Below are 72,089 nucleotides of genomic sequence, written 5' to 3' on the forward strand. Positions count from 1 at the left end.
ACACACACACACACACACACACACACACACACACACACACACACACACACACACACACACACACACACACACACACACACACACACACACACACACACACACCGTTGTGCGGCGAAGCATAAACCAGGCTCAAAGTTAACCGTCGAGAACAAGTCTAACTTCCGGTAATGGATTTCAAACTAAAAGTATTTTTTCTTCTTTTTTTGTGATCAAAACTAATACAAAAATAATTAAGATTAAACAAGTCACTAAGAGTAGGCCACTCTGAATAGGTCCCAATGTAAATATTAACAAATGTAAATGGGTCTAAACCAGGGGTCTTCAACAGGGGGTCCGGGACCCCTAGGGGGTCCTCAGAGTTACTATAAGGGGTCCGCCAAATCTTTGTGTGATTTTTACATTAACCACTTCAACCAAGCATCCCTATTCTGAGGAGAACTTTCGCCAAAAATAGCATCTACAAGCGCACAGTGCGCTTGTAGATCTGCTATTGTTGGCTAAAGTTTGTAGGTGCTTGTAGGATGCTTGTAGTAGATCTGCTATTTTTGGCTAAAGTTTGTAGGATGCTTGTAGATCTGCTATTTTTTTAGTAGTTTGGTGTAGGGGAAAAAAAGAGCAGACTAAGTACAGCGTGAAAGGTCAGGTTTACTAAGTATTGTTTTTAGAGCATGGTTAAATGTCTGGAAATACACATTAACATGAATCCAACATGATAGTGTTGTGAAACAAGTCTATGAAGTTGCCAATGAAATCTATGGAAAAAAAAAAAAATTATACAATATATAGAGGGGGTCCCTGCTTTATCTCGCTCTCAGCCAAGGGGTCCTTGGCCTGAAAACTTTGAAGACCCCTGGTCTAAACCGTTTCCCAAACGGTGGGTCGGGACGCATTCGTGAGTCGTGGACACATTTATGACATAGATTGGTGAAGCAATAGGAAGTGGCGTTGGAATCCAGCGCCTGTGTTTGGATCCGCCCTTCAAGACCATCGATTGGGCTCGTTCTTTCAGTCTAGGACTTCCTAGACACTCGCTGCTTTAGGTCGTGACCAGGCTCTTCTCTTCGCAGATGAGTGAGGCTAGGACCGAGGTTAGTTACTACTTGGTCATGGCGTTTGTTAGAAGCCCTGCCCTGATCAAAGTTCACAATACAAAAAAAAACACCACCAGAGCAATGCAGGAGCATTTGTTTTATATTATCCTCACAATTGAGCAGTGTCATTTTTTCTAAATGTAATTTCCCTCAACGTCCAAAACCCATGTAGGACATGATTCTATACACAGACTATGTCCCATTTCCATCAGCCTCATCCGTTACACATTCAACTAAAATAACATTAAATCACAATAAAACATAAATAGACCTGTCCATCTGATTATAACTCAAGGAAATGGTTAAAGTGAACTACATATCTATAAACATAATATAGTATGGAGACACGATAAATATTATTGCATGCATTAACTAATAGGAAAGTGTTTTCATGTTCTGAATGTGGCTCTGGGAGCTACAGTACATGGCAGTCGATGTTATGTACAAGAGTTGACATGATGAATTTAAGATACATGATAAAAGGACGTTGGATCCTCATGAGATGTCATCTGTGTGCTTTCTGTAGTCATCAGAAAAAAAGAACCTTATGTTACAGTATAATTGAAACCTTTGCCAGGTCCAAAACAACAAAGCAATGTGTGTTATACTGCGGCTGTTGTGCACTATAACACAGGACAGTTTTAGTATTGCAGTATCGTGTTTCCTATTGCAAAGTATAGAGGACAAACATAATTGTCTTGATTGCAGAAACTAATGTCCCCTTGTTGTTGGCAAGGGGCCATTTTGGTGGAAGACAAATATCATCCATCTTTTTTTCATTTCAATAGTTTGTCTCTCCTTCAACCCGCTATCCCACCACCTCCTGCCCCTCTTCCGTTTTGTCTTTGGCTGCATTTGGAGTCGCCGCCGCCTGCTCCCCGTCCCCCTCCCCCTCCTGCTGCTGTGTTTTGGCGGGGGTGTCCTCTGGGCTGTCCGTAAGGGGCAGAGGGAGGTGGTCTTTTGGGGAGGCGGAAGGTGCCGGGTCCCTGGGTTCACTGCTAGCAGCGGTGTCCATACCGTCCTTCTCTGGAGTTGGCTGCAGCTCTTCCTCCTCCTCCTCCTCCACGGGAGTCTGCTTCTCCTGTTTTATGTCATCTGCAGCAGACGGCGGCGGCGACGTTCCTCCTTCCTCCTCCTCAGCTCCCTGCGTCCCTCCTTCCTCCTCGGCTCCCTCAGTCCCTCCTTCCTCCTCAGCTGCCTCCATCCCTCCTTCCTCCGCCCCCCCTTCGTCCTCGGCTGCCTCCATCCCTCCTTCCTCCTCAGCTCCCTCCGTCCCCCCTTCCTCCTCGGCTTCCTCCGTCCCCCCTTCCTCCTCGGCTTCCTCCGTCCCCCCTTCCTCCTCGGCTTCCTCCGTCCCCCCTTCCTCCTCGGCTTCCTCCGTCCGTCCTCCCTCCTCGGCTCCCTCCATCCTTTCTTCTCTGTCAGTAGAGTAGAGTATTGACTTCTCCGCCTCCACGCTCCCCTTCCCTTCCTCCATTCTCTCCTCTTTCTCTTCCTCCTCCTCCTCGTGGGCTGGACCGACGTCGTCCAGTGGAGCTGGGTCCTCCCCCTCCTCCTCCTCCTCATCCTCCATGGGCGGGATGTCCTCTGCGGCAGGGCTGACGGTCAGGATGAGGGTCATGCCGTCCTCCGGCATCTCCTCGTCTTCGATCTCGTCCTCCAGAGGAGGGATCATCCTCTCCTCCCTGCCCCCGGGGAAGATCTTGTCCGGGTAGACGAGCTTCAGTTGCTCCTCGAAGTAGTCCTCCAGGTACAAGCCGGCGCTGCCCACTTCGGACGTCGCCTAGGGCACACACACACACACAACGCAATTCACACAACTGAGCTTTAAGGGCAACCTTCAAGCGTTGGCTTTGCTGTAAACTTTAACATGAAGGTGGACATTAACATAATGAGTGCCATAAACGGTCCGGACCGTTTTTCATAATTCAAACGAGGAGTGCCGTAAACGGTCCGGACTGTTTTTGACCCAATTTTATTTTTATACGTGGGGCGCTGAAACGAAACTTTGGGATCATCCAAGGAGTTTCTGAGAAGGATAGGCCGGATGTAGATCCATGTCAAAAATCTTTCCGGTCGGCCATTCCAATGTTATCTCCTTGACTAAAAGCTTAATATCTCCATTTCTTTTTAACGTGGTGGAAGCGAGCCGTTTTCGCTCGGCGATCACACTGCAATGGAGGATCACGTTGGAAATATTATTGTTCCAGGCGTTAGTCGGGACCCTCCGCCGTCTCGCACGCACGCTTGTTTACATGCACTTCCGCGTCGGGGCTTCTACAGCACGAAACTTATCAACGTAAGTGGATGGAAGAAATGCAGGCACTGAACGTATTTCAGTTTTAATAAACCTCTGGCACCCGATGTGTTAACACTAATGAGCACTATCCACTTTTTATATATTATATATCAGTGTTGATTTCGTCGACTAAAAATATAACAAAATGTCCGTCGACTACCTTTTTTCACTTACGAAAACTAAATAAAAACTAAGCTATGATGACTAAAACTATGACTAAATATACTGACAATTTGTGGGTTTTCTCAGTATGGGTGCGCGTGGGTGTCACAGACCGAAAATGGCAGATCTACAAGCTCACAAAGCGTCGCGCTGCGACGCGTTGTGAGCTTGTAGATCGGCTATTTTCGGCATACACAGCTAAGTGAAAATCTGCAGTTTCGACGCCATCACGGCCCCGCCAAAAATCTGTTTTAGTTGACTAAATCAACTGTAGATTTTGTCGACTAAAATCTTATATTTAGTCAAATAAAACTAGAATAAAAGTAAAAAAATTCAGGTGCCTAAAACTACACAGAATCTTATTCAAAATACTATGACTAAAACTAAATCAAAATGTGCTGTCAAAATCAACACTGTATATACAGTATCACTACACTAAATTAACATAGTGTGTATATGATATCTAATATAATATTATCCAATATCTCACACTAATGAATTCACACGGTGGGTTGTTGTATAGACATTCCATACTGACCTTGTAGTATTTAGCGCAATTGAAGAATATGAGCCTGACGTCTGCCACAAACTCCTCAGGGTTTACGTAGTGCGTCTCTGACTTTGACTTCACATCCAGTTTGCCTTTCACTATGGACAGATCCATGGGTGTCTTAATCAGCTCCTTGTACCTCTTCGTCTCCTACAGAAGGCCAAACACATGATGACTCATTTCAAATTCATAATGGACAGTTAAAGGGATTCTAGGCAACATTAAGCCTACATTTTTTAAATATTTATATATATATACGTATATATATTGCTCTATCAGGCACTATATAATGATGCTAGGGTGTTTTCCTGCATTGAAACACAGTCCTCTTTCTGAAATCCGTTTTTTTTACAACATTTTTTTTCTTTTTTTTTTATCTCTTGCCTACAATCCCTTTAAACAAAAACAATCAAACACAATGAATACTTATCTTTTATGACATTACTGAAATGTCATTTTTATTGTTTTATTGTTTTGTCTTCACGGCACGCTATTATATGCCAGCAGTAATATGCAATGAAAAGTGCTGCACATGCTTTTGGCCAGTGGTTGCTTACCGATGGTTGCTGGAAGTCAGTGCTGAAGTCGTTGCAGTACAGACGCAGCAGCAGCCTCTCGCACTTCTGAAGTTCAAAACAAAATGGCAAAAATGTAAAAACAATTACCGTTGTATCCCTGCAGAGAATTTACTCAGAGTTTACTCATGTTTACTGACTTTCTTTGCCTCTCATCTGCTGTATATATGTTTCTGATTTCTTATGAGAGCAATGCACAATGTCAAATTCCACGCATGTGGTGAACATACCTGACCATTAAATAGATTCTGATTAACCCTGCAAGGCCCAGATTATTTTCAAGTTGTGATGATTCCTGGCTCTGTGGGGGGTATTTATATGCAAATATCCTGGCCAATGGCATTGTAAGACTAAACAATAGGACCCAATGAGGATTTAGAGGTGAAAAAAAAAAAAATAACAGAAAGAAAAATTATTTAAACTCATTTCTTTATAAAACATACATGTGATCGTGCGATCACACTGGGCCTTGCAGGGTTAAACAGTAGGAATCTGTATTATCCATGTGCTCAAGTTCCACACCCCCCCCCCCCCAACAATAGGAAGAGGCTTAGCAGCTTTAGACAACACAGGCCAGAATGCAACAGATACAAATAAAATAAAATGACAGTGAGTGACTGTACCCTTCTATCAATGCGTGGGAATCCCACTTCTCCGTTGGTCTCCTCGTTCACGCCGGTGTTGTACACCATCTCAGGAGACATCAGGTCGCGGCAGAACGAGCAGAACCACTCGCCACTGGGAGAGAAACACCAAGACCAGATGCAAGATTTATTAGACCTGAGGTGTTCTTCCAGACCCACTTTCCAAGACAAAATGGCTCTACCGCCACAGGTATCATCTTTACTCCCTAATCTAATTTCTATGGGTCGTATGTAACATGCTAAATATGGTCAAATGATTACAGCCTGGGTCCTACCGGTGTTGAAATGCGTGAGTGTTCTGCTTTTCAAACAATCTAATAGCAGGTGGGTTTCAAAGCACTTTTTTTTTTATTGGAAATGCCAGAAAAGAAAAAAAAGGTTTTTTACACTTGGCTTGTCATTGGCATATCCAAAAAGAGAGGATGCAAAGGAGTTGAGTATCGCATCATCCCAAGGGGGAAAGTATTTTTTTGCATTCAACCAGCAGATTTGCACTCAGTGGGGAGCTGTTAGGTGTCTTACTCAGGCCCCTCGACCCACTCAGCTACAGCCGCCGTAAAGGGTGATGGGAAGAGATGCTTTAAATAAACTAATGACAATATCTATTTCAGCCCTCATTAAACAAGCCATCGCTTGTCCTCTAGAGCAGGGACGCTGTATGCAGGGGTTGAAACAGCCCAGATCACCACAACATGTATGATTTGCGAGAAAATCATCGTCACAGTGTAATAATTCTAAGCTGCACTGAATGGGCAGAGAGATGAAAGCTGATTTAACAGTTAGATTGACCAATTTGTTTCACTTCTTCAGTTCCAAACCTGCACGTTTGTACTGATTTAAAGGAAAGGCAACACTGAGTTATGGTCAGAGAGAGCCCAAGTTCTGTTTTTTTTTTTTTTTTTTACAGATTTTCACTTTTATTTTTTGGGGCAGTGTAGCCGCCCCCTATAAGTGAGTTTTGGACACTGACCAATCCTGCACCGTGATTGGCCAATAGTCTACAACACATTGTATACCCCTAACCCTTCCATTGTTAATGCAAATCGATACATTTGCAAAGTCAGCCAATCACATTACAGCTAGTGTCATCACCACTAAAACCATTTTGATGTGAGAGTAGTACATTTAACTGAGATGTTGTGTATTTCATGAGATCAGTGAAAAAGAATCGCAAAATCACTATGGTTAAAATTAAGAAAGTAAAAACCGAAACAAAGACAATGGCAAGTCTTCCTAGAACTGGCCCTGTGAGATCCAAGTGTATATCACAAGAGCTTAAACACAGAATTGTGACAAAGCACAGATCTGGTCAAGGTTCCACAGCAATTTCAGCTGAACTTAAGATTTCTAAAATGAGAATAGACCACACACGGAATAGACCACACACCGCCCACTTCACACTGGGTGTGATTTTTAGCGGCGCTGGCGCCGCTCTATACATAGTATAGTCAAGGTTCTGATTTGTCAGGCAAGGGGACTATTCATGACATCACTATGATGTCATGAATATAGAATTAGATGTCTATATAAACAATGACTAAATAAACAATGAGTAATATCTAGAAATATTTAGTAATTTCATTTTATTATTCATTTGGCTAAAGTCTCCTTCTAGGTAAGTTTTTTAAAGTTATAGAACTGAAAGAGACAGACCTATCTTCGTTCAGAGAGATATTTGTAAATATAGTATCTAGAAAATACATTTTCTTAAATAAGGTCGAACTACATTCGTACAATAATGAAACTAGACTGCAGACCATTGTAATAAAAATACTACCAGAAAGTTATTTGAAATTTGAATCAAATAGTAATAGTTAAGTAATTAATGTAATAGTTAAGTAATTAATGTAATCTTTTTGTTTAAATTAACCTTACATTGAAAATGGACTAATATCGTTTTCTCACAAAGAAGATCTTATCTTTTTTTAAACAATTTATGTATTTTTAGAATTGATCCTTGGAAATATATATGTCTTTATGTTCTTTTTTTAATATTTCAATAATGAAATAGTAATATAGTTAAGTAATTAATGTAATCCTTTTGTTTAAATTAACCTTACATTGACCTTTTAATGTAAACCTTTTATTTAACTAATTAAATTATTACAACACATATCTATGACAAAATGTATCAAAGGCGCCGCTACCTTCACACAGGTGTGATTTTTTTCTATCAACTAGTTGACTAACAATTCTTTGCTCACCTGGGGGACTCGCAGAGCGCAGGGATGTGACAGTTCAGGTGGAACACTTTCGGACACTTGTCGCAGCAGAGCAGTTCGCCTCCGTTCTGACACACGGCGCACCAGTCTTCGTTGGGGTCTTCCTCTGGCGCGGAGCTCTTCTCCGGCTGCGGTAGGGGTAGGATGAGCAGGGGTTGGGGTTCTGGCTCCGATTGGGCCTGGGCCTGGGCCTGAGGCTGCGGTTCCTGTAGCCTCAAGCCGTTGGGTTCTGCCCCCGGGGCCGGCTCTGGCGGAGTCTCCCTCTGTTGCTGGGAGTTGGACTGGACCCCAGTGCTGCTGTCCGGGAGGCTCGCCCCTACACTGGACTGCACCTGTGGATATATTCAAATCTATTGGTTAATTTGAAGATGGATTTTTGCACTATGGACGCACAAGAGATAAACACACCAGGGGCGTCACTGCCATTCACTGTGAGTACGACGCGACAGCCTCACTCTCACAGATCCGTGATTTCCGACCCCCCACTTTTTGAAAAAATAAAATATATAAATATATGTTTTGATAATAAATCGGTAAAATCAGGCAAAAATAAGAATTAAATAACCTAACCCTAACACCGAATTAAAGTAACCAAAACACGAAAGAAACGAACAAAATCCGCCCAAAAAACGCACACAATGAATACACAACGCTTTCAGACCCTTTCACTTCTTTCACATTTTGTTTGTCTCATCTTCAGATGGATTCAATTAATCCCCCCACCCCTCAAATCTATACCCAATACTCCTCCATGCTGAAACTATAAGTGTTTTGTTGAGTTATTACAAGTAAAAGACAGATATTGAGACCCTGGTTACCTGTGTGACCAAGGCCCTTACGTGCCCTATTGCTCAGTTTGGCTGGGTGACCAGATCTAGGAAGACTGGTGGTGGTTACTAAAGTTCTTCCATTTGAGAATGATGGAGTGTAAGAGTGCAGTGCTCTTGGCCACTTTCAAAGCTGCAGAAACCTTCTAGTATCCTTTCCCAGATCTTTGCCTCGACATAATCCTGTCGCAGGTCTATTCTCTTGCACCCCATTTCGGATGCTATCAACGCATTGAATGGGAGATTATCACGTTTTATCAGACCATTGAATGGCTTTTATTGTTTAGTTTTGCTCAAAAATAAAAGCCTGGAGGAGCACGTCGGTGTACCCGGTATGGGAAGTGTCTCATTTCCCCAACCAACCAGAGTGCAGTGGGCGTCGCTCATAATGTTGTGTTAACGGGGCAGGGGTTAACGGACAGATCGGTGAACCAATGGGATCAGGTGCAACCTCTCCGCGCCTCTGTACACCCGCCCCTCTATACACGAAAACAGGAGCGCTGGTGCAGCCTAGCGACATACTGACCTACCCGCGATTTATCAGACCATTCATCTGGGTGTTATCAGGACCTACCGACGGAGATGACGTAAAAAGTTCAGTTCAGGTTTCGGTTTAGGACAGCGCACAGTGGAGGCGCGCAGTCTCAAGCGAACTGGAGCCACGTGAGGGACCACCGAGCGAGCTAAAGCGAGCGAGTTGCCGTCCCGAACGTTGCGACATTCGCTTGAGCCTACTCAGCGCCGTTCGAGTTATGTACCGATAGGCACAGAATCATAAATCATGTTGTGGGAACTGCTCTGCCTCCGAGTAGGTCAGTAGCTCCTGATTACGCCCACTCAACGATCTGATAAAACGTGATCATCTCCCATTCAATGCATTGATAGCATTCGAAGCCGGTGTCTTCTGACCTCATCATAGGTTGGTTTTCACTCTGACATGCCCTGTATGTACACCATCAACTGTGAGACATTATCTGGTAGGCAACAGGCAGCAGTAATATCTAGTCAAGCAAATTCTTTGGTAAATAGTTGAACAATGTTGAACAGACAGCATCTGCAAGTTGAGCGGCCGGTTATCAAGCTAAAAATGTTTAAAAAAAGTCACGTGCCTTTAACCCATTGAGACCTGAAGCCGATTCTACATGTCTCCTAAATCCCAACAGTTTTCTGAAAAATCACACCCTGTGTGAAGGTAGCGGCGCCTTTGAATACATTATGTCATCGATATGTGTTTATAATGTGTTTATAGCCATGTGTCATGTGAAGCTTGACCAATCACTTTGTTGACGGGTCTGACCAATCAGAGCGTCGACGACAGATAAAGTTAAATTGAGGATCTAACTTTAAATAACTTACCTAGAAGGAGACTTTAGCCAAATAAAAATATATACAAAAAAAAACATGAGGAAATAAAAAATAAACCTTGACATCATAGTGATGTCATGAATAGTCCCCTTGCCTGACAAATCACAACCTTGACGGGCCTGACCAATCAGAACCTTGACGGGCCTGATCAATCAGAACCTTGACGGGCCTGACCAATCAGAACCTTAACGGACTCTTGGATTCTCGATCGTCTCTATCAAACCATTCTGTCATAACGGATGACTGGGTCCCGAACTCAGACTTTCTATACATTCACCCTTCATCTGTTCTTGTATCTTTCTCTTTCTATTCGTCATATTAACTTTAAATAACTTACCTAGACGGAGACTTTAGCCAAATGAATAATAAGATGAAGTCATTGTCATCGTTTATATAGACATCGAATTCTATATTCATGACATCATAGTGATGTCATGAATAGTGACCAATCACAACTTTGGCGCACCTGACCAATCAGAACGTTGACGCACCTGACCAATCAGAACGTTGACGCACCTGACCAATCAGAACGTTGGCGCACCTGACCAATCAGAACGTTGACGCAAAAGCCAGGCATAGAGGGCTAATATCCGCTCTATACCTAAAGGTATAGAGCGGCTAGCGCCGCTAAAAACGTATGTTTCTATATCAGTGGTGCTCAATCTTTTTCATGTCAAGGACCCCCAAAATGATATGCATTTGGCCGCGGACCCCCATCAAAATATTTTGTTCCAGGGACCCCCAGAAGCAAAGATTTGAGTTAAAAATGTTTGCTTTAAAAATATATATATTCAAAGATTTGCACACATTTTCACGAATTTTGAAAAATAGCAGATCTACAAGCTTGTATATCTGCTATTTTTGAATAGCCAAAGTGTAAAATAATGCTTTTTAGCTCAAATCTACAAATGACACAGTTCAAGGTCTCAATGGGTTAACAAAACACAGCTTCTCTCCTTATAAATATATACATTTAGTTAAGGTGAGTGATATTTTTTGTTAAAACAAAGGGTTTTGTAAAAAGGTTAAAGCATAGTAATCATTGCTACAGTGTTTGTCTCTCCAGCTCTTTATACATTTTTTTTTCAAGTGGGTTGCCAATTTTCAGCCAATCAGGAGAGAATACCCATTTGTCAGCTTAAATCTTATAGCAGGGGTCTTCAACAGGGGGTCCGGGACCCCTAGGGGGTCCTCAGAGTTACTACAGGGGGTCCGCCAAATGTTTGTGTGATATGATTTCTTTTTTCGCATTAACCACTTGAACCCTAGCATCCCTATTCTGAGGAGAACTTTAGCCAAAAATAGCAGATCTACAAGCTCACAACGCCTCGCAGTGCGAGGCGTTGTGAGCTTCCAATTTCACTTCAAATTTCACTTGTTTAAGCTGTATTCTGTATGAGTTCTCTCTCCTGATTGGATACACTTGGTATCCTAACCTGGAAATGCATTGTGTTTACTTAGGGTGCGTTCGGAAATTGCGCACCGGAGCGCACTCACCTATTAGTTTGTATTGGCCAGTGCTCTCATTGCTGTATTTCCGAACGCACCCTAAAGAGCTCGAGAGACAGGGTAACTCTTGTTACTGACCAAACGCTCTATAAAGCTATTTGACAATTCATTTGACAAAAATATCACTTACCCTACCTTTAAATGTCTTTTAAGCGCAACATTCTAGCATGTGTCCTGCACACACGTAGTTCTATCAGTATAGAGTTGAGTTCCGAGTTTATTATGATCCTCATTAGCTGATGAATGGCATCAGCTAATCTTCCTGGGGTCCACACATACACAAACATAATAGGGTGGTGTACTGTGTGTGTGTGTGTGTGTGTGTGTGTGTGTGTGTGTGTGTGTGTGTGTGTGTGTGTGTGTGTGTGTGTGTGTGTGTGTTTTTCTACAAACGTTCAATGAAAGAAGCCGCCTTGTCTTTGCATCATTAGTTTATTAAAACAATTGTTTCTTCAGAATACCAATTTCAACATTTTTTTGCTCCAAGGTAAAGTGCAGAGTTAGAGAAGATGCTATAAGGAAAAGAGGCAGCATCGAAATGATAATTGGAAACAAACAAACATAACATTCAAGAACAATGCTATCGGTAAGATCAGACTAGAACAGTGTAGGCTGCTGATTTAACCAAAGCAAATATATACATATATTATAGCTTATCATGTTCAAGTAGCCTTGGCCTATTGACAGTTATTACAGCCTCATAACTGAGGGAAAGGGGAAAAAATGCAATCCTTCGTAATCCACACAGTGTAGAGTGATTGTATCAAGCTTACAGCTTTCAGTTCATGTAGCCTAGAAACTCCTGACAGTTAAAAAGAGCCTTTTTATAAGCTTCAGTTCATGGAAGTGAGCAGCTGCTGACTTCCATGAACTGAAGCTTATAAAAAGGCTCTTTTTAACTGTTTCAGGTGGCTTCAGGTGGCTTCCGAGTGTGGGTGTGGTTTTGATGCTTTTTTTGCAGCGAGAATCCCTGCTCTGCTGGTACTGTACACTTGACACAGTAATGACACAGGCCACTTTTGTCACCATTGGATAAATGCTGGGAAGCTCTGGGAAACAACGTCACAGGCAGTTTGTAATAATCATCGGTAGTCTCAAAGAGCTCTCGTCGTTGGAATAACGTCGAAATTTTGCATTTGTGCTACTCATCAGAGCAGGGTCGCCGCTGAAATAATCTGCGATGCACAACATGGCTGGCGAAGCATATTCATGATGATCTGTGTGGAAATGGTGAGAGATAATTAGTATGACCTAGACTCAGGGGTTAAAGCAAAAAAGAATCCCAAGACTGAAAATTATTTTCAGACCATGTCCCAATATGTGATTTTTGATTTTTAAACATGGCACATGGAATCCTCAAGACTGAAATCAGTCCCCAGGACTGAGAACTTTAATCCCTGTAGACTATAATCAAGGCTATAACAGGCTACAGTAGATTTTTTCGGAGGGCTTGAGTAAGTCCTCCATTTTATTTGTCCAATTAGATATTTTAGTCTGTTCCAGCCTAAAAGAGTTTTGCAGTGTGCTTTTGAAATCTCATTACAAGTGTCTCATGTAACACATTTCATATCATACCATTTAGCATGTTTCAATTGCAATTTGTTGGTTGAATACAATGATTAAAACATTAAATAAAGGTTGCTTACAGGTGAAAGAAATAGCCTGCAGGAAAGCAATAGCCAAAATAAAAGGACTCACCAGCATTCTGTGGTTATCTTGTTGGGTTTGAATGACAATGAAGAAGATCTAGGTCCTCCTCTGGGAAGCAAGACTTTTTTTGCTTGTCTTCGGTTGTCTAGTCACTTCCCTGTGTCATCTCCACATCCCCGTAGACACAGTTGTTGCATTCATCTTGGAACCTTCGTTACTCTGGACCTGGGGCTTCACGTAGCTGTGAGAGTGCAGTGATACTGAAACGTTTCACAATGTCTTTCTGGAATACAAGACTGAGCTCGTTCATGACAGGGAGGACATCACAACCAAGAAGGTGGTGTGAGTACAGGCAATGAATAGTGTATAAAAGTTAGAAGCTTGTCATTTGCCCCTGGGTGCATCTTCGCTGACCTCCTTGATGAGTAAAGACCAGTTGGATTGGATGCTCTCTACTCAGTGATGTAAGGAAAGCCAGCAGATGGCACGCAGCTGTTGCAGGCTCCGTACAGGTATATCCTCACGCTGAGGGAGGCCAGGCCTACAGTTGGCGGAGGCGACTCATTCGCGTGGTAGAGTGATGGTAGAATCAGTAGACCCCATTAACAGTGAGCTTATAGTCAATTATTGTCGATGGCCTTTTGCTGTATTGGTTGCTGCCAATGCAGCACAATGTGCAACCCGTTGCACTTCTGGATAGAATAGGGACTGCCCCTGTGGCCTGCCTGGTAGAGTGCGTGCCATGAAGGGAATGGGTCTTTCCCACAGCTGGCCTGGGGTTTGGGTCCGACCGTGGGCCCTTTGCTGTGTGTGTTGTCCATTCTCTCTCTCCTGCCTTTCCTGTCTCTCTACTGTCGCTGTCGGATAAAGCAGAAAATGCCAAAACAAATAATCTTTAAAGAAAATTGATTGTCCTTTTTTTTGAGTAAAGCTCCCACTCCTGCGCGTTTCCCCGTCATAACTCTGGTCCCATCTGACCAGACCTCTCTCTCATGCATCACACCCACCACCTTGTCATACAGTATTATACATTGAGCATCCCCAGCTTCAGTATACTTCCCAAGAAAACAGGTCTCAGCTTTCTTCCCACTTTCCAGTTTCAGAAATGTGATCAGTTTTCGATCCACTTTTATATAGACTTTCTCCACAACAATTACGAAGTCACTCCTAATTGTTTTTGTTTCATCCATCTCTTTAAGAATTATACACTCCAATGATTTCTCCAAGTCATCAAACGAAGCCGTGGTGTTGGTATATGCCTGTTGACGTTAAGAAGTCGGGAACATTGACAACTTCCAGCAGCTCGGCCAGCGGCTGAAACTGAGGACTGGGAATGTCATATTTTGTCACGTAGAAAGATACTTTCAGCTGCAACTGGACTGTGTTGCTAGACGCTTCTATATCCTTAGCAGAGTGATCTTTCATTGCCGCCTGTTGCCACATCAAGCTCATAGACGCTATATGGTTGTTGCAAATTTACATTTTTCCAACCCGATCTCTCAAGAGTACGAGCAGGACCTCTTTTCATTCATGTGTCCACCGAGGCATTTTAGCTCGAGTGAAGCGTATGCTTTGAATTGTTTGTATTTATGCCACGCTCACATATGTTGTGAGTGTAGTATTTTCAACTCTGGGCGTTTGGACGAGAGCGCCTTGCTGATTTGTGAGTCGACTGATTTGTGGGTTTGATGCCGATGCTCATTTTGCAGAGTCCTCGACCACTGATTACAGATGATCTTGAAAACACAAAAGACTTCGATTTGACTACAGTTTCAATTTGATAACATTTAACTTATAAGCAAACAAGTAAATACAAATAATAAATAACCCTTTAACCCTAGGTTTTAAGTTACCTAGCCAGTCAGGGTCTTCTAAATCAACATTAAGTTGACATTTGTATATTTGTATTTTAGAGTCAGCTTTGTTTGCATTTGTTTATGAGTGACTTTGAGAGCCGTTATACTGTACAATGTAAGTCAATGAAGAGGCTATTTTTGGATTATCAGTTACTAATCAAAGACGCAAATATCTCACCAATTGGAATAGTTCCATCATGACATGGTACACAACCCAAACCTCTACCAAAGTGTCCTTGTGCTTTTAAGTGCAAATTGCAGGGCGAACGCGGCCTCTCTCTCTCTCACACACACACACACACACACACACACACACACACTCTGATAGCCTTACGTTCTCCTAATATGAAAACACACTGATAATCCCCCGTTGTTCAGTGTTGAGGACCAATGGTTCTCTAAGTGGGGCCCGGGGACCCCAGGGGTCCTTGAGGGGGTTCCAGGGGATCCCCAGCAAAAGTATTGATAGTTAGGAGCCAAGCCAAGGACCCTTACAGGTCTGTCACTCTTGACAGTGTACAAATGGAAACAAATGGACCCTTACAGGTGTCAGGTCCATTTGGTTCCATTTGTACCCTGTCAGTGTTAAGGAGGTCCGTGGCATAATGCATACTAAACTGAGGGGGAGGTCCTTAAAGTTAAAGTTTGAGAAGCAGTGATTTATAGAACCTGAGTCATTTGCTTACAAAATGAACTTCATCTTCGTCCTCCGGCTCGTCCTTGATGACGATGATGGGGCCGGGGGACGACCTTCGTCGTCTCTTGGCTGGGGTGGAGGCTGGCGGCTCAGTGGAGCGCTGCTTCCAAGATGTCGTCATCCTTCAAAAACACACACACACACACACACAGACAAAGAGGAACACGGGTTAGGGAATTTGAGAACGGGTGCAACAGTTAATTGAACTAAACGATAAAAGGTGCACATTATGGATAATCGATAAAACCCATTAAGACCTGAGGCGATTCTTAAAAATGTTTTCTAAATCCTAACAGTTTTTTGAAAAAAAAAGTAAAAAAAAAAAAAAAATGGCAAGATTTAAAAAAAATAGCAGATCTACAAGCTCGTATACGAGCTTGTGTATCTGCTATTTTTGAATAGCCAAAGAAATCTAAAGTGACACAGATGCGTTCCAGGTCTCAATGGGTTAACCCATTAAGACCTGAGAACGGTTTTATGAAAAACGTATGTTGCTATACGGTATATATAGCTAAAATCTAAAATGACGCAGATGCTTTGCCGGGTTTCCCTCAGAGCTATTTAACTTTTGGTCGAATAACATTGAGTTTCAAACAGGTTTTCATTAGCCAAAGAACTGTTGCCTTCTTAACTCATTCCATGCCAAAAACGTAAAAAACGTAATTATTTCCAATTACCAATTCTGCCAAGAAAGTAAAAAACGTAATTTAAAAAAATATATATTTTTAATTTGACCCAAAGACCAAGGAGATATGATTTTTCGAAGATCTAGACTCCCATCCACTTCCTTGTTAACTTAAAACTTAAACAAAAATACTTTTTTTTTTTTCAATGAAAAATCTCTGGCAGTGGGCAAACGCGGCCAGCAATAATTCAGGCAGTGAATGAGTTAAGAAAAATGCACTCAATGTACTTGGTGTGAAGAAGAATGATGGAGCAGAAAGGGCCAGACTTACCCTGTGCTTCTGTCTGAGGAGGAAGGCTTGGCCATCGGTGAATCCTGTCTTCCTTGCACTTCAATGACAGACGGACGGAACAAAATACATTATTTAAAAATGACTTAGCGACAACAAAAAATACCGATAAACTTCCAGCTGATAAGCTGATTTATTTTCATCAAATGCTGCGGTTGTGTGATTATGTATGAATGCACTCTAGTTTGGTCAAGTGTACCGGTCTTGTCTGTGGCCGCCGAGGCGACGTTCTGGGTGAAGCTTCTAGGGATGGAGATGGTGATGGACGGGATCGTAGAACCACTGGTCTCAGTCCTCTTCAGGAAGGAGGGATCCAATAGACCCCGCTGGTACAAACAAACAAACACAATCTAGCATTACATTTTGGGTTCTGCCGACTGCAGCGGCACACACAAGGACTTGTAGCCCCAAGGGGGGGGAGAAAGAAAAAAATAAAATTAAGATAAATATTTTTTAATGAAATGACCCTTTGTTTACACAGTGCTGCTTCTTAACACATTGAGTGCCAGTCGCGATCTACGCGAACCTATTTAAAGCCGCCACGTGCCAGTCGCGTAGATCTACGCCAACTGGTGCTTTTTCCTTTTTTTCAAAAAAAAGTTCACATTGCACTTTTTTCAATTTTCGATACGGCACATTTCATTGTAACACCACCGGAAACGGAATTATTCGGGATCCGGTTTTGCCGATCCCGTCGGCCTCCGTTCTAATGACGAAACTGAAACGCCATTTTCTCTTTGTAGTTTTTCTCCTCGCTGATCACTGATTAACATAAACTGTTCTAACTACAACATGGAGGCACCGTTTGACATGTGGTTTTCACTGGTAGAAGCAGGGAGATCTCCGCGAACAAAACAAACAGTGCAGAGCTCAATCTTAAGGATTTTAACAAGGTCTATGGCGACCTGAAAAAAACAACAATAAAACGTTGGCACTGGTGAGTACATTATGAGATTAACCTCTGGCATGGAATGTGTTAAAGCCAAGACCCATACCCAAGCAACAGTTCAACCTAGGGCCACCATTTAACCCATTAAGACTAGGGGTGTCACGATTCACTTACCTCACGATTCGATTCAAAATCGATTCCTAGGGTGCCGATTCGATTGAAATTGCGATTCTGCGATTAATTGATATTCGATTCTGCGATTTATTGCGATTTTCTACCCTAAATCACTTTGCTTTAATTATACTAGAACATTTTAAAACAATTCTGAACAATATAAACCATGAAAAGTTGAATCATACACTTCAAGTGCAACACCCGAGCGCAACCAAACATAAAACGACTTGTCTTTTAGTTCTACTGGACCTCTTCTCCACTCGTCCCTCCCTAATATTTTAGTCTAGTTTTATTTGTTGACTCAATTGTCACTATATTTAGTCTTGGTTGTAGTCATCGCAGCTTAGGTTTTATTCAGTTTTCGTCAGTGAAAAAAGGTAGTCGACGATCATTTTTTGTCACAGTTTTAGTCGACAAAATCAACACTGCCTAGTTGGTTCATATGATAGGCCCAAAAAGGTCTTTGGTCACATTTTCCACCATTCTATTCTTCTACCAACCTGCTGTAGTGAAGTTTGTGTGGCTGGTCCGGAGCCCAGGGGGTGGGCGTAGCGTGATGTGCCCTGCATGGCGTCCATGGTTTTGGGAGGGAAGTTGGAGCTGTGAATCAGCTCTCTCAGGGACTGGACAGAGGAAATCATCAGAATCAAGGTTACGCCATGTTACACTTTCTGAGACATTGCTTCACAACCTGGGGGTTATTTAACCAATCTCTTAGCCGAAGATAGCTTGATATAAAAGCTCGCCTATTTTCTGTGTATGTTCCCCAAAGAATTAAGAATAGGGATGCTAGGGTTGAAGCAGTTAAGTGCACTAGTGGGAAAAGAAACACTTAACTACATCTTAAAATGATTTTCAATTCCACTGACTTGGCAAATCTGTACCGAATGTGCAGAGACCTTAGTTAAGAACTGTGGCTTGTTTCTTTGTACACAAATGTTTCAGTTATACATATACATACAAGGTTGTTGCTACATGTTTTATAACATTCAAATAAACCAAACCAACAGACTTGACCTGGTCCTCAATTAGCTAACATGTAAACGTGCAAACAAACAATCAAACATTCCAGTCATGGAAAGGTTTTTCATGTTATTACCGTGATATTGAGGGTGTATGAGATTGTGTGCGTTTATATTTAAACGCAATATAAACCAATAATGGAACACAGCGTTACCACACATACAAGACCATTGATCGTTAATGAACTACTGAAAACTACTCACAGCTGAGCCGTTTCACAAGATAAGTACATATATCTGTATGATTAGAGAGATGCATTGCAACCCCAGAGGAATCTGCTTCATCCCTCAACCTAGCCTCATTGTTAAATGAGATCTCCTCTCAGACTAAAAACAAGTCTTTGGAAGAAGAAGAAGTGAGTGAGGTACTGAGACCATCTGAAATGGCTTTTCTGCGACCATATCGAGACGTATTTCCTAGTGAAACAGGGGCTGGGTGCTTCCTCAGCCAATCGCAGGGCAGGTCTGTCCTGTTCCCTCGAGCTATGGGATTAAAACTCCTGCACGCTGCGTCACACACTACAATAAGTTAGTGCTGAATCATGTGTATGTTACTAAACTTTAACTAAATCACGCATTACGTTACTGTTTGACAGGTAGTACTAGTAATTAACCCATTTAGACATGAGGCCGATTCTCAAAACGCCTTCTAAATCCTGACCTAAGTTTTCTGAAAAAGTTCAAATTTGTATTAAATAGATATTGTTGATATATACACTGTATATAGCAACAACTACACACAGAGGTGTTCCCGACTTGAAAGGTAAAACAGCGTATGTGTTGCAGGTCTAACAGGGTTAACATGGGACTTTTGAGATCAAAATACAGACAATAGAAAATGTAAACATTTCTTGCCATATAATTGTTAACTACAGTATATAGTAACTCCATCATGACCACGGATATGGTCTAAAAGTATGAAAAACATGTACATTAACATTCAGAATACTGAGCACAGTCTATGCCAATGGTTCTCAACCTTTTCAGACCCCCCAAAATAATCATATTTGAACTGGGACCCCACCATTTTGTTTGAGTCCATTCCACAGATAAATATTGTGAAAATAGCAGATCTACAAGCTCTCAACTCAGCTCTCAGCTATTTTCACAATTTTGGTCTCTTTCTTATATTGTTTGACAATTTGGCCGATGTTTGAAAGTATAGTTTGTTGATTACTTTTGTTGCAGTAATGGACTTTTTTCTTCCTTAAATTGTCACTTCACTATCATCTGGGGACCCCCCAAAATCATGTGGGGACCCCCCCCCCCCCGGGGATCCCGACCCACGGGTTGAGAACCACTGGTCTATGCCATCTCTGTTGCCCCCTCCACTTACTTGAGCCGGGGGGAATCCCGTGTTGTGGAGCATGGACGAGGTGGGGCTGCGGGTTGGGTTGGGGTGAGAATTTCCGTACCGACGCCCCTGCTGCTGCTGCTGTTGCTGCTGCACTAGGGCAGGGGGACCCTGGGAGGGGGAGCCCGCCCCCTGGATGGGCCTCGCAGGCGGCGGGGGCCCTGGCGGGCCGGAGGGCCCGGGTGGCCTGACGTTTTGGTACCAGGACCAGTGGTTGGGCGGAGGCTGCCGGCTGGGGTGCTGCGCCAGCTTCTCCACCTGCAAGGAGAGGGGTGAGGGGGGGGTGAGGGGAACCGACCAGGGCTGGGTTGAAAACATTTTCAACGCAATCAATTTAGGAAGCTTTTTTAGTTTTGCTTAAAAAGAAGAAAGAACAGAAAAAGACATATTTTGCTCAATGATGAAATGTGTTAAAAATACATTTTACAGTATTTATTTACAGATACAGTTTACAGATTTACACACTACAGGGTTCCCACACATTTCTAACAATACATTTTCAATACTTAAAAAGTATTTTACCCCATTTCCTATAGCAATCATTTGATGCAATAATGAGGCTCTTACTCAAGTGCGCTATCAATGCCCCAAGACGTCACGTGGCAAAAAGAACAGATCTACAAGCTATGTTGTTAGCTTGTCAATCTTTTCTTTTTGTCGCATGACGTTCTGCATACATGAGGTCGCACTCACGTAGCTCGTGCAGCGCAGCGCTACATTTGACCATGTTACAATAACAGTATTTCACAGAACGCTACACATGTTTTGGGACATGTTTTTTATGAACAAAATCAATATCCAAAAACAATGTATATCCAAAATTTTCCAAAACATTTGATTAATTCCAAACCTTTTCCAGGCCTGGAAAAGTTTTTCTAATTTCAGGAAAGTATTTCCAGGAATTTCATGACCGTGGGAACCCTGACACTATTAACCCAAAGTAGCATTTGAGTAACCCATTACAAACAAAAAACAGATGAAGCCAATGACTTCTACTATGTTCTTGTCTTGTTTCTCACACTGATGTGACTCAAACACATGGTGATCTCTCTTAACACATTCACTGCCATTGACAAGAAGAGATCTCCGTCATTTGAAAAATATATATATATAAATTATTATTATTTACATTTTTTTTACACCAGGAGATAACGTGATCCAAAGATTTACTGCTCCATTCACTTCCTGGTTAAAGTGTTTGGGAAATATTCTGTATCTCGGCTCCTGTGTTTTACTATATATTTTTGGCGAAACATGCTATATACAACTGGGTATAACAAGCGAACGGGAGGTCGAGATGACATTCTTCTTTTTTTTTCACAGAAGCACAGTGAAACCCTCCGTGATTAGCAACCATCAGGGGATCGATCATACTGGAGATAAATATTCTGTGGTTCTTGAAAAAATTGTCAGAATGCTTAAAAATGCTGGCAGAAGCTACCTGCCAGCATTAGAAAGCCCCTGCCAGTTAATGTGTTAAAATGGCTGAACCCTTACCTGCATCTGGAGCTGGGCCAGGGTGCTCTGGCGCTGCTGTGCAGTGGTGGCGGACAGACCACCAGGAGAGGCTTCCGCTCTGGGGCCAGCCTGCTGGCCAGCCTGCTGGCCAGGCTGATGGCCAGGCTGATGGCCAGGCAGATGGCCAGGCTGATGGTTGGCGAGGGGCGGCCGACCTGGGGCCCTCTCTACCAACAGAGAACCTGGGAAACACATGGTGAACCACTTTAAACCTGGCTGTCCCTATTTTTTTTAGGCAAAATATTCCAAACTCACAATTTAAGATGGCAAAGATGCAGATCTACAAGATATGTTACATCGCAGCACATTCTGAGCTTGTAGATCGGCTATTTTCACCACATGACACAATCGTACGAAGAAGTATAAAACAGGCCTTACACTTTTTCATACTAACTAGACCATACCCGGTCGACGCATCCGTGGGGCGATATGCGCACATGATCTGGCAACCCGGGAGGCAGTTCGTCCCATAGCTGGGCAGCCCCGTAACCATGGCGACAGTGTTTGACACAAAAACGCTAATAAGAAGCTGAGATTTGATTAAATTGAAAAACGGGCTTCACAGTTAAGTTGAGATGGTAATGGTCAATGGCTGTGTGCAAAATCAGAGCAATTGCTCCAGCCACTGAGGAGAACCGGGTAGCTTCACCTACTCACTCACTCACTCACCACTACAGACGGACAGAGGTTACTAGAATTATAATAGGACTAGACCATACCCGGTCGACGCATCCGTGGGGGGATATGCGCACATGATCTGGCAACCCGGGAGGCAGTTCGTCCCATAGCCCGGCAGCCCCGTAACCATGGCGACAGTGTTTGACACAAAAACGTTAATAAGAAGCTGAGATTTGGTGAAATTGAAAAACGGGCTTCACAGTTAAGTTCAGATGGTAATGGTCAATGGCTGTGTGCAAAATCAGAGCAATTGCTCCAGCCACTGAGGAGAACCGGGTAGCTTCACCTACTCACTCACTCACTCACCACTACAGACGGACAGAGGTTACTAGAATTATAATAGGACTAGACCATACCCGGTCGACGCATCCGTGGGGGGATATGCGCACATGATCTGGCAACCCGGGAGGCAGTTCGTCCCATAGCCCGGCAGCCCCGTAACCATGGCGACAGTGTTTGACACAAAAACGTTAATAAGAAGCTGAGATTTGGTGAAATTGAAAAACGGGCTTCACAGTTAAGTTCAGATGGTAATGGTCAATGGCTGTGTGCAAAATCAGAGCAATTGCTCCAGCCACTGAGGAGAACCGGGTAGCTTCACATACTCACGTACTCACCTACTCACCACTACAGACAGAGGTTACTAGAATTATAGTAGGATAGTAGGATAGTAGGATGTGGCTGTGGTGTGATGTTTGGCCACAGGGTGGCACTCTGGTGCAGCAGTTAACACCTATAATCAATGAAGTGCTTCTGGGATGACCTCTTTTTGAAGGTCAACCTGGACGTTACCTACACCATTGTTTTCCACTGCAGATGTACAATGGAACGTTTGCATTGGGTTTGGAATCAATTAAGAAAATAACCAACGGCTTTGGAATTGGTCGTTTTATCCTCTCCACAAAACACAATTTTTAAAAAGCACAATATGACTTAAGAACCATCAAAAACTGTTGCGCTTATGTTAACCACATACCTTATTTTCTGACAAGGGAACCCATAGCTAACTCATGGAATTCATGACAACAGATTGTACATTCTGTTTAACTGATAAACAGCCCTATCTGGCGAAATGTAATGGACTGTGTCAGAACTTAACCAGCTTACACAAATCTCACTCCCAAATCGTGTTGACGCTTGGTCAAAGTACCTTTCTCGTGTGACACGGACGTGAAAGGTACCCATTTCATTATATACAGTAGGTGTGTGAATGTTCACTGGCCGCACAATTTGATTACGATTCACCTGTTAAGGATTCAATAGTAGCTCTGCTATTTTCTACAGGCGTGTCGGAATCTGCATGACACCACAAAGAGTATTTCAATGCCAGGAAACATGAATACCGTACCAATGTCACCACCCACAGTTCATGTACTTAAAATGATGTAAGTCTAGGAGCTTTCAGTGTTTTCATTATTAGGAGAATAAAATATAACAACCAGAGGATATATTATTAAAATAAATTGCAATAATGTTCAGTTTAGTCATTTGCTTTTTCTAAATGTGACGACATCTTTGTTACCTATTCTAGTAATGCCATGCAGAGTTAACCTCAACACCTGCTTATTTTTATAGCGTCTAGCGGTATTATTGTCAACCTCTGTTTTCTGGTCAAGTAAACCTGGCCAGAACACATGACTCCAACTAGACACACTGTCGCAGTATGTCAAACATAGAAGGTGGTAGCATATTAGTATTACTTTAATTATTCTCATAAGTAGTTGTTATCTTACAAGTGGTAGTCTTGTTAACTTATGTTGCTCCTCTATTGTACACTTTACGGTACTACCCACACAGGGATATACGCATGTGCAGTGAGTGCTGCAGTTCACATGTGAAATATGGAGGGAACCGGGTGTTGTTTGTCCCACAGATAAATTCAGGCATCCCATAAAACAGGTGGGTTACAGAAAAGTGCATTTCAAAAACAATTCAACAAAATAACAGTCTTACCCAGGTCTACGTTAGTGGCCCAGAATCCAGAACGACACTGGAAGCGAACAGAGCTCTGTGGGACAATGGAGGGGTTGCAGTTGGCCCTCATCAGGTAGTGGATCTGGAAAAGAATCTGGGGAGGGGGAGGGGGGTGTCACTACATCAAGTATCTGTTGAACTCATTTCAGAGGGCCATGTACTTAACAACTCGAATCCCATATACTAACTTTGTTGACTGGGGTCCCCCATGGGTTTATCTTTAAACTATTTTTTCCCCTCTAAACCAGCGTTGCAGGCTTGTAGATTGGCTATTTTCACTGAATGTTCACCTATATTTGACAAATGTTCGCCTATTATGACATGCCCAGAATAGGGACACAAGGGTTCATGTGGTTAACTCTAGATGCAGGTTGTGTCAGGTGAACTACTTGCTTGGTTCAGTTTAGTTTACCTGCACAAAGCTCAGGGGTTATAAACAGTCATATAGGAACCGGAAGGTTTTCCAGTTGAATTTGGCCAATATAAAGAAGAAATAAAGAAGAAAAACAGAAAGATGGCAAACATACAGTAACAAATGTGTGAATTAGAAATCACATAATTAACACCAACAGACTTACAAAAAAATCTCCCCTCAAGTCAAAAATATCTATTTGATGAATTCCTCAATTTGTATGAATTCTTGTTCTAACATGGGGGATCTATCACGCAATCCCTCTCTCTGATTAATATGTCTCTAGTAAACGTTCTGCGTTTCCCCTAGGATGAAGATGAAATGTGATGGCGTTGCATCCCGGTTAGATCAAAGAGTGTTGAAACTCTCTTTCAATGGGTCTGAATGGAGCCCTCTACTCTCGCTGCTGAATGCGTACGGGGGAAACAGATATTTTAGTGTTTGTACCAGTCTCTTGCAGTAGAGGAGAGCTGTGCCACTGTGGCTGGCTGTGGCCCACTTTGTGAAGCTGATGACATGGTCTAGATGTCTGGTCAGAGAGCTCACGTCTTCCTGCTGCTTTTTCAGCCCGGCCTCGTGGTCCTTGGTCAGAGCCTGAGAATCACACATATTGCTTTATGATACTATATTTGGCAGTATTATCCTAAATGAACAACTTTCATTTAACCCATTAAGCCCGGGAACGCATCTGTGTCGTTTTAGATTTCTTAGGCTATTCAAACATAGGAGATATACAAGCTCATAGCACGGCACGAGTTCCGCACTATGAGTTTGTATATCTGCTATTTTTGAAAAATCTTTAACATTTGTGCAAATCTTTAAATACATTTTGGAACAACATATTGTGAGATGGGGGTCCCCCGCCAAGTACATATAATGTTAAGGGTCCTTGATATGAAAAGGTTTGAGCACCACTGATATGGCGACGAGAGGGATCTGGACCAAAGTACACATCGAGGAATTGGCAATTACTAAATTGAGGAGAAAATGTGGATATGCAAAATGAATAATTACAGATTGTGGATGAGCAAGACATGCATACCTCAAGCTGGTTAACCAGGATCTTTCCCTTCCTGTTGATCTCCATGATCAAGTTACAAATGGACTTCTTGATTTCATTGGTGACCGTCTTGCGATTTTCATCAACTTGCTGGAGCCTATAATAAGATTTTAAAAAAAGGATATACATCTTAATGCTGCCAAGCATAAATCCAATTCTTTTTTTCTTTTTTTAAGACTGAATGTAAAAAAAATGTGGGTAAAAGCAAATTAAATGAATCTCTCTCTACCATAACAAACGTAAACATTAATCCCCAGTTTCCGAATAGGAACTCTGGTATGGGTGGCGGTTCAAGAATATTTGTTTTACTACAAGGAGGCAGGACAGTTCTGACCATTTGGCTGTCTTGAACGCACAATAATTTTTCTGTTGAAATTAGTCAACCGAAACGATCGTTTAACAAAGTAATTTATTAATTTAGTTGCCGTTTTTGTCAGAGACAATTGTCTTTAGTATAAAACAAACTTTCATACCCGGTACTGATACAGTTGGAGACGTCCTCAATGGCCTTCCTCTTCTCCTGTAGCTGCTGTGTCATTCTCTCCAAATACTGCCTGTGGTTCCTGTATGCATCCTCAAGGAACTGGTAGCTATGCAGAGAACGATCGTATAAGCGTACAGAAAAAAACCCGTTTATGATGAATTGAATACATAGGACCATAATGGAAACAAGGCCCCAGGGCTTTTTGTGTTATCCTTTTAGTATTATTGCATAGCTGTACCACTGTACTTTTTGCAAACTGTTAATAAAGTATTTAATCAATCAATCAAATGAATTCAGTAATTTACTCCCCAATTCAGTTCAAAATGTATAAGAATCTTTTGAAAATAGCCGATCTGCAAGCTCACAAGGCGTCGCGACGCATTGTGTGCTTGTAGATCGGCTATTTTCAAATGGCCGAAATATATAGGGCTGAAGTGGGTAATGTAGGTTTTGTGATAATAATCTAAATCTGCAAAGTAACTAAAGCTGTCAAATAATTGCAGTGGAGTAAAAGTACAATATTTGCCTCTGAGATGTAGTGGAGTAGAAGTAAAAGTATTGAAAATGAGAAATACTCCAGTAAAATAAAAATTGCTCAAAAGTGTACTAAGTACTTGAGTAAATGTACTTACAGTGGGGCAAAAAAGTATTTAGTCAGCCACCATTGTGCAAGTTCTCCCACTTAAAAAGATGAGAGGCCTGTAATTTTCATCATAGTTATACCTCAACTATGAGAGACAAAATGAGGAAATAAAATCCAGAAAATCACATTGTCTGATTTTTTATTTTTTTTTAATCATTTTTATCCCAAGATTTTTGTAACCCATTTTTTTCACCCGGTGCCAATTTCCTAAGTGATCCTGGGCACTACACCAGCCCTACACCAGCGTTAGACCAGTCCCCCACAGCCTGGGGAGGCCAGGGCCGAGCTCATGCTTCCTTCAGTGCATGAGAGCCAACTGACCTTCTTGTCACCTGACAGGGAGTTTCCCTGGTAGGACGTAGCGCGTGGAAGGAACACGTTATTCCAACCAGTTCCTTTCCCCTCCATCAGGCGCCCCGGCTGTCATGGGGGAGGCGGTATAGTGACCAGGATTACTACATGTTTTTTGTGAGGGTATTAACTACCCTGGGAGACACGGGGAGAACATGCAAACTCCACACAGAGTAGGCCCCACATTGTCTGATTTTTAAAGAATGTATTTGCAAATTATAAGGAAAATAAGTATTTGGTCAATAAAAAAAGTTCATCTCAATACTTTGTTATATACCCTTTGTTGGCAATGACAGAGGTCAAACGTTTTCTGTAAGTCTTCACAAGGTTACCACACACTGTTGCTGGTATGTTGGCCCATTCCTCCACGCAAGATCTCACCCGTGGGGTCAATTTTTTTTATTTATTTTTAAGAACGGTGACAACAACATGGGGGGAACCTAGTGAATGACCTGCAGAGAGCTGGGACCAAAGTAACAAAGGCTACCATCAATAACACACTACGCCGCCAGGGACTCAAATCCTGTAGTGCCAGACGTGTCCCCCTGCTTAAGCCAGTACATGTCCAGGCCCGTCTGAGGTTTGCTAGAGAGCATTTGGATGATCCAGAAGAGGATTGGGAGAATGTCATATGGTCAGATGAAACCAAAATAGAACTTTTTGGTAGAAACTCAACTTCTCGTGTTCGGAGGAGAAAGAATGCTGAGTTGCAACCAAAGAACACCATACCTACTGTGAAGCATGGGGGTGGGAACATAAAGCTTTGGGGCTGTTTTCCTGCAAAGGGACCAGGACGACTGATCCGTGTAAAGGGAATAATGAATGGGGCCATGTATCGTGAGATTTTGAGTGAAAACCTCCGTCCATCAGCAAGGGCATTGAAGATGAAACGTGGCTGGGTCTTTCAGCATGTCAATGATCCCAAACACACCGCCCGGGCAACGAAGGAGTGGCTTCGTAAGAAGCATTTCAAGGTCCTGGAGTGGCCTAGCCAGTCTCAACCGCATAGAAAATCTTTGGAGGGAGTTGAAAGTCTGTGTTGCCCAGCGGCAGCCCCGAAACATCACTGCTCTAGAGGAGATCTGCATGGAGGAATGGGCCAACATACCAGCAACAGTGTGTGGTAACCTTGTGAAGACTTACAGAAAACGTTTGACCTCTGTCATTGCCAACAAAGGGTATATAACAAAGTATTGAGATGAACTTTTGTTATTGACCAAATACTTATTTTCCTTATAATTTGCAAATAATTTCTTTAAAAACCAGACAACGTGATTTTCTGGATTTATTTTCCTCATTTTGTCTCTCATAGTTGAGGTATAACTATGATGAAAATTACAGGCCTCTCTCATCTTTTTAAGTCGGAGAACTTGCACAATGGTGGCTGACTAAATACTTTTTTGCCCCACTGTAGTTACTTTACACACCGGGTCAGCAGTGACAGGAACCTTACTTAAGTGGGGGTTGTGTCTTAATAACTAAATTGGAAGACAATTGGGATAAATAAAGAAGGTTGTGTACTTGTGGTCCTTGTGCCTGAGTAGCTGACAGTCTCGACAGGTGAGCCGGTCACACGTCTCACAGAACAGCTTCAATGGCTCCTGCTTGTGGATGTCACAGAACACAGGCTTCTGTGAGGACATGCCTAGTGCCTCTGGAAAATACAAAAGCAAAGAGGGATGTGTTATTGTGCAATCTTGTTTTTTTTTTATTACATATTCATGTTTTTTATTGTGTATTAAGGAATTCTCCTGATCTGAGCAAATCCGGTCAATAAGCAACAATGGCATCAAGATGGTCATGTTGGAGTAATATTGGGCAGTCACTGTTTTTGCATTAGTCTACTACTCTGAGAGATACTTTGGTCCTCTGGTATACTAAAAATCTCAGTGAATGTTTAAGAGTCTTAAGCACTTAAACCCTATATATTTTTCTGCCCGGGGTCCCCCAGGGGTCTATACTTGGCCCCCTCCTTTTGTCCCTGTCTCAACAGTCTTTGTCGAAAATAACAATCTACCAGCTCACATTGTGTATGCGCGTGCATGTCAGTGATGAGACAACAGAGTGACGTTGAGAGAAGAGAGATGTTTTTCAACTTGACTCTGTAAGCTTGTTATTAATAGTTAATAACTATATCATTGTTTCCCCTGTCATGATGACAATGATACAGCAAGTTGCCATCATCTGCATCTGTGGAACATGATTAGGTTAAATACTCATTTGTGAAGTTAACTTAAAACACATGAATCCTAGCGTCTCATCATGGCAGGAGCTGTGTGCGGCATAATGGATTCTTTGGGCTGTAGCATTTTTGTCATCATAATGTCTGCCATGGCAACTAGCATTTGCTTTTATGGTTCATGGCTGAAACTAGGTCGTAGCGTGTGAATTAAGTGCGTGGAAGTCTTATTATGAAATGTATTTGATTGTGTGCAGTTTTCATCCATGTGGAACGTTGTGCACACACACCGTGACCGGTTAGACATGTTTACACACTGCTATGTGGACCGTCCTTAAATTACCTGTAAAATTAAGGGTGCCAAACTAAGCATTTGATTCCAATAGGCCTTTGGCTGTGTGTGGCTGTGATAGCTGTTGCGTTATCTCTGAAGTTTGGCGGCATTAAGTTAGAAGACAAGACAATAGCTTTTTTTGCCAGTCTAGGTGAAAATTGCCATGGAAGAAAATCAGGGGAAATGAATGCCTGCGGAATTTGAAACAATATCTGTTAAAAACTAATACCCATGGTCCTTGTAACAGCGAACACCATAATACCAGACAGCAGGTGACATTGCACTAACAGCCTGCTACTCTCCTACAACTTCAAAATATTGAACAAAGAGCTACAGACAGACGACAAAAAAATCTATAAGACCTGGGGTCCGTTTATGACATTCTACCACAACACACAAGCTACATAGTGTGGCGTATTCCTGCTTCGACTGCCACACCAAACTACAACAAACCTAAGAAGTACTTTTTTAATGATTTTTTTTATTTTATTTTATCTGCTCTGATTATTTTTAATGCTTTTTTCTTTTCCTTTTCTTTTTATCTCATGATTGTGCCTTACAACTGTCCTGGGGATTGAGGGTGGGGGGAGGGTGGGATAGGGGAATGTGGTATGTACAGATTTTGTCTCTGTCCTTTTTGTATATCTTTGTGATATCCTATATGAAGATGCTATGTACAGTATACTCACCCCTGGGCTTTGTCTAAAAAAAAAACGAATACAAATATTTTTAAAAGAAAAGAAAATTCAACTGCATGTCAATTGGCTTGAGCTTGAACCGACCCAGAGTATGTGATGGTGAAACACAGTACCTGGAGACATCTCCTCCTTCTGCCGTATGGTGTGATCCCTGGTGAACTTGACCCTCTGGTGGGCCTCGATGCACGTCACGCACAGGAACTCCACACACTCCACACAGTAACCTGTGGCCTCTGTGTTGTCGTCACAGCTCATGCACACCTGAAGTGGAAAAGGACAAAGTGATATGTGGGTATGAGGGGGCCAGTCACAGATCCCAGAGAAAGTGGAAGAACACCAGTCACACAGAGGTCAGGAGAATCAAGGCTATGTAAAGATGATAAGGACACAATGCACAGGGAGGGTCAAAGAGAGCCGGAGGTTCAATGGAATGCTTTTAACACATTAAAACCGGGAACGCATCTGTGTCATTTTTTTCATTTCTTTGGGCTAGCTAACCAGCTAACTCCAAAATGTAAAGTTTTCAGGAAATGAAAAAAAGTGGAGTTAGGAGGTTTTGTTCATCATTGATAAGAACAGCTGAATGGACCTCCAAGCTCACAATGAGGTTGGAGGTCAAAAGGGGGTGGAGCCTGGAGTCAGCAAAACCAGCTAACTCCGGTGGACTTCGCTGGTTTAGCAGAACATTTGAGGATCCAATGGAGTTAGCTGGTTTTGTCAGAAGCACTTTGCTTCTGCTTTCAATGCTTTTCATTGGTTCAATAAACACACAGACGTAAAGGGTGTTCAATGGCCCTGATTTATGGAAAAAATGAAAAAATATATATACAAAGATTTGCAAAGATATCTTCTATTTTTCAATAGCCAAAGAAATCTGAAAATAACAGATGTGTTCCCGGTCTTAAAGGGACATTTGAAAACAACATGTGCCAACATGTGTCTTCTTTTATTTTCCAGAACCCAGTATTTTACAATAGTCTCAATCGTTCAAAGAGGGTGTTTATCCATAAGCTTGTTCATCCGGCAAAACATTGACATTCCATCACACTTCCTACCAGAGTTTGCCTCCCCGACAGTGAGACACAACTGCCTGCTGGAACTGCCGCACCAAGAAAGTGACGTTCATGTCCGTTTACCTTCTTTTTCACATAGCCTTGAGGAAAATCAAGATACCAACCTGGCTGCTTTTCTCCACCGTGCTGCTTGGCACCTCCGCCGAGTCTTTGACAAAGAAGTTGTCCAATACGTCCATCTCCCAACATTCTTGTCTACACACCGGGCAGCGAATGGCACCTACTGCTAGGACAATTATTTGAAGAAATAAGAAAACATGCAATTATTTAGCAAGGAAGCACTAGCTTCTTGTGGGTTGAATTTCTATTCTTCATATTTCCTAACAGAGCATTTTGGCTGTTTGATTAAGTCTTGCTAATTGCATGTCATAACAGGAGAATATGCAACAGTGTTGTAAGTTGGCTGCTTGACATCGACATGTCTAAGCCAGTTTATGTACAGTACCAGCCTTGGATCAAGACTATGAGATTTATTTTATCGAGTCTGACTTTTACTTTCGTACAGAAATGTCGAAATCGATAAAAAGAAACATCTATGATATAGTCTTGATCCAAGGCTCGTACAGCACACAGAAATATCACTCTTCAAATCACTCTTGAGACAAGTGATAAACAAAGAATCATTTGTCCAAAATACACATTTTGGTAACTCTGAGACATTTGGTAACTCTGAGATACGTTTGGTAACTCTGAGACACATTTGGTAACTCAGAGCGAACATGATGAGGGCCATGATTTGGTTCCAGGGGTTGACACTAAGGACTCAGAGGCACTTCGCCGTTGGGCAAGTACATGTCACGTTCTACTTGCCCGCAGGTCTTGCCCACTTGAAAATCGTCCATTATAAAATGATAGGTACATTTTTAATTGGCGTTCAATTTAACACTTTTACTTTCTACTTTCTACCAAATATTTAAATAGGAGAGAGCGAGAGAGAGAAGCGGGGACTGAGAGTCTGAGTGAGCCACGTTCTAGGCGTTTAGACAAATATCTCGTATTGCGTTTACAGTGAACTAAAGATGGTTGTGTCTCCACTCAAACTAGCAGTTGCCCAGTCGGGCAAACCGAAAGCAAACTCCACCTGCCCGCTAGTTTAATTTACCTGCCCCAGGCAGTCGGGCAGCCGTTAGTGTCAACCCCTGGGTTCCATGTGTAGATTGTATATGTGTACCCTCTAAGACAGTGGTTTTCAACCTTTTTCATATCCAGGTCCATTATTTATTCGGCATTTGAGCCACGGAACCACCATTTGATTAGTTTTAGCATCTCAGACCCAAAACTTTAATATTGTGTTGTCGTTGGATAAGATTTTGGCCACAATTCCATGCTGTATTGATGTTGGTACCATAGGAGAGATAGCAGGCAAACGTTGATCAAAACAACAATAGAGCACCGAAGTCTGACTGATTTACGCATCGCCCCCCCCCCCTATATTCTGAATTCCCATAGACGTGTTTAATATCGCATCAAATAAGATCTGTGTTACAAAAATAAACAAATGACCCCGTCGGTTTGACTCTTATGGATATGAAGCATCAACTGACGGTGAGAAAACGCTGATGTTACTTCCGCCGAATTAGTTACATTTTCGCCAGAAACATACTGTATCAAATATGAGTGACTGACTATCATAAACGATACAGAGCCACCTCCCCGACAATATCACAGAGACAGTTTGTTTATTTTTGGACCACAATTCTTATATGAGACGATTCTAAGATGACCCAATGTTATTCTCCATAGAGAAATTAAGTCCGCGTCCCAGCGGATGAACGAGCGGACGTCACGACTTCTGTGCGCTATTCTTTAATTAAGTAATGCAGATGTTTCACAATAATTTAACTCTTGAGAGCGTAAAATGAAACCGAATGGACCCGTAAGGGTCCATTCGGTTTCATTTTACGCTCTCAAGAGTTAAAGATCTATAAATGTCCATTTGGTTACCAACTCCCCATCATTTAGCTGGGAACCACCTGGAACCCCCTCAAGGACCACTGGTTAAGAACCCACTGCTCTAAGAGTTGAAAGAAACAGAGATTTTAACAGTGTGTACAGTGGTTTGTTCTCACGTGGTTTGTTGCTGTCGGGAGGCGGCTGCGGGTCTCCGCGCCGGGGGTCCGCGCTCCTGAAGGGGGGCGGCAGACACTTCTTGCAGAAGGAGTGGAGGCACGGCAGCAGCTTGGGCTCCCGGTTGTGGAAGCTCAGCTTGCAGCTGGGACAGGTGTCCATGAGCCCGAAGGACGCGCCGCCTCCCGCCGCAAGCTGCTTCAGCCTCTCGTCCTCCGCCGGCAGGCTCTCAGCCTCGTTCTCCACGATGATCACGATGTCGTCGTCCACGTTCTGAGCGTTATTGTCATCCATCTTGATGGCAGCCTCCTCCGTCCCTTTCTTTACAATCGATTAAAAGGTAGGGTAAGTGATATTTTTGGGGATTATGACGAAGGTTTTTTGTTCAAAGGTTAAAGCACTATATTGTAATCATTGCTATAGAGTGTGTTTGTTCAGCAACAGGGGTCTCTGCGTCTCTCCAGCTCTTTAATAAACAGAAAATACCTTTTCAGGTAGGTGACAAAATGTCAGCCAATCAGGAGAGGCTACACATTTATCAGCTTAATGTTTTTATAGCGATCTAGTTGCAATACTGTGTGCTATTTATTTGTGTCATCACATTCAATTTCACTTGTTTAATCTGTAACCTGACTGAGTTCTCTATCCTGATTGGATAAAAATTGGTGTCCCGACCTGAAATTGCATTTTCTGTTTAATAAAGAGCTGGAAAGACATAGAGACTCCTGTTACTGAACAAACACTCTATAGCAATGATTAATATCACAATATAGAGCTATTTAACACTAACAAACAATCTATAGCATTGAGTACTATCCGAATATACAGCTATTTAACACTAAAATACTCTATAGCAATGAGTACTATCAGAATATAGAGCTATTTAACACTGTTACTGAACAAACACTCTATAGCAATGAGTATCAGAATATAGAGCTATTTAACACTGTTACTGAACAAACACTCTATAGCAATGAGTACTATCACAATAGAGCTATTTAACACTGTTACTGAACAAACAGTAGCAATGAGTATTATCACAATACGGGGACATTTAACACTCATCTTAACCAAAGGAAAATCACGTGACCTACCTTTAAATAGTCAATCAATCAATATTATCCTTCCGATTGGGAACAATACAATGGTTGTAGTATAAGCCTGAATGGTTTTATGGCTCCTCCAGCAAAAAGCCAGACGCTGAACATCTAAATCAGACTGTAGTTCATTATAAACACTGTGAAGGTGCAGACAGTAACGTCCTTAATGACGTTATATATGAACTCATTAAACCGCCGATACCTTAAGTAAACGTTCTTCCCGTTTTACACAAGCTAAGCTAGCTAGCCTAGCTAGCCAACTTTAGCTCACACATGTGTCCGATAAAAAACAAAGCGCTTCGCAGACATTCTGACGCGAACAGACGAGGTATATGACACGCACACGTTCATATATGAGTAAGTTATTGTAAATGTTCGACGCCGTAGAGTTCATAGAGGGGTTCAAAACGTTAAAAAAGGCCAACATTGGTGCATTCTTTACTGACAACACTACAACTACCCACACGCCATTGCGGTTTGTTAATAAAAGGTACGGCGGCTGTCTGAGTCCAAACTACTGTGTAGATGGACGGTGCTCGCTCGCGCGTCAGTTCGAAAGAAGCAAACGGCAGACACACGCCACTTGGTGGTGGTTTGCAGAGATGGAAAAAAGTACTCAAATGTTTTTACTTAAAAGTATCAATACTGCAATAATAATAATAATAATAAATATAGCTGCAAGCAGCAATAATACGGGGCCAGTGAATAGAGAGAGAGAGAGAGAGAGAGAGAGAGAGAGAGAGAGAGAGAGAGAGAGAGAGAGAGGGAGGGAAACGGAATAGATTGAAGAGAAAGAGAGAGAGAGACATGGAAACGGAATAGATTGAAGAGAGAGAGCGAGAGAGACATGGAAACGGAATAGATTGAAGAGAAAGAGAGGGAGACACATGGAAACGGAATAGATTGAAGAGAAAGAGAGAGAGAGAGACATGGAAATGGAATAGATTGAAGAGAAAGAGAGAGAGACAGACATGGAAACGGAATAGATTGAAGAGAAAGAGCGAGAGAGACATGGAAACGGAATAGATTGAAGAGAAAGAGAGAGAGACACATGGAAACGGAATAGATTGAAGAGAAAGAGAGAGAGACATGGAAACGGAATAGATTGAAGAGAAAGAGAGAGAGAGAGACATGGAAACGGAATAGATTGAAGAGAAAGAGAGAGAGAGAGACATGGAAACGGAATAGATTGAAGAGAAAGAGAGAGAGAGAGAGAGCCATGGAAACGGAATAGATTAAAGAGAGAGAGAGAGAGACATGGAAACGGAATAGATTGAAGAGAGAGAGACATGGAAACATAATAGATTGAAGAGAGAGAGAGATGGAAGCAGAATGGATTGATTGGACATCTCAACCTATTGCCATTAATAGGAATCGAACCCTCAACCTCGGGATTGACAGGCTGCAACACTACCTATAGTGCTACAGCTTTGTCCAGGCTGAGGTTGTCTGTTGAAGATAAAACTGAACCAGTGAAAGCAGCCGATCTACAAGCTCAGAAACACGTTGCTATCTGAAAAGTTGTGAGATTGTAGATCGGCTATTTTCACAATGAAGTTTGTCATACATTGCAAAAACATACTCTCTCCAAAAAACATTTCATGTTACCTTTAACAGTTGCACATGCATTAATTGATACAGTCATGTTTTGTGCGATACAATTGAAAAGTAGCCAGCAAGAGGTGAGGCTTGAACCGGCAACCCTGCGATCCAGAGGCTGATGCTGAAGCGAGACGCCATTGGGCCAACAGACCAGAACCAGTGAAAAAATAATTCACACTAACACTAACACTAAGATCACTCGTTCACAAACGGTTTACCAATAGAGAAATGTTATGTCTCCTCGAAACCGAAACCAGTGAAAGCAGCCGATCTACAAGCTCACAAAACGTTGCTATCTGAAAAGTTGTGAGATTGTAGATTTTCACAATGAAGAACGTCATACATAGAAAAAACATACTCTCAAATAAGCATTTTATGTTATCTTTACCGTTTGCACATGTATTCATTGATACAGTCATGTTGTTTGCAATTCAACTTAAATGAAGTCTGCATCAAGTGAGACTTAAACTGGCGACCTTGAAATTGTGAGGCACTCATTTAAGGGAGACGCCTTTGGACCAACAGACAAGGACCTGTGAAAAAGGACATCAAACAGATGATACAGTTTCACGCAAATAGCTGAAAAATCCTGGGTTTAAGTGTTTTTCAAACTGCTCAAAATTGCGGACAATCTAAGGGCGGAGCTTACGGGTCAAAGCGATAGATGTGTTCCTCATGAGTCAAGGCACAAGTGTAAACAAGTTTCATGACTTTCGACCAAACGAGGCATGACTTTTGCCTGTTTAAAGTTTGCATTTAAAAAAAATTGCTATAGCGCCCCCCTTTGGCCCCTTTGGAGTGAGATTGGTTTCAGTGATATTTGGAATGACCCTCTACATTACTGCAACGTTTCAAAGAAATGTGAGTCTTGCATGTATGTGTTAGGGGCAGATGAATAATTTTCATAAAACTGCAATAGTTAAAATCTATCTCCTCCTTGGATTTTTGAGTAATCTGCACGAAACATTTTACACATGAACTTAGGACCTTTGCCGACAAAACAAAAGCGGCGGATTTTCCATAAGTGAAAAAATGCAGAAGTTATGAGCCAATGACTGTTTTTCATATAATTCAAAATGGCGGGCGATCTAAAGGTCAGAGGTCAAAAGTCAGACCACGAAAGTTGTCGGGCATGAAGAGACGCATGTGTGTATCGAAGTTTCATGGTTGTAGGTCAAACAGGGCATGAGTTGTACCTGTTCAAAGTTGGCACTTTCAATTGAGTGCTATAGCGTCACCCTTTGACGAATGAGTGTGAGAATTATTTCTTGATAGTTTTTCATGAGCATCTACCATATGGCAGAGTTTCGTAAAAAGCGTATGCACGGTTAAGTACAGTACTTAAATGCACTTAGTTACTGTTTACACCACTGATTTCAATCGGCAACCATCGCGGTGCAACGTATCGTGAGCTTGCAGATCTGTTACTTTGGAGCCCAAAATGCATGCTCAAAATCCTGCCACGGTTAATGTGATTAATTCAACAAATAGAAAGTTTGACAAGTCCTGAGAGACCTTTGGAAGTGCAACTTCCCGTGTCTGTCCTCTCTCGTCTCTCCTGTCTATATTTAGAGTCATTATTATACACATTTGCTATCGTGTGTAAACCGCGGTCCATTTATGGCAGGACACCAAATCACTCAATGTGCCTTTCGTCTATTCGTTGTTGTCGGGTGGAAACCTTGTATGCTCAAAACAGGAACTGGGATAAAGAAGAACTGCGTCCCGTATGCAGTGGTGGAAAGTAACTAAGTACATGTACTCAAGTACTGTACTTAAGTACAATTTTGAGGTATTTGTACTTTACTTGAGTATTACCAATTTCCAATACTTTTACTACATCTACAACTCCACTACATCTCAGAGGCGAATATTGTACTTTTACTCCACTACAATTATCTGAAAACTTTAGTTACTAGTTACTTTTTAGATATCAATTATAATATTATGAAACATACAGTAACCACTTTAGCCTCATTTTCTACTTAGGCTATTTGAAAATAGCCGATCTACAAGCTCACAACGCGTCGCATCGCGGCGCGTTGTGAGCTTGTAGATCGGCTATTTTCAAACATTTTAGTACTTTGACTTTTGGTACTTTATAATCAGTGGCTCTCAAACCTCTTCATGTCAAGGACCCCCAAAATTATATGTATCTGGCCGCGGACCCCTATCTCAAAATATTTAGTTCCAGGGACCCCCCAGAAGCAAAGATTTGAGTTAAAAATGTTCACTTTAAAACATATACAGTATATATTCAAAGATTTGCACACATTTACACTCATGACTTAAAAAGAAATAGCAGATCTACAAGCTCATAGCGCGGCACTAGGTGCCGTGCTATGAGCTTCTATATCTGCTATTTTTGACAAATGCAATTGATTATGAGCACATTTCCTAATAATGGTGACACAACCAGACAATCCGGTACAGTTTCCCTTGAGATTCTAACTCCCATTTCTGTGGAAGTTCTTCACATCAGACTTCCCAGGAACTGATGACATTGACGCGTCATTATACGTACTGCGCTGTTTCTCAACAAGTGGTCGATAAAATACAAATCTTCACTTTCACCTAATCTAAATGCATGGTCAGGGTCACTTAGTGGGTTAAATATAGCAAAAACAGCAGATCTACAAACTCACAACGCAACGTTGTGAGCTTGTAGATCAGCCATTTTCACCACTTTTGAGCGACACTGTTGTACGACAAAGTAGGGCATTCATAAAAAAAGAATGAAAAAAAAGAAACGTGGAGATACAAGGTTTCTATCCGGCAGCCACGCTATATAAACCACATTCCACTCAAGGCAAGCCACCAGATCACTCCCCAGTCCTCGCCCCTTGCTGTTGCAACCACCATCAAACATCCGTCTTTCGTCCCAGAACAAAACAATGGAAGAGCTTTTCACCTCCAACGACTCCCGTCTCCTCGCTTCGCCGACCCCGCCCTCTGAGGAGTTCACCCCGAGCGCCGCGAACCTGACCGCGGCGGTCGTCCTGGGCCTGTTCTTCGCCCTGGGCACTCTGGGAAACGTCGGCGTGCTGGCGCTCCTGCTACGCAGACTGGATCCGAACAACTTCACCCACCTGCTGATGCTGAACCTGGTCTGCTGCGACCTGCTGTGCCTGACCGTCCTGCCCGTGTGGATCGGCGACTCGGTGCGGCGCTGGGACGTGAGCTACGGCCTCTGCAAGGTCGTCACCTTCGTGACCTTCTGCAGCCACTACGCCAACCTCTACATCATCACGCTGATGAGCGTCCAGCGCTTCATGAGGGTGCTCCACCCCCGCCGGTGGGCGCGGATGGGCACCAAAGGCGAGAGGGCGCTGATCGCGGGACTCTGGGCCGTGTCGTGCCTCATGACCTGGCCGTCCGTGGCCTCCTTCGGCCGGACGAAGGACGGCCGCTTCGACTGCAGCAGGCCGCCGCAGATGGTAGGGGAAACCCTGACCGCCGCCGTGCTCGACCTGCTGTTCGGCTTCGTGGTGCCGTTCTCCGTCATGACGTCCTTCTACCTCTGCCTCTACCGGAAGGTGAAGGAGATATCTCTGTCCGGCTGCGAGAGGACGAGCCAGCTCATCTCCAGGATCATCGTAACCTTCGTGGTTCTCTGGGTTCCCATCCACATCATGGGCATGGTGGGGGTCGTGGGGGCTTCGCTTCGTACGTCACGGCCCGACGTGGCATATAAACTGGAGTGCTTCATGGATACGTTCGAAGTGAAAATGGTTTACCTTTTCCCCTTGTTCAGGTTAGTCATAGACCCGTTTCTCTATGCCTTTTCGTTTCGCAAAATTTGGCCGAGTAGCGGAGAGAGTGGGGATTTTCTGCGGGCGAGCAATGTGTGACCTTTTTGGTTAAAAGCTATATATAGGCCAAAGGGAATGGTAAGTCTAGGTAATTTACTTACTGTACTTAAGTGAATTTTTGAGTATCTGTACTTTACTTGAGTAGGTTATTTGTATTTCTTGGTACTTGGGACTTTCACTCCACTACTGTACATTTCAAAGACACCTGTTGCTCTTTGGACTACATTTCTAGGAAGCTACATTGTGAATGAACCACTTAAGCCCTATTTCAAAAGTAGCGAAAATAGCTGATCTACAAGCTCACAACGTGTCACATTGAGACGGTTTGTGAACTTGTAGATCGGCTATTATCACTACTTTTGACATTTAAAAAAGAATGTTTTCACATTTTTGGGAAATGTGCTAAATGTCAATGCATTGATATTAAACACACTATGTGCTTTGTAATTGGTTCTTTTGAATACACAAGTATTTTTTTTTAAGTATGTAGCTACTATTTTACTTAGTTTGTTTAAAACAAGTACTCCAGTACTTTAACTCAAGGACAAGTTTGAATGAGCAACTTTCACTGGGATGAGTACTTTGTCCATCACTGGTTTTATTGGTCACTGATTGAAATAGCTCGGGTTCTGGTGTGTTAGTAGAGATAATGTAATGTGTAAAAAAGGCCTATTTTGAAAAACAATTATCAGTAATTATCAATCATTATCATAGAAAACCAAGAACAATTAATTATTACTCTCAGGTATAAGGGTGTGTTATTATGACATGCAGCGAGGCGGATTTGATGTTACCAGTTTATGTTGTTTTAATAATGCTTCAGTAGTCCAGACATGATTACTTACATCCGTGGTTTTCAACCTTTTTCATGCCAAGGACCCCTAAATTGATATAAATTTGGCCACGGAAATTGATATACATTTGGCCGCTGACCCCCATCTGAAAATGTTTTGTACCAGGGACCCCCAGAAGCAAAGAGTTAAAAATGTTCGCTTTGAAAATATATATATATTGAAAGATTTGCACACATTTTCAAGATTTTACAAAAATAGCAGATCTACAAGCTCATAGCGCGGCACTCGTGGTGTTCCCCGGACCACTGGTTGAGAACCACTGACTCACATCACTGGTTCTCAACATTTTGGGTTGGGGCCCACCAGGGGTCCAAATGGACCCTTATGGGTCTGTCACTCTGTATGCGAGTCCGTGTACAATTTATTGGAACCAAATAACCTCAGAGTTAAATTAACACTGAGGATTTTACATTGTCCGAGAGATTTGAATACAATAAATAAAAAACACTTGATGGTATCAAATGATGGTCCATTGCATTTCAAACTGGAGGTCCTTGAAATCAAAAGGGTTGAGAATCACTGACTTATACTGTACATACGTGCTTGCTCTTCTTGCATTGTTGTGGTGTTCTGTCCTGTTTTCTCTGTATCTTTCATTCCTGCAGTGGTGGAAGGTAACTAAGTACATTTACTCAAGTACTGTACTTAAGTACAATTTTGAGGTATTTTTACTCAACTGGAGTATTTCTAAATGTCAATACTTTTACTTCTATTCCACTATACATCTAAGAGGCGCATATTGTACTTTTACTCCACAACAATTATTTGAAAACCTTAGTTACTATTGACTTTGCAGATATAAATTATTATATTATAAAACATACATTAACCACTTTAGCCCTATTTTATACATAGGCTATTTGAAAAAAGCCGATCTACAAGCTCGCATCGCGACACGTTGTGAGCTTGTAGATCTGCAATTTTCAAACATTTTAGTACTTTTACTTTTGGTACCTTAAGTATATTTTGATGCCAATACTTTTGTACTTTTACTCAAGTAACAGTTTGAGCACAGGCCTTTTACATGAAACATAGTATTTTTTTATATTGTGGTATTTCTACTTTTACTTAAGTAAAATATCTGAGTACTTCTTCCACAACTGCATTCCTGTACATGCTGTTCTACTGTACATGGCAATGTGCTACACTGTGCTACACACAACCTTAACAGTGTACTGGCTGGAACAGTGCTCTTATATGCATACAATTAAATGCCTATAACTATATTTTTGTATTCTAGATTTTATTGCTATTTTTTTTAACCATGCCATGCACTTGTATAATTGATGCTTATGTAATAAGTTATGCAACTTATGTATAATTGCTCTGATATTGGGAATTTGACAAATACATACACCTTTCCCCCTTTCTTGAAACTGCAAATATTGGGAGCTTGTATGACAAAGTATCCCCCCCCCCCTTTTTTTGTTTTTGTAAACCTGTTTTGTGACAATAAAATTAAAGTTTAAACAACTTTTTGGTTTTCAGCATCACATTTCCATTCCATTGCTACAGTTAAAGGAGTAGTTCACTCCTAGTTGTTTTTGTCGCATTCCTAAGCCAATCATTTGATATCCAGGCAGAAAGATGCTAATATATCCGGTAGGAGACTCATCGGAGAGACCGCCGGTCATCAAATTATTGTCTTGGGAATGCGACAAAAACAAAAAGAATCTCCATGAATTCAATGCTTCATGGGGTGTGTAATTGATAGAAAATAAGTGATTTTTTTGGGTGAACTACTCCTTTAATCTGATCTTTCCATTTCCTATCTTTGACATTTTGCATGTCTCAGACACTGAAACAGATCTAGTGTATCAGCTATTGTCAAAAAACTTCTTTTTTTTTTTTTTACATGGCTTGACAAAAATATCCACGGCCTAATGGGGGTCCTTGACACGGAAATGTTTGAGAAACACTAACAGACCACTAAATCAGTCAGAATGTCTAGGCAAATGGAGTCAGAGTCACTTTATATTGCAAAGATAGAAACATATTTACATAAGCTCATGGGATAAGTAGGCCTACATTAAACACTCAGGATGGTGTTCAAGTAGTTCTCATAAGAGCAAATGCTATAGCTACTGTATACAATGGTGGCCAGGCCAAGTAGTTCTCATCAGAGCTATATACCGTATACTGTATGCCACAACCATAAGATGTGCGTTGTGTCATAGAACAGGGGTCTTCAACATTTTTCAGGCCAAGGACCGCTTAGCGGAGAGAGAGATATGAAGCAGGGACCCCCACTACATACTATATTACAGATAAAATACACTTTTATATATATTTCATAAGATTCATAGACTTTGACATCACTATCATCAGTATTGTGTAAATTCATGTTTTTTGGTTTGTTTGTTTATCTTTTCTATTCATGTTAATGTGTATTTTCAGACATTTAACCATGTCTTAAAACCTCAATACTTGATGTAGTTGATCTGCTCTTTTTTCCCTTTACACCAAACCTCTCCGCCGAAAATAGCCGATTTGCAAGCTCACAATGTGTCGCACTGCGACGCATTGTGAGCTTGTAGAACCGCTATTTTCGGTGAATGTTCCCCCAAGAATAGGGATGCTATAGGGTTCAAGTGGCTGTACAGTAAAAAGAAAAATAAATCCTATCACACAAAGATTTGGCAACCCCCTGTAGTAACTCTGAGACCCTCAACAGGTCTTGAACAGGGCCCCCTATTGAAGACCCATGTCATAGAGCCTTAAAGCATTGGTTCTCAAAGTGGGGTTCGGGGACCCCTACGGGTCCTTGAGGGAGTTCCAGGGGGTCCCCAGCTAAATGATAGATTAGGCACCAAATGGACCCTTATGGGTCTGTAACTCTGAGAGTGTACAAATGGAACCGAGTTAAATTGACATAGATTTTACAATATGAATTGTGGTCCAAGTGATAGAAATGCCATTAAATGGGGGTCTGTAGCCCTAATGCATGTCAAACTGGGGGTCCTTGAAATAAAAAATGGTTGAGAATCACTGCTAGAGCTGTAAAAAATCTTCTCTTATGGGGGTCCCTGGCATATGTTTTTAAATGGGGGTCCGCGGGCTAATAAGTCTCAATTTGGAGGTCCGTGACATGAAAAGTTTGAGAACCACTGCCTTAAAGGGCAAGACCACTTTGGTAGAGGTTTGGGTTGTGTAGTTAGTTACCGTGCCATGATGTAACTCCAAAGGTGGTGGACAAAAATATTTTCTCTATTGATTAGAAATTGGTAATTCAATAAATGATCCTCATTTATTTACATTATACGGTAAAACAGTTCCAAAGTCACTCCTTTTAATTAACTTTGTTTGTGTTCGTTTATGTGCTAATAGAGTGACTTTGAGAGCTGAATTATGAATCAATGGAGCAATTATTTTTGATTGCTTGTCTACCTTTGGAGTTACATCATGGCAAGGTAACTACACAACCCAAACCTCTACCAAAGAGGTCTTGCCCTTTAAGCAGCTGTACTCAAAACAATAAAAAGTCTGCTCATGTAATTCAGAACTGTCGGTTTATCACAGCAAAGGTATAGATTTGCACTGGGCCCGCTTTGTAAAAGTGCCCACCTGAAAAGAATGCCCTCGCCTCCCCCCTGAGCCCACTTCATAAAAGGAATACAGGAAGAGTGGGCACTGGGCACCTGAATGTTAAATTGACAACATTTTCCAAATGTAAAATGACTAAATAATTTGGAAAATGGTCTGAAATAATGTAAAGTATAGCCTACATGATTTGAACATGCACGGTACATCATCATCAGACCTAGATTAAGATTTACCCTTCAACTTCTTGTTCTTGTATTTGACCAACAGGTGGCACCATACACTTTTATTAGACTAGAGTCTGAACATCTGTCTGTTTGCCATACAGAATCTTTAAAAAGAATGGCTCAGAATGGGTAAAATATATCAGTCAGGGTGAGTAGCTATATTTTGCATGATTGTGTCCAAAAGTGTTCACATTTTCAGTTCCATCTGATGAGTGGTTTGACTTAATATCACACCCTGAGAGGCAGTGGTTTGACTTAATATCACACCCTGAGAGGCAGTGGTTTGACTTTAATCACACCCTGAGAGGCAGTGGTTTGACTTTAATCACACCCTGAGAGGCAGTGGTTTGACTTAATATCAAACCTTAGAGGCAGTGGTTTGACTTAATATCAAACCTTAGAGATAGTGGTTTGACTTAATATCACACCCTGAGAGGCAGTGGTTTGACTTAATATCACACCCTGAGAGGCAGTGGTTTGAGTTAATATCACACCCTGAGAGGCAGTGGTTTGAGTTAATATCACATCCTGAGAGGCAGTGGTTTGACTTAATATCAAACCTTAGAGGCAGTGGTTTGACTTAATATCACACCCTGAGAGGCAGTGGTTTGACTTAATATCAGAGAGGCAGTGGTTTGACTTAATATCACACCCTGAGAGGCAGTGGTTTGACTTAATATCACACCCTGAGAGGCAGTGGTTTGACTTAATATCACACCCTGAGAGGCAGTGGTTTGACTTAATATCACACCCCGAGAGGCAGTGGAAATGGTTCCTAGGATGCCAGGTGAGTTGTGATGATAAGCTTCATTCATTCTCTTCGTTGCATTTTTTGTTTCAAGTATTTTAAATACAGTCCAATCTGATTTAATTTAATTCAGTTCAGTGTCTCTCACAATCATCAAACAACACGTGTGTATACACACAAACACACAAACACACACACACACACACACACACACACACACACACACACACACACACACACACACACACACACACACACACACACACACACACACACACACACACACACACACACACAATTTTACAATCAGATGGGGGGGTATGAGGCTGGTATGTAGCCTACACACTGTCAGCCAGCCAGCCAGATGTGACAGCCATGAATTAAGATTATTTTTAGATATTTCTTTATTTATGTGTGTTTGTTTGTTTATTAGAGGAAGAATTACTGAATGTATGCTACATTTTCCAGATATGGTGAGTGATTGTAACTGATGAGGAAATAAGGTTTCTGTTTTGTATTTAGTCATGTAAATTCCCAATGCCTTCTTGTCACTGCTGCTGACCCCTAGTAATAATTCGAAAACAGTGTCACAAAGTGCTTTGCAATGCCAAGATAGAAACCATCCATAGGGATAAACAACAATGGGTCAATTAAAATTCACAGTCCAATCTGATTCAATTTAATTCAGTTCAGTGTCTCTCACAATCGATTGAAAGTAACACAATTGAGACAACCTAGTGGACCTGTGTCCTTCTCTTACCAGAACCTTTCCACTTATAAAAAAATACATGGGCATTATGAGGTTAATTCATTTTGGATTTGTATTTATTTTTTTAAGTTTGGGTCCCGGGGAAAATAGCCATGGAAATAACCGAGCTCACTACGCGTAATGCACTGTGAGCTTGTAGATCTGCTATTTTCACTATTTCTTTAAAACATTTGAAATACAATTAAATATATTTTTTTATTTATTAAATTATATTGCAAACGGGAAATGTATGATTTGATCCTTTTTTTTCTTGCAATTGTTTTAGGAAAATATCTATTTAATAAAAAGAGATATTTAGACATAAAAATGGGCCTGTGACCCTAAAATTGGTCCTCCTGACCCTATTGTTTGGGAACCACCAGTGGTGGAAAGTACATGTACTCAAGTACAGTACTTAAGTACAATTTTGAGGTAATATTTGTACTTGTTCTACAAGCACCGCTGGACCGATCGACGGAAAACTCAAATTCTCCACCCAATTGTTTTTCAAATCAGCCTGTTTAGTGGCACCATGGGACAGATTTTTCAAAATAACGTTTTTTATATTATTCTGACAGATTTTGTTTTACAAACTTCACTTAAGTTAATACACATTTATCTCTGTAGTCATGTCAAGACATATTTGTCAGATTTCTTATATTACATTCCGATTGGCTACAATTGATTTCCAAAGTTTGTAGAGGTGGCCTTTTATGGCCTTTTTTGCACAACATTCCAAAATGTATTTAAAGTTATTTTCCGCACATTCTCACTAGGCCAAGGAAGAACCCCATCCCAATTTTTCAAATCGCCTCATGGTGGAGCTACACAACCCACTTCACACATTGCCCTTACTCATACACAAAACTACACACAGTACATGCCTGACTACAGTGTCCTACACCATTTTCAACCGCTCATACACATTTTCTACACTCCCGCAAATCAACATGTGTCTGTTCAATAAGTTCATCAACAATAATCCCATAACATTTTCAGATTCCACTCAACTGTATAATGACTGAATTCCAAACATTGCTGGCCCACATTAACCTACCTGGCCTGGATCGTCAAATACCACAGCCATTACGTGACAAACTATAGGACCAATGATCTAACCTTGACCAAGATCCGTTTTCCATTACAATTTACAAAGAATCTACTAATATTATAGTTTCTTAATTTTCATCAGTAAAACTGGACACTATATTGCTGAAATACAAATGAAGGAGTGTTTGTTTAGAGAAAGTGATTGAAAATATGTTCTGTAACAATGTTTATACAACAATTTCATGTTTAAATTGAATAGGATTCAACAATGGAACACAATGGAAATAAGTCCCCAGGACTTTTTCTGCCTTTATTTATAGTTTCATAGTAGATGGACAGGAAACGGGGGGAGAGAGATGGGGACCTCTAGGCCAGGTCCGGGCATTAATGAAGTAATTAATTAATTTAGTATTTCTGATTAATAAAGTATTCAATAAAAAGAAAAAGCAGTATTAAAAAATGTGAAATACACATTTCTTCATTTGAAAAATCAAACGCATATGCCTTATGATTGAGTCAACATGCGAAAAACTACTTGAAAAATGTTTTAAAAAAAAGAAAATAAATCTGCCTGAGGTTGTCATGCATATGCATGATAATGACATTACAAGCATGAATTATGCATGTGCATATGTGAATACACTCAGCCTCCACAGAGCTTTTCCCACACTGACCACATCAGTAAGGCTTCTCACCATTTAGTGATGTTTTTTCTGGTGTGAATTAAGATGACCCTTTCGGGTGAAGCGTAAAGAACACTGGCCACAGCAGTAAGGCCTTTCTCTATATTCTCTCGTATGGGTGTGCTGATGAAACTTAAATAGTCTTAGGTTACTAAAACTCATCCCACATTGTTCACAGGAGTAAGGCTTTTCTCCAGTATGTGTCAGCTGGTGTCTCTTCAGATGAGATATTTTGAAGAAGCTTTTATCACATTGTTCACAGGAGTAAGGCTTCACTCCAGTGTGTATTTTCTGATGTACCTTAAGGTGACCCAATCGGATGAAGCCTTTCTTACACTGGTCACAGCAGTGAGGCCTTTCTCCAGTATGTGTCATCTGGTGTCTCTTCAGATCAGTTATTTTGATGAAGCTTTTATCACATTGGTCACAGCAGTAAGCCTTCACTCCAGGATGGGTTAGCTGGTGTGCCTTGAGAATCGTCATTGAGGAGAACTTTTCGTAACAGTGGCCACAGCAGTAAGGCTTCTCCCCAGTATGAATGCGCTGATGAATCTCTAATGACGATGGTTCCCAAAAACTCTTCCCACATTGTTCACAGCAGTAACGCTTTTCTTCAGCATGTTTAACTTGCTGGTGTCGCTTAAGACTAGAACTTTGGCTAAAGCTTTTAGAACACTGGTCACAGTTATAACAATTCTTTCCAGTATGTGTTTCCTTGTGTCTCATAAGACTAGCCCTTATGGTGAAGCTTTTATCACACTGGTCACAGTAATGATGTTCCCTTTCTCCAGTATGGATGCGCATATGATTCTGTAATGCCTGTAATCGACTAAAACTCATCCCACATTCTTCACAGTAGAAAGGCTTCTCTCCAGTATGGATGCGCTGATGAGCCTTTAATATCTTTGATTGACTAAAACTCTTCCCACATTGGTCACAGCAAAACGGCTTCTCTCCTGTATGGATGCGCCGATGAAGTTTTAATTTATATGGACTACTAAAACTCTTCCCGCACTGGTCACAGGAGTTTTTTCGTTTCACTGGAGACAGGGCAAAACAGGTATCTGAGATAGACAACAGTAAAGTATTATTCAGATATGTAAAACAGGACAACAGTTCATCACATGGCAAAACTCATTCACATAGTAGTCATATACTGTATTAACCATATGACTAGAGGCGCTAGGAGGGTTCCACACGCACCCCCCTTATGTTTTTTTCTAGTCTGGATATTTGGCACCCATAGGACCTCTAAAATAAAGATTTTGATGATCCCAAATAAAGAATGGTCCAAAATGTGTTTTTGTCAATGTTTTATTACCCTTATGAGACCTGTGGGATTGCACACTCAAATTTTAAGGTAGCCCAAAGGTAGAGATACCATTTGATTCTAGACAACCTCAGGTTTCCAAAGGGAACTTGTCATATTACCTTGTCTGGAAATATCTAATGATTCAAAGTTAGACAACATTTTGGCGAGGAGAAAAACGTCCATCACCATATGTGATGGAGAATGGGTTAAATGGGTTTTTAATAATACTATCCTCTTCCATACCTGAGGCAGGGAATCCAGGGAAATCTTCTTTATCGCTGTCCTCTTCAAACATTTGAAGGATCTGTTGATGCCGTTCTCTGTCCATGGCTTGAGTTGGACCACATTGGAGATAGGAAAATACAACAATAAAATGCATGAAAAGTGAGTCCTAAACGTGGCCAAACACAGATCCCTATAGCGGTTAGAAAACAGAACATAACTACAAAAGTGTGCTCCTCAGATCTCAGTGATTTTGCACATTCCCTCGTGAATCTGCAAAATCACTGATTCCCAAAACGTTTTTCCTTGGAGCTCCCAAATCTGACAAAGCTGAGACCCCCACTTACGTGCGTGTGCGCACGTTCAAGCACACCTGCACGCAAAGTCCTATGCACCCAAACTAGGATAATATCATGCTTTTGTCATGATAATCATATACTGGTAAGTTGATAGCCCTAAAACAGAACAGAATAAAAGAGAGCATGAAACATACTGGTGTCCAGATGGTCTTCAGGTTCCTGTTCAAGGTGGTCTTCAGGTTCTTGTTTAAGGTGGTCTTCAGGTTCCTGTTCAAGTTGGTTTTCAGGTTCCTGTTCAAGGTGGTCTTCAGGTTCTTGTTTAAGGTGGTCTTTAGGTTCCTGTTCAAGGTGGTCTTCGGGTTCCTGTATAAGGTGGTCTTCAGGTTCTTGTTTAAGGTAGTCTTCAGGTTCTTGTTTAAGGTGGTCTTCAGGTTCCTGTTTAAGGTGGTCTTCAGGTTCTTGTTTAAAGTGGTCTTCAGGTTCCTGTTTAAGGTGGTCTTCAGGTTCTTGTTTAAAGTGGTCTTCAGGTTCCTGTTTAAGGTGGTCTTCAGGTTCCTGTTTCATAGAAATGGCCCTGGCTGGTGCTGGAGAACTCATCTTCACCTGCAGGCTGGACTCCACAGACTGGTCTGGAATGAATGAATAAGGACTTTAATAATAAGGACTTTGATTTGACATGGGCTTTAGATGAAGATAGAACAGAGGTTGTAAATAAGTACATTTCAAAGACTGGGAAGTCAAGTCGCCCCCCCACACACACACACACACACACACACACACACACACACACACACACACACACACACACACACACACACACACACACACACACACACACACACACACACACACACACACACACACACACACACACACACACACACACAGCCTTCCATCCACTGTTAGGTTCGCCCCCTCCCTGGACACTTTCAAATCCCGACTCAAAACACACCTCTTCTCCCTAGCTTTTGATCCACCCGTGACCCTAGATTTTTCTCCATCCAGCCATTCTTTTATCTTGTGGTCTGTCATTGTTTTAACTTTTTGCTGTTTTTGCAATGATGTTTTATTTTCCGTTTATTTTTATGTTGTTTTATTATTATGCTGTACAGCACTTTGGTCAACCTGGTTGTTTTTAAACATGCTTTATAAATAAAATTGACTTGACTTGACTTGACTTACACACAGACACACACACACACACACACACACACACAATTACTCATTTCATGAAAATGATCAATAATTGTATGGACATTATTAAAAATATTTTATGAGAATGTAAAATATTATTTCCCCAAAGAAATTAAGGAATTATGCAAATGAAAGCATTCATTCGCTCCTCAACATACCCATGAAAAGGCTACGTAAGAATCTTGACACAGTATGATGTCTGGGTTCTGGTTAGAAACTCGATTGGAGTTAATGCATTGAAATCAATTGGAAAAGACTTCTGTTAAAATAAAAAATAAAATGTTTATTAATACAATTCCTATGATAATAAAAACAACCAATGAAATGGGGAAAAGAACAATAGGTCAATAAATCAACCGATGATGAAATCTCTACAATATACAAAATCACGGATCTACAATCTTGCAGATTAGGAGGCTGAGGTCAGATCACAAATTATTCCATAAAGTCAAATAAGGAAATGGCCACATTCTAATGTACTAAAATGAGAAGAGGGAATAAAGTCATAAAGAAAAGAGAAAGATCAATGATTCAAAATAGCTAATCTGCACTCACAACTAAACTGAGTTGCCAACCACATGTGTAATGCACCATGCTCGCCTGTGTCCATTGGTAGAAGGAGAGGAGATGATTCCGTTGTCTCGGTGGAAAGACCATGAGGTGTTGGTTTAGCACGGATAGCTAGCGTCCGTGCAGTAGCGTCGATACCTCACTGCGTCATGAGAGAGGGAGCAGCTGTTCGTGGTCATCTGGTAGCTGTTTAGCTGGCGTCTGTCTGGCTTAGCTCAGCGTCCCCTTTTGGCTTGAGAGCTGGCCCAAGGAAGATGCGCTTCTGGTGGGGGAGACAGCCGGAGAGATAGCAGGGAGGGGACGTTTGGTTAACCCCCCCCCCCTTTCTCTGCTCCACCAGAAGTTGGGTGTGCAACCCTCCTGTTGCGACGTTGTCATCAAGAAAGGTGGACAGGGTGCCACCCTGTCTTTTTGGAAGAGCGCGAAGAGATAGGGGACGGTGTCTGCTCGTCACCCCGGGGAAAAGAGAGAGAGAACTGGTTGTTCAGCTCATGTATATGTAGAAGAGGGAGCTTGGCTTCTTGTCCCACTGGAGGCGTGTTTGAGACAGTGTGTGGGTGGGTGGCAACTTCCCTTGCTACATTATGAAACTTCTCTGCTAACCATCTTAGGGACCTTCTATTAATACATTTGACTGGATATTTGAAATCACAATGAATTTAGAATTTTCCAGATATCAAACATGACAGCTTGATGTCAAATAGAGAGCAGGTAAGCATCAAAGTCTAATTAACAAGAGAATTATCACATTTAAAAACACCAAAGTTCATATTATTGTTGTGGCCATAATACAGGACAACAACTATATATTTTAAAGTCACAGAACATAATATGTAAGCAGTTTATTCAAATTTCTTGTCGCTCATTGTATTTGCCCCGTGAGTCAATAAAGGTTGCATTACGCTGTGGAAGGTATGGTCCTTGCTTAAACATCCATCCCCAGAAAACGGGGGAGGGGGTCTTTCACTCAGGGCCCACCAAAGAGAAAGTCCATTTGGTTATGAACCGAAAACCTTATGAATCAACTTTCTGTGTCCATACTGGTCGGTGTCCTCGGCACGCACGCACACACACACTTGTTTTTTACTGTACCCATGTTTTTTGTGTTTTATTCTTGACATTATTTTATGTACCAATATATGGTCATGTATATAAACGTTTGGTCAATAAAACATCAATCAATCCTTATTTCAGCTGCAACCAGTGTAAAGTAAACCAGTGTGACTTGGCAGCAGTTTAGAAAATAATAAAAACTTGGATTCATAGCGGTAAGTAGGCTTACTTTAATATCTAAGTACAACAAGTTCAAGGCTTTAGTGTTTCAATCAGTCTCTGTTGTAGGGTGATATGGGACTTAAAAATAAAAGCCATTTCAAGGCTTTGATATTGCTTGCAGCCAAACTTCCATTCATAGGAAATTCGTCCAGAAGAGAATGGGGGGAAATAATAACTGTTAAAGGCAGCAGCAAACAGAAGGCTGTTTTAAAAGAGGATCTAAAATAACTACTGTAGGAGTGGCAGGCGACCTGGCGTTTATGTAATATAAGTACGTGTAAATATAATAATGGCGCCGCCGCCGCGTCATCGGCTTGGTATATAACAGCGTTAGCCTATTCTCATAGCAAACACTCAGGATGGCGTGCGGGCCGTGTTTGGGGCAGTGTTGTGGGGGCGTGTTTGGGTTCAAGGGGCGCGGCCTCCGGAACAAGTGCGGCATAATTCTGAAGCACACGTCTGGATGTGTAGACCCTTTGTCCTACTCCTCCCGCCCAACACTCCCTGCTAACAGGTGCTGCCCTTGTACAACACCACAAATTGTTCTTATAGAAACATGTCATTTCCTATGAAGTTCTCTAGCACACAGTTCATGCATTCCCATTTTATTTATTGTTTATTTAGAGTAGCCAATTATTGTTTTACTTCTTTTTCTCCCAAATGTAGGTCATAATGCCAATTAATTCCTCCCCACACACATTTCTGTGTTGTCATTGCTGTCGTATCCTACTGACTCACCTGCCAGTGAGGAGCCCCCACAGGGAGAGCGTAGAGGCTTCGTACTACTCCTCCCGCCCAACACTACCCGCTGACAAGTGCCGCCCAGCCCGTAGGAGTACGTGCAATGACCAATATCACCCTCCCCCGAACACGGGCCGATTGTGTTTGTGTAGACGCTCGACAAAGCCGGATGCACCACGGTGGATTCGAACCCACAACCTCCGTGGTGGTGGGCAGGGATTTTTATCACTGCGCCACCCGAGCACCTATGCATTTCCATTTTAATGTAGGCCTACAACAGTCTACGTAACTATTATGTTTTAATATATATCTGCAGTATTTCTACCCCAGGGCCCTTTTACTGCTTGAAATCCAACTGTACCCTGACTGGCTTGAACGTCTGGACATAACTCAACATGATTCATGATGGTTCATGACCCCATGAATCTGTTGACCGCCGGCATAGTGAATTAAGAGCCTTTAGGATGTACTTGCTTGATCGTACCCAGTGGACAAAAACTGACAGTCTTGTAATGGGCTGGTGATACTGTCTACACTACCTGTAGACATCTCCTCCTTCTGCCGTATGGTGTGATCCCTGGTGAACTTGACCCTCTGGTGGGCCTCGATGCACGTCACGCACAGGAACTCCACACAGGAACTCCACACACTCCACACAGGAACTCCACACACTCCACACAGTAATATGTGGCCTCTGTGTTGTCGTCACAGCTCATGCACACCTGAAGTGGAAGGACAAAGTGACGTGTGGGTATGAGTGAGCCAGTCACAGATACCGGAGAAAGTGGCAGCTAACACAGTTTACTATAAGTAGGGCTGAGAAATTAACCACAAATCTATCAAAACCGACATTTAAAAACATGAACCGACTTAATCTTGCTATATATGTCAATTGAATAATCGAGATAAAGATCCCCCTCCCCTCTTTTTCTTATATATCAACAAATCTACAAATAATCGACTGAATTGATGATTCTGATTAAACACTGATCAAACTTCATTGTACAATGGTGGTGTGCGAAAATAGCAAGTTCACAATGCAACACGTTGCGAGATCCGTTATTTTCACTTTCTTTATCGTTCATTCATCGTAATCGAGGCACAAGTTTTAAATAACCGTGCAGTCATATCACCCAGCCCTATGGACGGATTTCTTGTTTACCAACATTGAGACTGCACGCGCAGGTGTCCGTGCAGGTGTCCGTTTCATGTAATCTATTCCCAACAGATCCCCAAACCTGTTGTTTTGGGGATCACTCTGGGGAGCACTGGTTTCAGTTCATTCAACCTCCTCTGTGTGTTGGCTGGTGAGACGCTCCTGGCGAGACATATATAGTTCACCCTGCAACGGTATTGCGCCCCGAGAACAGCTGACATACAAGCTCACAACAAGTCGCGGATGTGACTGCTGTGAGCTTGGAGGTCTGCTATTCTCTGCCGTTCTCTAGACACAACACCTTCGCACGGCGGAGTATAAATCAGGTTTGAGGGGATACAGCTGCGGGGATATTGTACTTTTACTCCACTACAATTATTTGACAACTTTAGTTACTAGTTACTTTGTAGATTTTGATTATTATAACAAAACATACATTAACTGTACGAATATCCAACCCGACGCACACTGCTTGTGCGACTGGTCGGCTACGGCCCTCGCAAAAGGCCGGAGTCCCTGAATAGGAGTAAAGTAGATAATACTCAGACCTACTCAAACCTGTGTCTTTGATGGTTTTTATTTACTAACACAAATACAAACATACATTAACACACCTAGCAGACAATCGTTCTACTAAGTGGCCAGTTAACTACTATCTTAGTCAACTACAACCTTGCCAGTAGGCTCACGTTCTACTAACAAAGTCTAGCCAGGTCAGGCAGTCAGGTCAGTCAGGTTTTAAACCTACAGAAAGATTGAAACACAGAAACAATAATGACAATATTACCGACATTAATCTTCACACAAACAAAAAACATATCAGCATATATGACTATTAATCTTCGTGTATCAAGTGCTTTTCTACTTACTACTGATCTGTTGAGGGACTCCAAGAAACTGAGCTCTCCCTCAAAGTTACACACAAAGACCCATAAAGGATGTCGCCTCCCCCCGGATATCATGTATTTCTCCTCAAATAGCACGCTTCGACTACCTCTCATCCCCCATAACATAGGCATCAGGCATGTCATCTGAGCCTCTCTCTCTCTCTCCTCTTTGAGATAAGGGAATGGTAAGGAATTTACGACCTACCAACACTCTGAGAAAGGACCCATAATATGAGACCTTAGAGCATGCCTCAGTTAATGACTCCAAACAGGCAGTATTAACCTTCATATATGTATGTATTTTACCCTTGCCTTTATGTCGGCCTACCACACTGGTATAATCCTAAATAGGCAGTAAACACACACGTAATTATAATCATAATAATATCACAGGCGTCGGAGGCATGGAATAACCTAACATTAACCATCCTATTTAAACTATGGCTATTTGAAAATAGCAGATCTACAATCTCGCAACGCATTGTGAGCTTGTAGATCTGCTATTTTCTAAAGATTTGTATACATTTTACCTGGTGGTTACCTGGTGTGCCTTTAGACATTAAGATAATTTGTGACACTACTTTTACTCTTGGTACTGTGCGTTGATGCCAATACTTTTGTACTTTTACTCAAGTAAGTTTTGATTACCTTTTACTTGCAACAGAGTATTTCTACATTGCAGTATTGATAAAAAAGAACAGAATTAAAAAAAAAATGAAATAAATTCTGTCTGTTGGTTAATAACACATTACTCTGAGGTGTGACAAACTGGGAATACTGTATCATATTTATTTTGGCTTTACGGGGTCTTTAAGTAAACAAAAAAAAAAGAATACTTTTTCCACCACTGCCAGATGTCTGGTTGTGCTCACGTCACGTGGTTGCTGTCCAGCGTCCACAGGAGGTTGCCTTCAGTGTTGCCAGATTCTGCGAGAGAAACAAGCATCCAGGTCTATCAAAACAAGCCCAAAAGAAGCGACTAGGCTCAGCGGCTATTTAAGCCGCTCTACGAGCTTGTACTGAAACATTTCAACAACAAAATGAGGATCCCTGGCACAAAATATGTTCAGATGGGGGGTCCGTGGACAGTGGACATACATATTAATTTGGTTGGCCTAGCTTACTTAACATGAAAACGTTTGAGAACCACTGGTTTAAAAAACATTGTGAAACAAAGCCCAAATAAGCAATTACACTTTAGAAACAAGCCCCCCCCCCCAAAAAAAAAAATACGCAAATACCAATATTTACAAGCAACCGAACCTTATAGAAAAACCAGCCCAAGGTCGCTTATAGTAAGCAGACATGGCAACACTAGTTGCCTTCCTCAGCTTCAGCTAGAAGATGTAGCAACCCTAGCTAAACAACTTCACCTCTCTGTAAATAAACAGATCTGAAGACTTTCTTTCTTATGAACAGATGAAGTATAGCCCATAATCAGCATACAGTCATATGAGTAAATTATTATAAATATTCTATACTGTAAAAGCTCAGAGGCGTTCAAAGGGCAAACAGTGTGCTTGCTTTCTTTCTCACAACACTACAACTACCCATACGCCACTGCGGTTTTTAAAAGCGTTGGTTCTCAAAGTGGGATCCGGGGACCCCCAGGGGTCCTTGAGGGAGTTCCAGGGAGTCCCCAGCTAAATGGTAGTTAGGAACCAAATGGGTCCATTTGTCAATGTTAATTTAACTCAGCTAGGGGTTCTCAGAACCTTTCCACTTATAAAAAATACATGGGCATTATGAGGTTAATTCATTTTGGATTTGTATTTATTTTTTTTAAGTTTGGGTCTTGGGGAAAATAGACATGGAAATAACCGAGCTCACTACGCGTAATGCACTGTGAGCTTGTAGATCTGCTATTTTCACCATTTCTTTAAAACATTTTAAATAAAATAAAAAAGTTTATTTATTAAATTATATTGCAAACGGGAAATGTATGATTTGATCTTTTTATATATTATATATCTTTTTTGATATTTTTGGAAAATATCTATTTAATAAAAAGAGATATTTAGACATAAAAATGGGCCCGTGGCCCTAAAATTGGTCCTCCTGAGTCCTGACCCTATTGTTTGGGAACCACCAGTGGTGGAAAGAACATTACTCAAGTACAGTACTTAAGTACACTTTTGAGGTAATATTTGTACTTGTTCTACAAGCACCGCTGGACCGATCGACGGAAAACTCAAATTTCCACCCAATTGTTTTTCAAATCAGCCTGTTTAGTGGCACCATGAGACAGATTTTTCAAAATAACGTTTTTTATATTCTGACAGATTTTGTTTTACAAACTTCACTTAAGTCAATACACATTTATCTCTGTAGTCATGTCAAGACATATTTGTTTCTTTGTTTCTTACATTACATTCCGATTGGCTACAATTGATTTCCAAAGTTTGTAGAGGTGGCCTTTTATGGCCTTTTTTGCACAACATTCCAAAATGTATTTAAAGTTATTTTCCGCACATTCTCACTAGGCCAAGGAAGAACCCCATCCCAATTTTTCAAATCGCCTCATGGTGGAGCTACACAACCCACTTCACACATTGCCCTTACTCATACACAAAACTACACACAGTACATGCCTGACTACAGTGTCCTACATATACCATTTTCAACCGCTCATACACATTTTCTACACTCCCGCAAATCAACATGTGTCTGTTCAATAAGTTCATCAACAATAATCCCATAACATTTTCAGATTCTACTCAACTGTATAATGACTGAATTCCAAACATTGCTGGCCCACATTAACCTACCTGGCCTGGATCGTCAAATACCACAGCCATTACGTGACAAACTATAGGACCAACAATGATCTAACCTTGACCAAGATCCGTTTTCCATTACAATTTACAAAGAATCTACTAATATTATAGTTTCTTAATTTTCATCAGTAAAACTGGACACTATATTTCTGAAATACAAATGAAGGAGTGTTTGTTTAGAGAAAGTGATTGAAAATATGTTCTGCAATGTTTATACAACAATTTCATGTTTAAATTGAATATGATTCAACAATGGAACACAATGGAAATAAGTCCCCAGGACTTTTTCTGCCTTTATTTATAGTTTCATAGTAGATGGACAGGAAACGGGGGGAGAGAGATGGGGACCTCTAGGCCAGGTCCGGGCATTAATGCAACATTTCTGATTAATAAAGTATTCAATAAAAAGAAAAAGCAGTATTAAAAAATGTGAAATACACATTTCTTCATTTGAAAAATCAAACGCATATGCCTTATGATTGAGTCAACATGCGAAAAACTACTTGAAAAATGTTTTTAAAAAAAGAAAATAAATCTGCCTGAGGTTGTCATGCATATGCATGATAATGACATTACAAGCATGAATTATGCATGTGCATATGTGAATACACTCAGCCTCCACAGAGCTTTTCCCACACTGACCACATCAGTAAGGCTTCTCACCATTTAGTGATGTTTTTTCTGGTGTGAATTAAGATGACCCTTTTGGGTGAAGCGTAAAGAACACTGGCCACAGCAGTAAGGCCTTTCTCTATATTCTCTCGTATGGGTGTGCTGATGAAAATTAAATAGTCTTAGGTTACTAAAACTCATCCCACATTGTTCACAGCTGCTCTCTCCATGGGTGCGCTGATGAAGCTTTAAGTTAAAACCTTCACGAAATCTCTTCCCACATTGTTCACAGGAGTAAGGCTTCTCTCCAGTGTGTGTTTTCTGATGTACCTTAAGGTGACACAATCGGGTGAAGCGTTTATCACACTGGTCACAGCAGTGAGGCCTTTCTCCAGTATGTGTCAGCTGGTGTCTCTTCAGACGAAATAATTCGATAAAGCTTTTATCACATTGGTCACAGCAGTAAGCCTTCTTCACTCCAGTATGGGTTACCTGGTGTGCCTTGAGAATCTTCACTGAGGAGAACCTTTCGTAACAGTGGCCACAGCAGTAAGGCTTCTCCCCAGTATGAATGCGCTGATGAATCTCTAATGACGATGGTTCCCAAAAACTCTTCCCACATTGTTCACAGCAGTAACGCTTTTCTTCAGCGTGTTTAAATTGCTGGTGTCGCTTAAGACTAGAACTTTGGCTGAAGCTTTTAGAACACTGGTCACAGTTATAACAATTCTTTCCAGTATGTGTTTCCTTGTGTATCATAAGACCACCCCTTTTTGTGAAGCTTTTATCACACTGGTCACAGTAATGGTGTTCCCTTTCTCCAGTATGGATACGCAGATGAAACTGTAATGCCTGTTTTCGACTAAAACTCATCCCACATTCTTCACAGTAGAAAGGCTTCTCTCCACTATGGATGCGCTGATGAGCCTTTAATATCTTTGATTGACTAAAACTCTTCCCACATTGTTCACAGCAAAACGGCTTCTCTCCTGTATGGATGCGCTGATGAAGTTTTAATTTATCTGGACTACTAAAACTCTTCCCACATTGTTCACAGCAAAACGGCTTCTCTCCTGTATGGATGCGCTGATGAAGTTTTAATTTATCTGGACTACTAAAACTCTTCCCGCACTGGTCACAGGAGTTTTTTCGTTTCACTGGAGACGGGGCAAAACAGGTATCTGAGATAGACAACAGTAAAGTATTATTCAGATATGTAAAACAGGACAACAGTTCATCACATGGCAAAACTCATTCACATAGTAGTCATATACTGTATTAACCATATGACTATTAATAGAGGCGCTAGGAGGGTTCCACACGCACCCCCCTTATGTTTTTTTCTAGTCTGGATATTTGGCACCCATAGGACCTCTAAAATAAAGATTTTGATGATCCCAAATAAAGAATGGTCCAAAATGTGTTTTTGTCAATGTTTTATTACCCTTATGAGACCTGTGGGATTGCACACTCAAAATTCTAAGGTAGCCCAAAGGTTGAGATACCATTTGATTCTAGACAACCTCAGGTTTCCAAAGGGAACTTGTCATATTACCTTGTCTGGAAATATCTAATGATTCAAAGTTAGACAATATTTTGGCGAGGAGAAAAACGGCCATCACCATATGTGATGGAAAATGGGTTAAATGGGTTTTTAATAATACTATCCTCTTCCATACCTGAGGCAGGGAATCCAGGGAAATCTTCTTTATCGCTGTCCTCTTCAAACATTTGAAGGATATGTTGATGCCGTTCTCTGTCCATGGCTTGAGTTGGACCACATTGGAGATAGGAAAATACAACAATGAAATGCATGAAAAGTGAGTCCTAAACGTGGCCAAACACATATCCTATAGTGGTTAGAAAACAGAACATAACTAGAAAAGTGTGCTCCTCAGATCTCAGTGATTTTGCACATTCCCTCTTGAATCTGCAAAATCACGGATCCCTGATTGTTCAGAGCAGTGGTTCCCAAACGTTTTTCCTGGGAGCTCCCAAATCTGACAAAGCTGAGACCCCCACCTGCACGCAAAGTCCTATGCACCCAAACTAGTTTAATATCATGTTTTTGTCATGATAATCATATACTGGTAAGTTGATAGCCCTACAAAAGAACAGAATAAAAGAGAGAGAGAGAGAGAGAGAGAGAGAGAGAGAGAGAGAGAGAGAGAGAGAGAGAGAGAGAGAGAGAGAGCATGAAACGTACTGGTGTCCAGATGGTCTTCAGGTTCCTGTTCAAGGTGGTCTCCAGGTTCCTGTTCAAGGTGGTCTTCAGGTTCTTGTTTAAGGTGGTCTTCAGGTTCCTGTTCAAGGTGGTTTTCAGGTTCTTGTTTAAGGTGGTCTTCAGGTTCTTGTTTAAGGTGGTCTTCAGGTTCCTGTTCAAGGTGGTCTTCGGGTTCCTGTATAAGGTGGTCTTCAGCTTCTTGTTTAAGGTAGTCTTCAGGTTCTTGTTTAAGGTGGTCTTCAGGTTCTTGTTTAAGGTGGTCTTCAGGTTCCTGTATAATGTGGTCTTCAGGTTCTTGTTTAAAGTGGTCTTCAGGTTCCTGCTTAAGGTGGTCTTCAGGTTCCTGTTTCATAGAAATGGTACTGGCTGGTGCTGGAGAACTCATCTTCACCTGCAGGCTGGACTCCACAGACTGGTCTGGAATGAAGGACTTTAATAATAAGGACTTTGATTTGACATGGGCTTTAGATGAAGATAGAACAGAGGTTGTAAATAAGTACATTTCAAAGACCGGGAAGTCAAGTCGACGCGCGCGCACGCACGCACGCACGCACGCACGCACACACACACACACACACACACACACACACACACACACACACACACACACACACACACACACACACACACACACACACACACACACACACACACACACACACACACACACACACACACACACACACACACACACACACACACACACGTCAGTCCCTAACACTCATTATTTAAGAGACCCTGACAAATTTCAATTATAAACAAAACCATGATTGTTTTTTACTGTACCCATGTTTTTTGTGTTTTATTCTTGACATTATGTACCAATATATGGTCATGTATATAAACGTTTGGTCAATAAAACATCAATCAAGCCTTATTCTTTCAGCTGCAACCAGTGTAAAGTAAACCAATGTGACTTGGCAGCAGTTTAGAAAATAATAACTTGATTCATAGCGGTAAGTAGGCTAACTTTAATATCTTAAAAGTACAAGTTCAAGGCTTTAGTGTTTCAATCAGTCTCTGTTGGAGGGTGATATGGGACTTAAAAATAAAAGCCATTTCAAGGCTTTGATATTGCTTGCAGCCAAAAACTTGCAACCAAACTTCTATTCATAGGAAAATCGTCCAGAAGAGAATGGGGGGAAATAATAACTGTTAAAGGCAGCAGCAAACAGAAGGCTGTTTTAAAAGGCGATCTTAAAGAACTAAGAGTGGCAGCCGACCTGGTGTTTATGTAATATAAGTAAGTGTATATAACAGCGTTAGCCTGTTCTCATAGCAAACACACAGGATGGCGTGCGGGCCATGTTTGAACGCATCGCTGTCACTCAAGATGGCCGTGGGGGCGTGTTTGGGTTCAAGGGGCACGGCCTCCGGAGCAAGTGCGGCATAATTCTGAAGCACACGTCTGGATGTGTAGACCCTTTGTCCTACTCCTCCCGCCCAACACTCCCTGCTAACAGGTGCTGCCCCTGTACAACACCACAAATTGTTCTTATAGAAACATGTCATTTCCCATGAAGTTCTCTAGCACACAGTTCATGCATTCCCATTTTATTTATTGTTTATTTAGAGTAGCCAATTATTGTTTTACTCCTTTTTCTCTCAAATTTAGGTCATAATGCCAATTAATTCCCCCCCACACACATTTCTGTGTTGTCACTGCTGTCGTATCCTACTGACTCACCTGCCAGTGAGGAGCCCCCACCGGGAGAACGTAGAGGCTTCATCCTACTCCTCCCGCCCAACACTACCCGCTGACAAGTACCGCCCAGCCCGTAGGAGTACGTGCAATGACCAGTATCACACTCCCCCGAACACGGGCCAATTGTGTTCGTGTAGACGCTCGACAAAGCCGGATGCACCACGGTGGATTCGAGCCCACAACCTCTGTGGTGGTGGGCAGGGATTTTTACCACTGCGCCACCCGAGCACCTATGCATTTCCATTTTAATGTAGGCCTACAACAGTCTACGTAACTATTATGTTTTAATATATATCTGCAGTATTTCTACCCCAGGGCCCTTTTACTGCTTGAAATCCAACTGTACCCTGACTGGCTTGAACGTCTGGACATAACTCAACATGATTCATGATGGTTCATGACCCCATGAATCTGTTGACCGCCGGCATAGTGAATTAAGAGCCTTTAGGATGTACTTGCTTAATCGTACCCAGTGGACAAAAACTGAGAGTCTTGTAATGGGCTGGTGAAACTGTCTACACTACCTGTAGACATCTCCTCCTTCTGCCGTATGGTGTGATCCCTGGTGAACTTGACCCTCTGGTGGGCCTCGATGCACGTCACGCACAGGAACTCCACACACTCCACACAGTAACCTGTGGCCTCCGTGTTGTCGTCACAGCTCATGCACACCTGAAGTGGAAGGACAAAGTGACGTGTGGGTATGAGTGAGCCAGTCACAGATACCGGAGAAAGTGGCAGCTAACACAGTTTACTATAAGTAGGGCTGGGAAATTAACCACAAATCTATCAAAACCGACATTTAAAAACATGAACCGACTTAATCTTGCTATATAAGTCAATTGAATAATCAAGATAAAGATCCCCCTCCCCTCTTTTTCTTATATATCAACAAATCTACAAATAATCGACTTGATGATTCTGATTAAACACTGATCAAACTTCATTGTACAATGGTGGTGTGCGAAAATAGCAAGTTCACAATGCAACACGTTGCGAGATTCGGTTATTTACTGCCTGACCTGGCTAGACTTCGTTAGTAGAATGTGAGCCTACTAGGCTCACATTCTACTAACAAAGTCTAGCCAGGTCAGGCAGTCAGGTCAGTCAGTTTTTAAACCTACATTGAAACACAGAAACAATAATGACAATATTACCGACATGAATCTTCACACAAACAATAAACATATCAGCATATATGACTATTAATCTTTGTGTATCAAGTGCTTTTCTACTTACTACTGATCTGTTGAGGGACTCCAAGAAACTGAGCTCTCCCTCAAAGTTACACACAAAGACCCATAAAGGATGTCGCCTCCCCCCGGATATCATGTATTTCTCCTCAAATAGCACGCTTCGACTACCTCTCATCCCCCATAACATAGGCATCAGGCATGTCATTTGAGCCTCTCTCTCTTTCCTCTTTGAGATAAGGGAATGGTAAGGAATTTACGACCTACCAACACTCTGAGAAAGGACCCACAATATGAGACCTTAGAGCAGGCCTCAGTTAATGACTCCAAACAGGCAGTATTAACCTTCATATTTGTATGTATTTTACCCTTGCCTTTATATGTCGGCCTACCACACTGGTATAATCCTAAATAAGCAGTAAATACACACGTAATTATAATCATAATAATATCACAGGTGTCGGAGGCATGGAATAACCTAACATTAACCATCCTATTCAAACTATGGCTATTTGAAAATAGCAGATCTACAATCTCGCAACGCGTTGTGAGCTTGTAGATCTGCTATTTTCTAAAGATTTGTATACATTTTACTTTAGACATTAAGATAATTTGTGATACTACTTTTACTTTTGGTACTTTAAGTGCATTGATGCCAAATTGCCAATACTTTTGTGCTTTTACTCACGTAAGTTTTGATTACCTTTTACTTGCAACAGAGTATTTCTACATTGCAGTATTGATAAAAAGAACAGAATTTTAAAAAAATGAAATAAATTGTCTGTTGGTTAATAACACATTACTCTGAGGTGTGACAAACTGGGAACACATATTGTATCATATTTATTTTGCTTTACAGGGTCTTTAAGTAAAAAAAATGAATACTTTTTCCACCACTGCCTAGATGTCTGGTTGTGCTCACGTCACGTGGTTGCTGTCCAGTGTCCACAGGAGGTTGCCTTCAGTGTTGCCGGATTCTGCGAGAGAAACAAGCATCCAGGTCTATTAAAACAAGCCCAAAAGAAGCGACTAGGCTCAGGCTCAGTGGCTATTGGAGCCGCTCTACGAGCTTGTACTGCCTTGAAGATCTACCATTTTCGCAAGAATCTTGAAAAGTGACATTAGCAAATGTTCTGAAACATTTCAACAACAAAATGAGGATCCCTGGCACAACATATTTTCAGATGGGGGGGGGGGTGGGTCCGTGGACATACATATTCATTTGGTTGGCCTAGCTTACTTAACATGAAAACGTTTGAGAACCACTGGTTTAAAAAACATTGTGAAACAAAGCCTAAATAAGCAACTACACTTTAGAAACAAGCCCCCAAAAATCCCAAGGTCGCTTATAGTAAGCAGACATGGCAACGCTGGTTGCCTTCCTCAGCTAGAAGATGTAGCAACCCTAGAGCTAAACAACTTCACCTCTCTGTAAATAAACACATCTGAAGACTTTCTTTCCTATGAACAGATGAAGTATAGCCTATAATCAGCATACAGTCATATGAGTAAATTATTATAAATATTCTATACTGTAAAAGCTAGAGGCGTTCAAAGGGCAAACAGTGTGCTTTCTTTCTTTCTCACAACACTACAACTACCCATACGCCACTGCGGTTGTTACAAGCGTTGGTTCTCAAAGTGGGGTCCGGGGACCCCCAGGGGTCCTTGAGGGAGTTCCAGGGGGTCCCCAGCTAAATGGTAGTTAGGAACCAAATGGGTCCATTTGTCAATGTTAATTTAACTCTGAGAGTTTTACAAATGGAACCAAATCCATTTGTACACTATGAGTTAAATTAACATTTTTACAATATGAATTGGGGTCCCAGAAATAGTGCCATTAAATGGGGGGCCGTAGCCTGCCTAATGCATGTCAAATTGGGGGCCCTTGAAATTAAAATGGTTGAGAATCACTGCTAGAGACATAAATCTGTTATCTTGGCAAATCTTTCAAATGGGGGTCCGCGGGCTAATCAGTGTCAATATGGGGGTCCTTGACATGAAGGACCACTGGCCTACTGTCCGTTGTTTATAATACTGTCAAGTGTAGTCTCTACTTAATTCTTTACTGGAGTATTTCCAGTTTTCAGTACTTTTACTTCTACTCCACTACATCTCAGTGGCAAATATGTACTTTTACTCCACTACAATTATTTGAAAACTTTAGTTACAAGTTACTTTGCAGATATACATTATTATATTATAAAACACGCATGTGAGCTTGTAGATCAGCTATTTTCAAACATTTTAGTACTTTTACTTTTGGTACTTTAAGTACATTTTGATATACAATAGTGAAGTACATTTTTTATTCCGTACTTTGACTTGTAATAGAGTACTTCTACATTGCAGTATAGATACTTTTACTTAAGTAACACATTTGAGTACTTTTCCCACCACTGTTTAGAAGCAGTGCTTAGTTTACAGCAATCTGGTGCCACCTAGTGCTGTACCCGGACATGTGTCACTATGGCAACCTGACTGTTTGGGGAAGTAGAGAGCCATAGCTATGGTTCTTATTTTAATGCTTCCATGAGTTACTGTAGTAGAGCCATAGAGATCATCAAAGCCATTCAAAAGCTCTTTGATTAACAATGTAACATATTCACATTCACTGTGCAGGGTGAGTAGCTATATTTTGCATCATTGTGTCCAAAAGTCTTCACATTTTCAGTTCCATCTGATGAGTGGTTTGAGTTAATATCACACCCTGAGAGGCAGTGGTTTGACTTAATATCACACCCTAAGAGGCAGTGGTTTGACTTAATATCACACCCTGAGAGGCAGTGGTTTGACTTAATATCACACCCTGAGAGGCAGTGGTTTGACTTAATATCACACCCTGAGAGGCAGTGGAAATGGTTTCTAGGATGCCAGGTGAGTTGTGATGATACGCTTCATTCATTCTCTTCGTTGCATTTTTTGTTTCAAGTCTTTTAAATGCAGACCAATCTGATTCAATTTAATTCAGTGTCTCTCACAATCATCAAACAACACGCGTACACACACACACACACACACACACACACACACACACACACACACACACACACACACACACACACACACACACACACACACACACACACACACACACACACACACACACACACACACACACTACTAAGAACACTACATTCACATACTTTTATACTCAGATTGGGGGGGGGGGGTATAAGGCTGGTATATGTAGCCTACACTGTCAGCCAGCCAGCCAGATGACAGCCATGAATTAAGATTCTTTTTAGATATATACTTATTTATGTTTGTTTGTTTGTTTGTTTGTTTGTTTGTTTGTTTATTAGGGGAAGACTTACTGAAAGTATGCTACATTTTCCCAGATGGATCCAGATACGGTGAGTGATTGAAACTGATGAGGAAATAAAGTTTTTGTTTTGTATTTAGTCATGTCAATTCCCAATGCCCTCTTCACTGTCAATTCCCAATGTCACTGCTGCTGACCCCTAGTAATAATTCGAAAAGAGTGTTACAAAGTGCTTTGCAATGCCAAGATAGAAACCATCCATGGGGATAAACAACAATGGGTCAATTAAAATTCACAGATAAAATAAAACCAAAATAAATCCAAAACAAATACATAAACGTACATACATACACGTATACTTGAAAGTAACACAATTGCGACAACCTACTAGTGGACCTGTGTCCTTCTCTTACCAGAAGCTTAGTTTATACTCCTTGTATTAAAGTATATTCTAACTCAGGGGTTCCCAAAACCTTTCCGCTTATAAAAAATACATGGGCATTATGAGGTTAATTCATATTGGATTAGTTTTTATTTTTTTGAGTTTGGGTCCCGGGGACAATAGCCATGGAAATAGCCGAGCTCACTACGCGCAATGCACTGTGAGCTTGTAGATCTGCTATTTTCACTATTTCTTTAAAATATTTAAAATTAAATTAAATACCCTCACAAAAACATGTAGTAATCCTGGTCATTATAACGCCTCCCCCATGACAGCCGGGGTGCCTGATGGAGGGGAAAGGGACTGATTGGAATAACGTGTTCCTTCCACGCGCTACGTCCTACCAGGGAAACTCTCCCCTGTCAGGTGACAAGAACGTCAGTTGGCTCTCATGCATTGAAGGAGGCATGAGCTCGGCCCTGGCCTCCCTAGGCTGGTGAAGGGAGTGTAGTGCCCAGGATAAATTATTACATTATAATACATTTACCAGTTTAGTCCTATTCTATACCTAGTCTATTTGACTATAGGTTTGGTACTTTTAAGTACATTTTTATACCAATACTTTTGTACGTTTACTTTTAAGTACATTTTGAACACCATGCAGAGTTTTAGTTGTAACAGAGTACTTCTACATTGCAATATTGATACTTTTACTGAAGTAAAAAATGTGAGTACTTTTTCCACCACTGGGAACCAGCGATGTAACTGGTGCTGCTGTGTCCTCACAGAGGGTGAGTGCAGCAGGTCAGAGTCCGGGGTGGTGCTGAGGAGTGGATGGGGCCAGCAGATCTCAGCCAGTGGCTCTGTGTACAACGGAGAGTGGCACGACGACAAGGTCAGTTCATTGACACCATGAGAGGATCAGTGGTGGAAAGTACATTTACTCGTACTTAAGTACTGTACTTAAGTACGAGTATTTCCAATCTTCCATATTTTTACTATACTCTACTACATCTCAGAGACAAATATTGTACTTTTACTCCACTTTCCACTACAATTAACATTAACCACTTCAGCCCTATATATACTTTGGCTGTTTGAAAATAGCCGATCTACAAGCTCACAGCGTTGTGATCTGCTCATTTCAAATGTTTTTTTTATGGATTTTAGACATTATGATAACTTGTGAAATGAGACATTCTGAGTACTTTGGTACTTTTGGTACTTTAAGTAAATGTTGATGCCAATACTTTTGTACTTTTACTCAAGTACATTTTTAATTACGGACTTTTATTTGTAACAGAGTATTTCTACATTGCAGTATTGATACTGAAGTAAGAAATGTGAGTACTTTTTCCACCACTGGAGAGGATTCATTTAACCCAGTGTATAACATAATGTTATATATATATATATATATATTATAAATATAATTGTACTGTTTTGCCAATTATTCGGGGGCCCATTGACAATATCCTCACGGCCCACCAGTGGGCCATCGATTCAACCAATTTCAACCTGGCGTCAGTGATGATTTTGTCGACTAACACTATGCCGAAAAATGTTGGTCGACTACCTTCTTTCACTGACAAAAACAAAATAAAAACTAGATAAAATGTTATTGAGGGACGAGTGGAGAAGAGATCCAGTAGAACTAAAAGACGAGTCATTTTATGTTTGGTTGCGCTCTGAAAATAGCAGATCTACAAGCTCACAACGCGTCGCGCTGCGACGCGTTGTGAGCTTGTAGATCGGCTATTTTCAGCATGCAACCAGGTGTAAAATCATCCATTATGACACCATCAAGGCACCGCCAACATACATTTTAGTCGACTAAATCCACTGTGGATTTAGTCGACTAAAATCTTAGGATATATAGTCGACTAAAACTAGACTAACAGTAAAACATTGCAGATGACTAGTAAAATATGACTAAAACTAAATTAAATTGTATTCAAATGACTATATGACTAAAACTAAAACTGGCGTCCATGTCTGTCACAGATGAGTGGCAGAGGGACACAGAAACACCCGTCTGGAGGGGTCTACGAAGGGCACTTCCAGGACAACATGTACCACGGCACAGGGACCTACACCTTCCCTGATGGCTCCAAGTACACAGGCCAGTTCAGCAGGAACAGGTGAGGACCCGGACAACCAGTGGTGGAAAATAGCTACAGTACATCGAGTACTCGAGTACTGTACTTAAGTACAATTTTGAGGTATTGTTTTACTTTACTTGAGGATTTCCAATTTCCAATGCTTTTACTTCTACTCCGCTACATCTCAGAGGCAAATATTGTACTTTTTACTCCATCACTATTGTTTGACCACTTTATTTACTATAGTTACTTTGTGGATTTAGCTTACAAAACATACACACAACTTCAACCCTTAAAACTTTGGCTATTTGAAAATAGCCAATCTACAAGCTCACAACGCGTCGCGTTGAGCAGGGACCCCCACTACATATTGTATAAAATTGTGTTGCAGATTCAAGTTTTTCATAGATTTCATAGATAGCTGGATGCATGTGTGTAAAAAACATATATAATATTCATAATACTTTCAGTAAAGTTAACCTTTAAACCCTCTGAACTTGGTCTGCTCTTTTTACCTCTACACTGACTGAAAATAGCAGATCTACAAGCTTGTGAGCTTGTAGATCTGCTATTTTCGGCTAATGTTCCCCACCACACAAAGATTTGGCGGACCCCCTGTGGTAACTCTGAGGACCCCCTGTTGAAGACTCCTGTTATAGTGTATGAGTTCTTCTGTGTTTCAGGTTGGAAGGAGATGGAGGGTTCACAGACACACAGGGACTGGTCTGGATTGGAGAGTTCCACGGCAAAGCAGCGCTGGGCCTTAGGCTGCAGCACAACATGGAGTGAATCACCCTTAGGTTGGGCCCACACTGGGCCTCAGGCTGCAGCACTACATGGAATGATTCACATTTAGGCTGGGCCCACACTGGGCCTCAGGCTGCAGCACAACATGGACTGATTCACACTTAGGCTGGGCCCACACTGGGCCTCGGGCTGCAGCACAACATGGAGTGAATCACCCTTAGGCTGGGCCCACACTGGGCCTCAGGCTGCAGCACATCATGGATATCAGCAAGTGGAAGACGTACTCACAATTTTTACTTAAGTAAAAGTATCAGTAACTGCAATGTAGAAATACTCTGTTACAAGTAAAAGTCCGGGATTCAAAATTGACTTGAACATGAGACTTGACTTGACGTGAAAGTACAAAAGTAGTGGTATCAAAATACCAAAGGTAGTAGTGTATACTCATTATGCAGAATGTCCCGTTTCACAAGTTTTCAAATTTCAAATTGTATAAAGATCTTTTGAAAATAGCAGATCTACAAGCTCACAATGCGACACATTGTGAGCTTGTAGATCGGCTATTTTCAAATGGCCGAAATGTATGTGTATCGAGCGGAAAGTAGCCAATCTACAAGCTTGTGTGACATCAAGCGAAGCACGCTCCATACCCCAAGGGCCGTAATGGAAATACGTTCTCAGGCTTGTCTGTGTTTAATACTTTTGACAGATATGGGAGAAAAACAAACGTTGTATGGACATATGCATTTTTGTCAATAAAACATCAATACAGTCAGTCTGTATCGTCTTCCTAATTCAAATATAGTAAAATCAACAGGAGGTTGGCTTTTTTTCTTTTTTAAATGCAAGGTCGGGTTTGGTCATGTTATACAAATGCAATTTTGTCACGTCCACAAAGTACTGTGCTAACAACAACGATGGAAATAGTAATAATACCAAGACAAACTATGATAAGGTAAGAATACAAAATAATAAGAAGCCTTCAACAATAGCCATAGCCCTTTAGCTGTAGAAAGACACGTGTGTATGCTAACAGAAAAGCACTTACTTAATATACTACAAGTATAGAAAATAGTCACAATAGTAGTCACATCAACATAACACATGTGCAAGATTGTATCTATATATTATATAACAGCAATAACAACAGTTTACCTGTATTTTTTAAATACAGCAGCGGTGATAACATTCAACAGTATATGTACAACAGTACGTTTGTTTGTGTTTGTTAATATGTACTAAAATAGTTACTTTGAGGCCTGTTTCACCATGCAATGCAAGTCAACAGAATATTTGAATATCAATCTCTAATCAACATTATTGCTATTGCTAATAAGATATCTCATCAATATTTGTAGTTACATCATGGCTACACAATCCAAATCTCTTCCAAATGTCATTTAGCTTTAAACACATTTGTTTGAATTCCACCCTTACACTGTCATTTCAAAGCCCTCATTCACACAGGGGGTTTGAGACCCTGTGACTCTGTCCTGAGGGATAAGGGCGGTCATAACCTGACACAGCCTACATGGAGCTCTGTTCATCAACTTAAGGAGGTTCCTCCTGAACTTCCTCCCTACACAAAAATACAGGAGGGGGTTGAGATAGATGTGAGAGTAAGCAATGGCCTCTGTGATTTGTAAAGTCAATGTGATTGTCTTGCTGCTTTCACATTCTGTGTAGACATGAAGTAACTCCAAAGCTTTGAAGAAGGAAGCAACATTATAG

At 41.4% G+C, this 72,089-nt stretch overlaps 3 protein-coding genes and 1 pseudogene across 4 annotated transcripts in view; 1 reads left to right on the forward strand and 3 right to left on the reverse strand.

The window, feature by feature from the left end:
* Positions 1 to 1,899: 1,899 nt before the first annotated feature.
* Positions 1,900 to 34,894, reverse strand: trim24 (tripartite motif containing 24; the record flags this gene model as incomplete). Its single annotated transcript, XM_084049508.1, has 20 exons — positions 34,426 to 34,894; positions 33,334 to 33,652; positions 31,369 to 31,487; positions 30,305 to 30,452; positions 28,502 to 28,634; positions 25,976 to 26,092; positions 25,485 to 25,599; positions 24,890 to 25,036; positions 24,010 to 24,124; positions 21,358 to 21,560; positions 19,843 to 20,118; positions 17,985 to 18,107; positions 16,621 to 16,747; positions 16,404 to 16,461; positions 15,437 to 15,569; positions 7,526 to 7,875; positions 5,301 to 5,415; positions 4,660 to 4,725; positions 4,091 to 4,252; positions 1,900 to 2,874 (listed from the first exon to the last, which is right to left on the reverse strand). Exons 2-20 carry the CDS (start codon positions 33,623 to 33,625, stop codon positions 1,900 to 1,902), a joined length of 3,774 nt encoding a protein of 1,257 aa, XP_083905634.1. The 5' UTR covers positions 33,626 to 33,652; positions 34,426 to 34,894.
* A 4,033-nt stretch (positions 34,895 to 38,927) lies between these two features.
* Positions 38,928 to 44,044, forward strand: LOC311039569 (C-X-C chemokine receptor type 3-like; the record flags this gene model as incomplete). Its single annotated transcript, XM_084049509.1, has 3 exons — positions 38,928 to 39,755; positions 41,305 to 41,313; positions 44,027 to 44,044. 3 exons carry the CDS (start codon positions 38,928 to 38,930, stop codon positions 44,042 to 44,044), a joined length of 855 nt encoding a protein of 284 aa, XP_083905635.1.
* A 3,481-nt stretch (positions 44,045 to 47,525) lies between these two features.
* Positions 47,526 to 65,130, reverse strand: LOC311039570 (uncharacterized protein). Its single transcript, XM_084049510.1, has 9 exons — positions 64,748 to 65,130; positions 63,194 to 63,341; positions 60,947 to 61,381; positions 60,420 to 60,506; positions 59,071 to 59,921; positions 53,848 to 53,935; positions 49,723 to 50,157; positions 49,251 to 49,337; positions 47,526 to 48,759 (listed from the first exon to the last, which is right to left on the reverse strand). The coding sequence occupies exons 2-9, from the start codon at positions 63,333 to 63,335 to the stop codon at positions 47,711 to 47,713; spliced, it is 3,174 nt and encodes a 1,057-aa protein (XP_083905636.1). The 5' UTR covers positions 63,336 to 63,341; positions 64,748 to 65,130; the 3' UTR covers positions 47,526 to 47,710.
* Positions 65,131 to 71,237: 6,107 nt separating this feature from the next.
* LOC311039881 (C-C chemokine receptor type 8-like) overlaps positions 71,238 to 72,089 on the reverse strand; it is a 2,381-nt pseudogene continuing 1,529 nt past the window's right edge. The window contains exon 2 of the transcript XR_014602950.1: positions 71,238 to 72,089. This exon is cut by the window's right edge and continues 785 nt beyond it. The product of XR_014602950.1 is annotated as a C-C chemokine receptor type 8-like (transcript).

This window comes from Gymnoscopelus microlampas (assembly GCF_963454915.1).
Source record: "Gymnoscopelus microlampas genome assembly, chromosome: 23".
Classification (NCBI taxonomy): Eukaryota; Metazoa; Chordata; class Actinopteri; order Myctophiformes; family Myctophidae; genus Gymnoscopelus; species Gymnoscopelus microlampas.

Bases quoted from the DNA above. Each gene is read 5' to 3' on its own strand.
- LOC311039570 (XM_084049510.1), bottom strand. From the start codon at position 63,335: ATGAGCTGTGACGACAACACGGAGGCCACAGGTTACTGTGTGGAGTGT. The intron at 61,382-63,193 runs GTAGTGTAGACA...CCTTCATTCCAG, and splicing joins GAAGGAGGAGATGTCTACAG to ACCAGTCTGTGGAGTCCAGC. The intron at 60,507-60,946 runs GTACGTTTCATG...GTCCAACTCAAG, and splicing joins TGAAGACCATCTGGACACCA to CCATGGACAGAGAACGGCAT.